Raw genomic sequence first — 62,575 nt, 5'->3', positions numbered from 1 at the left:
TGTTCCCGAATCAGAAATCTACGGTGGCCGAGAGAGCTCAACGTGCTGCAACTGAAGAAAACACGTATGCAAATAGAAAAACACCCGCAAATTAAGAAAACATCTTTATTAGTTTCACAACACGTGTGCTCCAAATACTCCCAACACAACCAAATACAGAAACGCGCTGCAAAAATGTTCACAACATATCCAAATAGCCTACAGAAATTCTAGCTCCATCTCATTACGCAATGTTTGGCGAAAATTGCTTATGGGATAAGACCTTATGTAGCTCCGCCCCTTTTCAGCGCTGCGCTTGTTGTACGTCTTCTGGTCTGCATTTCCACAGCGATCTTGCGTATTTATGAATGAACGGCTCGTTTAAAATCTTCCCGGTCTACTGACATTTGTTAATACATCTGCTTTAAACATTACAATCCTCATGATAACTTTCGTTAACTTTACAATAAGTAAATCCACTTCACCAGCTAATTACTCCTGACAGCGATGCCATAGAAACAGAGCGACCGCAAAAACGGAAGTTAAAAGACAATATTCTAAAGATGGCTGCGCACTTGTTTCTCTGGCGCATAAGGTCGATAGGAGTGGATTGAAAAGAATAACAATGGTAACTCAACATTTTAAGTTTGAATTGCTCTTTGTATGGCACTAAATTAACATGTTAGGCTATATTGACAGCACAATGGCCCACTGTTTCTTTCTTTTTTAAAGCGTCTCAATGCAATTCATGACGAGCAATGAAAAAATTATAAACATAGTAACACATAGCCAAACTTTTCGTGAAAAAACATTCCCCTGTGATAGCCTTATTAAGTGGAATACACTGCCAGACAAGTCTCCAGCTGCTTTTCATTGCTATATCAAATGAGTCCAAATCAATTGCCTCTGAAGACGAATGCCTCCATGCATGCATGATGCCTCAAAGTCAAACCTTCGCTTTGGGCCTCAGTGCCAGTGATATGAATTTAAATTATATCCCCCCTGTTTTTTAGATATGCATCACCTTGCTCTTTGGACGTGTCTAGTAATAAATCAACATCCCAGACCCCTTATCCCGTATCCGATGCTGACTTCAGCACTGTTGTATATTTGATGCCAATGCATGGGCTTGGGTTATCTCTGGAGCCAAAGGGGGTGAGCAAACAATGCAGATTCTCACAGAACCTCCCATTGCACCGAGCCCAGCAAGACAACATCTGCATCGCACATGTAAGCCAGAACACAATTGCTTGCTCTGAGAGTTCATGTCAAGACTGCATTTTAATCACTTTAATGATTTAATGGAAAAGCTGAATGTCCAATAATGTTTTTGTGGGCGTGAAAATGCATCTGAGAGATTGTAAAAACGTGATTGAAATTAACCTCTACTACTAAAGACTTAACCGTTACGAAATGCATTAAAAAATGTATTATTCTATTTCATATAAAAAAGTATATTTCTTAAAATGGCAATTTATACAGTTAAATTAAATTGCATTTCTGACTCTGTTGAATTGTCAGCCATGATTATTTTATCCACTAATGGGGGTCATTTGTGTACATTTGTTTGTTCATGTTGTCTTATTGTCTATAAGGGTCCCTGTTGATGCAAAAAATGCTTTTATCGGGCCATTAATTTGACTTGTTCATCTTATGTGTGTGAGTATTACATAATTTTAAAGTTTTTGTGAATGTTATTTTCAACTCATTTAGTTCCATAATGTGATATATTTCAGGGTGAAACTATTCAACAAACAATATAGGGATGAATTTGATTGTATATACATCTGTAACTGACTGGATTGTGAAATACCAGATTGGTAGATTGTAATATAGGGTCAGTTTGATTTCATGCAAATTTGAGATCAGTATGCTTATTTTTGAAAGAAATTAATTATTTTATTCAGTAAGGGTGCATTAAATTGATCAAAAGTGACTGTAGAGACATTTATAATGTTACAAAACATTTCTATTTCAAATAAAGGCTGTTCTTGTGAATTTTATTCATCAACGTATCGTGGTTTCCACAAAAAATGAAGCATTACAATAATAATAAGAATTGTTTTCTGAACATCAAATCAGCATATTTGAATAATTTCTGAGGGATCATGTGACACTGAAGACTGGATTCGAACAGTATAGAACAATTTTAGCATCACTTTGTTCTATTATGTGTGAAAAATCTGTGATAAAAGGACATGGGCTAAAGCTAACATTGAGAAAAAGACAAGATGAATTTCATTATAAACGTGGATGGCCGCGCCTTTGTAAATAACACATAGATTAGGCAAATATGAAGCAGCTAAAAATGAAAATGAAATGGTGCTAACTTTGCATTTTTTAATGCTCCAAAACCTCAAATGATTGACGACCCCCTGAGGACGTAGACGTCTTCAGTTGCAACAATAGCAGAGAAGGGCCAGACCGCCGCTACTTTGGATACTGCAACTTTGGATAGACCTATTTCTGTGGAGAATCAAGCAGTGGTCTTGTGAAATCATTGTGCTTCGGCTGCTCTTCACCGCCAGAGTAAAGTTGAGGAAATTACAGACGTGCTATAAAAACAAGCTGTATTTCCAGCGGTTTCTCGTAATTGTGCTTACTGTTTACAGAGCTGGTGACAACAGTCCTTCCTTTGTATTGGCGTTGCTATACAGAAGGTGTCCTGTATCGTGTCTGATGTGGCTGTGCTTTGCTAACTCCAAAAGACACATGGGAAGACTCTAAAACATCTTTATACGGACCGAGTCCAAGAAGTGACAGTGGCATGGGTGAGTTGTGGGTCATGCTCTATTGCCCCCACATATTGAGGGCAACTGAGGCGTGACCCATTCGGTCTCAGGAAGTGTTTTGCTAAACGAAATGAGTTCCAATTGAGGACGGGGAATAATGTGCAGTGTCGTGAGCTTAAGAAGTATTTCACAACAGGAAAAAGGTTTCCAGGCTGTCAGCTTAAATGAGGTGCTCTTTGGTTGTGGTTTTACAGCTTTAGAGCACATGTTGGAGTGTAGAGAGACAATGCAATGGCTTTTCAACAGGCCTTTGTTTTCTACAATCACATCTCCAGTAAATGTGTCTGTAAAATTTTGCGGAGATATCACAAACCAAGACTAGCACATTCATATTAGCATTCATGCCTAATTTTGTAGTCACAAGAAATAGTTTGGAGACTTTTTTCCCGCAAGTATTAATTCTGTGGACATCATTTTTGGCCATGCTGCCATACATGGAAATGATGAGCATGCTAAAACAAAAGGAACCAACAAAATATTATTAATTGATTATGGTGTAGTCAATGTATGGTTTTTCCTATATGAGCTTTTTGTTATTACTGTAGTAAACTGTTGCTGTAGTTTACCAAAAAAAAAATTACCTTTACCAAGTTCAGTGTTTTGTTCTTCCCTCAAATTTAAAAAATGTTCCTCATATTTTGATGGTTTAATCGAATTTGTAGGGTCATTAAAAATAATCACTTTTAGACACTACTGTATATATAGATGCAGTTAATAATATTTTGCTTTATTTATTTATTTATTTATTGCTTTTTTTTATTCATTCTGACAACCTACAACTTTCAGGAACAATTTTATTATTTAAAATTCAAATGATTAATTATTATAATGATCATTATGAGCCTAAACTGAAAATATATATATTTTTTGTGGTTCAGTCCCATTTACCCTCTTCCCAGCATGCACTAGGGCAGTTTGCCAGTTTTATTTACAATGTTGTTAAATGGGTGTCAGATTTATTACCTTATCTTGTAATATCAGAAAGGTGTTATGTACTAAGTGTTGAGGACTGTGTGTGCCGTTTTATGTCTTTGCAAATTTAATGTGATATTATTTAAGAATTGCTGTTTGCTCACCATGTAAATTTCCCAACGAAAACATGAGGAAAAAAAACAGAAATAAAGACATTCAACTTGTGTAGAAATATTGATATAAATTTGATCAGTTCGGTCAAGACATTAAATGCCTTCATATACTGTTGCATTTTTATTACAGCATACATTATGTTTAACATCTAAATGAGCTTTATTTAAGATAAATATATCACTGAATCAACGAGAATTCATTGGGCTACATCAATGAAAGTCATTTTAGGAGTTAAATCAGGAAGAAATAACTCTTCAACTGCCCCATTTTCACAGTGTAGTGTCATTTGAGACCCAGTTTGAATTGAATTTAATGAGAAAGAATGACATCCATAAACCCTATCCAGCCACATGTAATGCTGTTCATGTGTTGACAGACATTCTACCATGAGCAATTACACTTTTAGGCCAGGTTTTATGTCACAGGATCAATTGAGAGCTTAATATTATTCTTGGCACTGGAACAAGAGATGTGTGACGCACTTGTTAGTGTATATGTATGTTAGTTAAGTGTATATGTATGGGATTTGCCACAATGTCCAGATCTAGAGGTCAAAGGTGCCATGGAAGAAGCTTCATTACAACAATCCAGGCACACAGTTGAAGTCATGTATGATTTGTCTAAGATTGAAAGCGATCCTGTCAGACTGGGGTCGAGATTTGCTTTCAAAGCAAATACTGTTGCCTTCATTTTCTGTAATTGGAAGATATTGCTTGAAAAAAAAAAAGGACTGGAAAAGCGCGGCGGTCGTTTAAAGCCGCAGAACACCTCACTCATTGCTCCAATTTGCGTCTTTAGAACTGCTTGTGTCAGAGATCTGTAGCCTTGACTACTTCTGTCAGAAATCAAAATAAAATGTCTGAACAGAGTATTTCAGAGAATGCCCTCTTTCTGTTGAAGCAGGCATATGAGGGGAAACACAGGTCTACCTCATGTCACATGTGGTGCTCCAAAGGCACGGAAAACTACGCACACAGTAGTTAAGCAGCACAATTTCGGTTTTCAAATGGCTGCTATTGATCTCTCCTTATGGTGACACTTCTGGCGAGAAGCGGAGCTCCAGAGTAAACGCAGAGCATGTTGTGCAGTTGTAAGTGAATCCGATGCCTGTCAGGAGCTTGTAGAAACTGTGAACATGAGGCGTCTTCTAAATGTATGTTATTGATCTTATTGTGAATGTTTCATCCATTTTTTTTTTTTTTTGACCTTCAAAAAAAAAAAAAATGATTCTTTAGAATAAATTGGAATTTTTATGAGAAAGAGAGGACTGTTTAGGATGGACCGATTCATAAAGCGGATTTTCCAACAACAGCTTGTTCGCACTACACCTCATTGGAAAAAGCAGCTAGTTATTGGAAAAGCTACATTATTATGAAAAAAGATGAAGTACTTTCACACCATTGGAAAAAAAAATTACACTACACTAAAAGTACTGTTCAAAAGTTTGATTTGATTTGAGTGTCAGTAAGATTTTTTTAAAAAGAAATCCCTATTGGCCAAGTCTGCTTTTATTTGATCAAACAAAATACAGTAAAAACAGTAATATTCTGAAATATGAATACAATTTAAAACAATGTAATTTATTCCTGTGATGGCAAAGCTGAATTTTCTGCGGCCATTACTCCAGTCTTTAGTGTCAGAAGTTTAGTGCTGCTCAAGAAACATTAATTATTATCAATGTAAAAACAGTTGTACTGCTGAATATTTTTGTGAAAACTGAGATACACTATTTTCTAAATCTATTTTTGAATGTGTCCTTGCTTCTCTCTTTCTTAAAAATCTTACTGACCCCAAAAGCTTGTAGAAATTAAAGCATAAATATCAGAAAATAAAGTAAAACCTTCTCAACTTTTCAGATACTGGTGTTCCCATCATGCACTGGGGCTTGAATACTTAATAAGGTTGATTTTTACACCGTTTCATCATTGCTTTGTTGTTAGGTTTAGTAACTTGCCATTTTGTGACATCTGGAATTCTTTTTCTGCTCAAAATGACACTATCATTGTGTATTGTGTACCAAGTATTGAGGTCTCTTTGTTTGGATCTGTCTATTGTCCAGCATTACTTCAAATGTGTAGAAATTATGTCAATATGCAGTGTATTTACTTGAACGTTTCAAAGTAAAGCTTACATTTTAAAAGCGTGGCTTAGTTCAGCTTTATATTGTTTGAGTAAAAAGTAGAAATTACTCAACAAACTTTTCTGGCCAAGTTAAAGGTACTTATTTTCTTTGTAAATTTTACTTAACTTAGTTAAGTTAAGTTTACTCAATTCTGTATGTGAAATTTACTTTAAAAATCTGCATGCAAAAACTTGCGAAAGAAAGATAAAGTAAATTTTACTTATTGTTTTTTTCAGGCAACACTGCCTATCAGATAGCGCTGGCTTGTTTTAATGTGGTTGTTTAATGTTACCTGGAAATTATAAATCCACAAGTCACCAGTGCACAAGAACCGCACAAGAGTTTTGTTTTTGTCTTTTTCAGAGAGGATGACATTATAGGTGCCCTTTAAATGCTAACAGTGTCCTTTAGAAAACAAAAACATTGGTAAAGATTCGACAATGCACAAGCAGCCACAATAGGAACGACATCAAATTTAGGTTGTGCTGCTATAAACAAGCATGTGCTGAGTCCACTTGGTGAATGCACTGTGTGGTAGACACAGAGAGTAAACGCACACGCTGAGCCAGATCCACAGCTCCTACGAGACCAATTGAGCACATGGAGAGAGAAAATAGACAGCAATAGGAAATGCTACGAAAGACTCTCTGGTAATAAACTTGTATTACCAAATCCAATTTAGTTTAGTATAAGAAAACAGTAGAGACAATTATTTATGATTATTTATATTATATATTATTTATTATTCATATAATGAATACATTATTTATAATTATTTAATTGCCACTGATCTTTGATTGGTATATATATATATATATATATATCCTTCAAACTTTATTTTTTCCCCCATTATCTTTCTTTTAATAGTAATTCGTCTTTTTTAATTCGTATTTAATAATTATTCATTATCCTCTATGTAAGGGGAAAAAAATATCAGGTCTGTGTTTGGAATGTTTGAATTAAAAACTGTCTGGATTTCGCCTTTGCCCTTTTAAATTATTTAATGACCCTTCTCACAGCGTTGACGCGCTACGTCACTGTCATCCACCAATCAGCTCACAGGAGGCGGAGCTAAGAAAACATGTCGTCTGTATCGGAGCTGTACGATGTCACTTGGGAAGGTAAATGACTTTGTTTTCGTGAACAGCGGTTATTAGTTGATTCAGTATTTATCTGCTGTCATTCAACAGTTACCCAAGTTGAGCATTTTGTAAAGATTTGCGATCTAAATGCCTTATTTTTTGGTGCTTTTCTTTAAAGACTACAACAGGCGATCTAAGTAGCCAGTTAGCTTCTGTAACGTTAACAGTTACAGTTTAGTCACAAAATCTCTATTTTTAGAAATACATCATTTTATGTTCATATAATGGATTGCGGTGTTTAGGTTGCAATCTGTATTTAACTATCATATTGGGATGTATAGAAATTGTCATGTTGAAATATAAGCGGAGTATTTTTGGTCAGTCTGGTCAGTTAAATGGTGATTGTCATATTGATGTTGTCATCTACAGTCAGATAATAAAGAATGATTCAGTTCTCTTGAGATTATCATCATCTCTTATTGTTTTTATAATGTCAATATTTTGTTGCCATAGATCTGGCATTATAATATACTGCAATAATTCAGATTTAGATGAACTAGTGTTGTCAAAAGTACCGACAAACACTACCTGACATTATTAACAACTGATATGATATTATGTGTTTGGCTCTTTAAATATCAGATAAAACATGTCCCACAACTTGGTTTCTTAAATAATGCTGCTGTCATTAAAGAAAAACAAATACTATAGTGAATATCAAATGTTAAGACAATGAAATTTTTTTCTATACAGCTTTTCACTCATATGGTTTTTCTGATTATTTGATTTCTAATGGGGAAATTGCAAAATATAAGTATTTTCTTTAATGTTCTCAGATCTTTATTCGCCACTGTATGTACTTTGTGCCTTTAATTTTAAGTTAGATGTGTAATTAATTAGATTTGTTTTGGCCTTTTAGTTGTTTTGACACCATTATCAGAATCTGACATCATTATAATTGTGTTTTATTCTTATATAGACCGTTTTAAAAAGTTTTGTGTTGATTAATTTTAAGTTAAGCTATACAAAGTATAGTAGTCAGGAAACATGTCAGTATAATGGAGCACTATAGATATTTTTTAGAAAAGTAGGAAGATGAATAAAGAAAGTACAAGTTATATTCACAATAAATAATTGATGGGTGATGAAAATAAATAAGTGATAAAGTTTCAGCCAAGGGCTAATATGTTTTTTTATTGCATTTCAGAGATGCGTGACAAACTCCGTAAGTGGAGAGAAGAGAATTACAGGAACAGTGAGCAGATTGTGGATGTCGGTGAAGAGCTGATTAATGAGCATGCGTCTAAACTTGGAGATGATAGTAAGTACAATTACAGTAAACAAAAGCGAACTTATAAGAAGTAATAAATAATGAAGTACCTTTGGTCTCTATAGCATTATATAATTCTTAATGTTAATGGCTTTTATAATTGGACCGATTTAGTGTGATGTCTGGCTGACTACGATCAGACGTGTTTCTTATACGCATATGGACACTAAATGCAGCTCTTCAACAGGATAACTGACAGATATTTAACAAATAAATAGCCTGAAACTATAACTTTTTATTGCATGGAACCATCATAGTCCTAACAAAACATTGAGGTTATATTCCCGTTAGACGGTTAATAGGAACATTTCCTACAGCCAGCGATCTGATGTTTGACAGTAATTATCTTGAAATTTATTAAAGGCCCTGATTTTGTTACAAAAGCTATGATTTGATGGCAGTTGTAGAAGTGATTTAAAGAGGATGAGTTTAGAGTGCAACTTCTTGGAAAGGGTTTGCTATTTAAAATGTTAGATAAACACTCTCTTCAACAAAGAAGTTGTCTTTAAATTCACTCTAAGCTACTTCCACTAAAAACTTTACTTAATTTTTTTAAGATAAAATAAAATAGATAAACTTCACTAAGTGACTAGAGATGGTTTTTCGGTCTTTAGCACAGTCAGAGTAACAAAAGTTCAGTGGTGGAAATATAGTTGCATAGTCATTTGAAAATAAGCAGTTAATGGCAAATTTTAAAATTAAATATCAGATTTTTTTTTTAAATGCTTTTGCTTAAGTATTTGGATCCACTAATTTGCAAGAACAAATATATATTCAGTTGTCTCAAAATCAGCAATTTTTTGGCATAGGTTTTGTTAACGTATAAAAACATACCGTGTATGAAGTTGCTGAAGTCTTTGAGTCGGTTATCTGACCTCTTGAATATGACTATTGCAGAAAACGGAAAAGAGCACCAATTATTTGTCCTTAAAGACCTGATAACAAAAAGACTTTTCAGCTTTTCTCTTGACATTAAAATGAGGTTAAAGTGGAAACAGCAGAACATTTCAGATGGCTTAATATTTATTTGCTTTGGTCAGTTATGGGTTTCTTAGCCAGACAAGCCAGACAAGTCCTGCAATCGTGTTGTCAAACATTAGCCACTAAAGCCAAGACTCTCTTCAGCAGCTAAAATCATTATCTCAGAGGTGATCCAATCCTTCATACTTGCTCTGAAATTCACTCCTATAGTTGACAATTTTCGGTTTACCAATTGGAGAAATTGGGCTGTTTTCTATTCAAATTAAATTTAGGCTTTTTTTTTCTTCGTCCATATTATTATTTTAAAACCACATGCAATCTCAAATAACTATTATTAAACTTCTTTTGGCTGTTCCTCAGATAACAAGCCTGCTTTTTGAGGAATCTAAGCAAACAACAATGAAAGAGTTGACTCAAGTTACCAAACAGCCCTTAAAAAGGCTTTTACTGCAATACATATGCTCATACAAGCATTCAAAAAAATTAAATATAACGATGGTTTTCGTTGTAGAAGCTTTTCAGATTTCTAGATGGGCCTGTTATCTAATTAAGGAAAGAATAAAGCAAAGATGAGTAAAAATCTAAAAATGAAAGTCTGTGTTTTATTGATGCATGATGTCGACTTTTTACTGAAACTTTTACTTTTTGCTGTTGTGATTATTATTCTTATTATTCTTTAAAGAGCAGGGTAAATACTTTACACAGCTTGTTTTGATTGAAACCAGCTCTTAAATTGGCTGTGAAACAAGATGGTAATTATCAAAGCAAGACTTGGAATCATAAAAACAGCTCAAAAAAAAACTTGAGGCGTTTGTTTGCTTTGGCATATCAGTTTTTTTCTTGTTCGGTGGGATTTTTTATTGCTCTTTCTCAATTAGCACATTTGAAATCATTCAGCCGATAGACTTCGGGCATGCTTGTCAAAACACACTTGTCTGTCATGGAGCATTAATTTCATTAATTGGATCCATTAGCCAAGCCCACTAATCAGTTTTCTTTATGGTAAATAGAGCAGCTAAAGTTACAATTGCCAGTTGAACTTTAAACATTGCCATCTTGGAAATGACTTAAGCATTTAATTGCAGGAATTTAAAATTCCTGTAATCTGTCAAAGTAACGACACACTTTTTGGGCCGAGACGACGATAGCTGCGCGATTTCAGCACGTAACGCATGTCATGACGAATAGAGGGTGAAATTTGCTCACCCTTTGCGGTGTTTGACTGAACTGATACATAAAACTGATGAATACGCTAAGGTTTTCTTGTCAAAATTCAGCGACTTCGTTTTGTTTGGCGAGAATTTCCTGACCGTTTCCATGAGACCTGCCAGCTCGCCCACACCCGGAGATTACGAAGACAAACTGCGTCGTTGACGGACGCTAAAGATTGTCTTTTCTAATGATACAGAGAAGAAAGTCACAGTTTGCTCGAAAGGAGTTCACGCGGGTTAGATGTTCATTTGTCATCTTCGCTACCATGTTGAAAAATAGACTTACTAATATGGTGTCACTTTATGTTTGTCTCCTGTGCTCAGTTTGGATAATTTACGAGCAGGTGATGATCGCAGCGTTGGACTGCAGTCGTGACGATCTGGCCTGGGTGAGTAACTTTCTCGCATTCTCTCATGTATTCAACTGGGCACCCTACTCTTTTGCTCGTTGAAAATGCAACGTTTTCCCAGTTGTTTTTGGAAAAACAATTGGCTTGAAATTCAAATCAGGCATGATTTTCAGTGATCAGGGATCCTGGTTGACTTGAGACACTTACAGTAGTCAGTTTCTGAGGTTCTTACCAGCAGCTAGGAAAACAGCGGGAAAAAACGTTTGAGAGCATGATGGGTCAGCCGGGCTAAGCCACAGAGCAAACTTTCCATCCTAACCAGGAAAACATTGGATTTGTCAGTAACCATTCCTTACCAAGTCATGTGTGTGAAGAAAAAAAAAAAAAAAAAAAATGGGGCCTGTTCATCTCAGTGGGAAAGAACTGGTAAAAGTAGCATCCTGCTTCTGCTTTTTATAGTAGCCAGTGTGGAATTGTGGGATCCTGCTGTGCAGTGTTCTGAATTCTCACCCATGTCACTTGCAATTTTTCCCGTCTTCCCTCACAGCTGTATGGCCAACCTGTTTATCATGGCACCCACGGACAGGAAAGTTACGGTTTCATTTTATGGTTAGGAGAAACCTTCGCTGTAATATTGTCTTGTCAAACTAGTCACATCACACTTTTAAGAGTAGATCTATAAATTTTTGAATGCTGTGGATAAAAAAAATATGTATGAAGCCACATTTCATCACCCCTGAGAGCTGTAGTATAATTTTCAAGTGCTCTGTAATCCAGCAGGCTTTGCATAGTCACTCAAGCTGTGGTGCAATAAATATAGGAATTTATTCTTTGGGCAAATAATCATGACTGATGTTTAAGGTAATGTCAGTATTTTGTTGATGTTGGTAAAACCTGATATATGAAATAACAGTAAAAAAATGTTTTAATTGTCTATATAACCTTTAAACAAAATATCATTTTGGTAACACTTTACAGTAACATGAACTAAGAATGAACAATGCTTCTTAAGCATTTATTAATCTCAGTTAATATTAATTTCAACATTTACTAATATATTATTAAAGTAAAAGGTTGTATTTGTTAACATTAGTTAATGCACTGTGAACTAACATGAACAAATAAGGAACAGCTGTTTTTTTTATTAACTTATATTAATAAATGCTGTAACAAATATATTGCTCATTGTTAGTTCATACATTAACTAATGTTAACTAATGAACCTTACTATAAAGTGTTACCATTATTTTTTTTAAATAAATGTAATTATTATTTTAGCATTTCTGTTGATTTAATTATTTTTTGTTCATAAAATAACCTTTTAATCGGTTCTAGTCAAAACAATGGATGAAAACACACCTTTTCTAATTATGCTCCTTATGCATGGAATGAGCTTCAAGGTATACTACACATGAACTATGTACCATTTTAATAGTTTAATAGTTGAGTCGGATTTGGACTCCCTGGCAGAAGAGATATTATATCTCAACCGGACCTTCCTGATTAAATACATAAATAAATAAAATGTTCTGTATAAATAATATAATTTAAATAATATAAATTTTGCTGCCAGTAAGTTTTTTTTTTGTTTTTTTATTTTTTTTTATAAATTAATCATTTATACAGCAAGGATGCATTCAATTGATTAAAAGTGACTGAATAATTTTATATTGTTTCAAAAATAAATAAATAAATAAATATGGTTGTTTGGAACTTTCTATTAATCAAAGACTTCTGAAAAAATTTATCAGTCATACTGCTTAATATTTTTGTGGAAACTGTTTTCAACTTTGAAATGTTTCTTGAGCACCAAATTCAGATTAGAATGATTCTGAATGATCATTTGACACTGAAGACTGGAGTAATAATGCTGAAAATTCAGTTTTGCCATCACAGGAATAAATTACAATTTAAAATATATTGAAATAGAAAACAGAAGTATAACTAATGTATAAATATTTCACAACATTAGAGTTTTTGCTGTTTTTTTGATCAAATAAATTCAGCCAATAGACTTCTTTCAAAAACCTTTGGTAGTCATTTTGAAATGTATAGATATATTATTAATATTTATCTTATGCAGACAATACTAAGCTGTTTTTGGTTAATACTCACATTGGCTCAACCTATACCATGACTTTAGAACAGGACTTTTGTATGACAAACCACTGGCAGACATGAAGGTGGTTTGGAAAACCTGTTTGTGTTCACATGGTCAACCCCACCGTTGTTGTTCTTTGCGTAGAGTTGCCTACAGGAGCTGAAAAAGCAGTTTCCAGACAGTCACAGAGTGAAGCGATTAGCAGGGATGCGGCTGGAGGCTCTGGAGAGGTAAGATACACCACAGCACCATCTTAACACCAAGGCCTTGGATTAGCTGCAAGGAAGGCGGGGTTCTGGGACGTAAGTGGCAGGATGCGTGGGAAGGGAGGCTGTTTATTTTGCAAGCCACTGTTCCTTCTGCTAAGTGGAAAAGCGAGAGAAAATGGTTCAGCCCTCAGTAGTCCTGTGGCTCTTATGCCTGTGCGAGGAATTCCAAAGACGGAAGTGGTCTCTCCCGCTATTATTCTGGGGGTCCCTCTGTCCCCCCCTTCTGTTTTTGTCTCTCTGGTTGGGAAAACAAGGCCGGCCAGACCTGTAAACATAGAACCTATGGTCTGCTTTTTCTCTCCCAGAGAATTTCGCTCTCTCTCAGTGTTTGAGCAAACAATTAAGAAGGTCGTAAATTGATGTTAATGTATAGAATTTCAGCAGGATTTCAGATCTGTTTCATTCCGGTCACTGTGTCTTCGACGTGTTTATCAGTTATGCCAGGGGTTGTTCCGTAATTGTGAGTGATTGCGCCTGCACGGTCAGATTAAATAAACTGCAAATTAGAGTCTAATTGCCATCAGACGCTCGGCTTAAATGAAACTCTCCCCTCTGCTCCCACATGGCTGAATCCTACATAAATAGAGCAAGTCAAAGCGGCTGGTGCCATTTGAGATGTGCCAGAGAGGGAGTGAACTCTAACGTGGATGTGAGAACAGGAGTGGCGTTGGAGCTCAATGATAATAGGAACCAGAGCTGCTTTTGTTGTTGGTTGCGGGCTGAAACAGGTTTTTGATCATGAGGTCGGCTGCTTTGGCTGTGCTAGCGTTAACTGTGCAGGTTGTCCCTCATAAAAAAAAGCAAGCTTTCATCCTTCATTCGACATGACAAGTGAAGTGCCTGTGGCATTGTCCTCCCATTCTTCAGAAAACACTGTATGAGATCAGCATCGTAATTCATAACGTCTTTTCAAACACCGTTCTGTCCAACCCTCAGTTCAGGTTGAAGGGCTCGTCGAGTGTATTTATTTATTTTTTTGCATCTGTAACTCATATATGTCTTGCTTGGGAATGCCTTTTAAGCGAAATGCGCTTCGAAACGATGCCTGATTTGTGGTGGAAGTTCAGGCTGATTTGTTTAGAGGTAAATCAAAGTGCAGGCAATCATGTTTGTGGATTACGCTCTTTGTGGAGCTAGTAAACCTCGCACAACACTGGCTATTTGAGCAGCTACGGTAATGGCTGTTTATTTCTTCCGCTTGGATACGTAGCCTCTGTCTCTATAGAAACAAGCTGTTCTCTATACAAAAAGTTGGTAACTTTATTTGATGGCTCTACCACTTAATTTCACATGACCGGTGTTCCTGTTGATTATCCTTAAATATGATCTCTCTCTGTTGAAGGTATGAGGATGCCAATAAGCTGTACGACTCAATACTACAAGATGACCCGACAAATACGGTAAGGAAAAAAATGTGGTTGAAACTTGTTTTGCTGTCTGAAAAGTTCATTTTCATACCTTAAACTCTTTCTCCCCTCAGTGACCTCAGCCACTAAAATCACACACACGCAAACGCAGTACACACAAGTGTGTGAGGTAACAAAGACCATTGATTTATGCACTTTGGTTGCATTAAACATGGCCAGGGCAACCTCAGCAAAAATAAATGGCTTGTCTTTTGAAGATGGGGATTTATCGCTTTTCCTGAGACTCCATAGAGAGGTCTCAGGGGTGCTAATTTTTTTTTCTCTTCGTTTTTTTTTTTTTACCTTAAACCTTTAGATAACCTAAAGGAATATTTCATACAGAAATGAAAATAAGTCTTCATTAAATCACCCTCATATCACTCCAAATGCATAAGGTTTTATTTATTCAAAAAAAATCATTTTTGGTAGCGGTGCACCGAATTTTCGCCTACCGAAAATATTCTGCCGAAACAGCTATTTTTGGTTTTGGAAGGCCGAAATCAGTGACCTGAACAGACATTTAATTAGCGCTTCTCCAATGACACATTTTGACTGTTTAGCGTCCGTTTTGTGCACACAACGTGAATAAGCTACATGTTACACATGTCAGCTGTGTGGACACTATCTCTGGATTGACAATATTACACCATTAAACCAATATGGTTTCTTAAATCTAAAATCTTTTAGTTTGTGCTGTTTTCTGTTGATGCATGAACAAAACTTCACTAAACATTTGGAGCATTGCTGCCATCCAATAATCACAAAAAGCTTTAGATACTTTTAATATAAAGCAAAGTCTCAACTTTAAAATTCTGTCAATGTATTTTTGGCGCTCTCTAATACGGCGTGACTGATCACTGTAGCTGCCTCAGATTAAGTGGCGGCACGGATCAATCACACTTAAACCGATCAGTGGTTTTCGGCCAAGTGCATCCTGAAGTTTTGGTTTCGGCCCAGAATTTTAATTTTGGTGCATCCCTAGTTTTTGGAGTCAGATGGTCTTTTTAAAGTCTTAATGATTCATCCACAAATTGATTGATTCGGTTCTCGAACTCAGTGACTAGTCCACTGGAGGTGAGGATCAGTGAATAACAAATTAAATTCTCCCTTTTTTTTATCAATTTAATGTATCCTTGCTGAATAAAAGTAATAATTTCTTGCAAAAAAAATTGCATATATACATATTACTTTGTGTTCCATGGAAGAAAGTCATTCACGTGAGGTTCACAACTTTCATTTTTGGATGAATTATCCATTTAAAGTATGTGGTTCAGTCTTAAATTATTTATTATTTAAAGATCACTTAGGTATTAGAAACCCAAATGCACAGTTTGCTATTGATTTGTCTTCTCTTGGCGTAACGCATGAAGCCTGTTTTTTATTCACTGATTATTTATTGAGTGAAGTGGCTTACAGTATCCATGTAGGCTCCATGTTTTTCCAATATCTTTCCACCATCACCTCAAAACATATTGTACCTGCCCTTCATTATAAGAAAATGCAAGAAAATAAATGTTAAAATAAATAAGTGTTTTCATAACCTTATTTGTTTTGGCCCTTCCCTGTAGACGCAATACGCATTTTTTGCACTGTCTCTACACATGGACTTGCTTAATGTTTTAAACATTTTCTCAGGGCTGGCAAAGTGCATGATGAAGCAGATACTTTTGTTCTTTGGACATCATGTGTGGATTCCACACCTCACCGTCCGTCTGTTTTGAACACATGGAGGCTTTTCTGGCAAAGTCAATAAACCCTCATGTGTGCTCCGGCAGGACCCCCTTTCCCCCGGTGATCTCTCTCTCTCTCTCTCTCTCTCTCACTCTCTGCTTGTTTTCTCTCTTAAAGGGATAGGTCACCCAATAATTAAGATTCATCATTTACGCTCCCTCATTTTGTCCCTAACCTGTGTGATCAAAAAGTATACCATTTGGTTTGTGCACTATTTCTCTGAAATATTCTGAAGTTATATGGTAGATTTAAGGTGTTATTCACTGAAAATCTTCTTCATTGGGCTTTTAACCATTATAACTGGATCATTAAGTAAGTGAGAACCAGATCAGTCAGATTCTTGAATTAATCAGTCAGACTGATTCATTGAAGAGATCTGACTAGAAAGAAAAAAGTTTCACATATCGGATATCGCTACTTCTCTTATGAACTAAACCTGCCAAGGAGAGCAAGAACGATGGACCACTTCACGGGCCACTTAAGGATGCTTTTTTATCATTTGGCAGCTTGGCAGCCCCAGTCTACATTACGTTTTGTTACATTGATAAGTGGCCAGGATATTCTTCAAAAATTCACTTTTTGTGCCCAACCAAATAAAGTCAAGTGGGTTTGGAATGGATGCATAAGTAATGACTGAATTTTCACTTTTGGGTTATCACCGTCTTCATCTTACTGGCAAAAAAAAGGGCCTGTCCTCCGTCCTCTCGTCTCTGCATTTGTTATATCATTACCATTTGATATTTATTTAACTATCTGTTACTGTTGGCCTGAACCGCTCTCATCCGTCTTTCTCCCTCTGAAAACGAGAGGTCTGTTCTGTTTGTTTTTTGTGCATTTCAACCGAGGCACTCTCCCTATTCCCATGATCAAGGTTAAATTGCAAGCACATTTAATGGCGTGTAAATGGGAAGTTGAGAAGATCGGCGCAAAATGGATATCATCAAACCAGTGCGGTTACATTATTCTTCACAATCTAGTAATCATATCGCTTTGCCCCTCTGTTAACATCCAAAAGATATGAAACAAATTTCCCCTCTGGGAAATATGTTTCCCCGTGTCCTAGTGTTATCCAAGCCAAACGGGCTTGGGAAAGAGTGTGGCAATAACGTGATTTTTGCAAACGTCCCCATCAAAGTGTTGCATTTTTCGTGAACTTTATCTGCTGTAGTAATGAAAACCATGAGGAGAAATATGATATCCCGTTACTAAACACCTGCAGGTAGAGATCATTTGTGAAATATAGTACAGGCAGTTCTATGCAGAAGCACATACCTTTTATGAAATCTACTGGGTAAATGTTTTGTTAAGCTTAAAATTGTTAAACTGGGCTTTTTATTTATGAACTGTCATTTAACCCAAATTTGAATTGTCATCATCAATATAATGAAATGGTCCTTTTACACACAGTTCAGCAGAAAAATCACTGGAAAATACTGTCCAACCACGTCTCATTACCTCATCAGTCTTTTGCAGAAACCGGCTGCAGCCATCATCTCCTAAAAGGAAATGTGCATTTGTGAATGATCACTCAGACAGCCATCTTTTTTTTGCACCAGGAAGTCTGGGAAATGAAGTGAAATGGGCTGACAGATACTTAAAGCTTTGCTTGATCGCTCTGTGAAACGCAGTGGGATTTTGCTCTTTTTGGATTTATCAACTTGATTAGGTGGCTCTCTCTGTTAAAAGACTAAAACAGGCTATCGGTGTAGCCATCAAGGGCATGCTTTCATTGTGAAAAGCATACAATTTCCATGTCTTATCTTCATACTAAATGCTCCTTGACAGGACATGGTAGGCTTGGTAGGATGCACCCACTTGTGGAAAGGGTGTAGGCGAGAACCATGTGAAACACCCTGACACAATTAGGTTCAGCCCAGATATTTCTGATGGCCCCGAAAAGGATTTGCCCGTTTCCTGATCTCCAAATGCAAGTCACCTCCTGTCAAATCTGTACGTTTTGAGGAGGGGAATGGAAGAAAACGGAGCCATTGTGCAGTGGCAGCTAGACTATATTTTCCCACAATCCAATCCCCTTTGGCTGGGTATAGCAGGCGGGGTGACAAGAGGTTGTGGTATGGGAGGGATGACATCATCTAGGTCACCTGTCTGTAAATGCAAGGCTTATCTAAACGCTGTGTTTTTTAACATGTACAGTGGAATGGGATGAGGGCACGATCCAAGAAAATGGCGGAAAATTGGCGACTACTGTGAGGACTTGTGAGGCATCCCAGCATGCGGAGCTGAGATTGGAAACTGAACTGTTGTAATTATAGGCTGTGGAATAGATGTGGTACCCATTAACCAAAATTGTTGAATCAACAAAAATTGCTCAAGGTTTCTCTGCCATGGCGGTGTCCAAAAATGTTCGAACTCCTAGCCCTTCCATTGCTCATTATGGTCCAATACCTACAGCAATGATTTGGAGAAATTCTTCCTGGCTCATATCAGTCTGTCTGTTTATCTCTCTATCTATCTGTCATTAGTTCGATCTATCCATCTGTCGTTTGTTCTATCATCTATTTGTCTGTCTGTCATTTGTTCCATCTATCCATCTGTCTGTCTGTCTGTCTGTCATTTGTTCCATCTATTCATTTGTCATTTGTTCTGTCTTTCGTTCTATCATCTATCTGTCTCTCTGTCTGTCATTTGTTCCATCAATCATTTGTCGTCTGTCTATTCATCTGTCATTCTATCTGTTGTTCGTTAGTTCCATCTATCATCTTTAGTTCATTCTATCCATCTGTCATTCTACCTGTCTATGTATCTATCTATCCTTCTATCAATCTATTGTTCCTTCCATCTATCCATCTGTTGATTGTTCATTCTATCTATCTATCTATCTATCTATCTATCTATCTATCTATCTATCTATCTATCTATCTATCTATCTATCTATCTATCTATCTATCTATCTATCTATCTATCTATCTATCTATCTATCTATCGTGAGGAAAATAAGTATTTGAACACCCTGCTATTTTGCAAGTTCTCCCACTTAGAAATCATGGAGGGGTCTGAAATTGTCATCGTAGGTGCATGTCCACTGTGAGAGACATAATAAAAAAAAAAAAATCCAGAAATCACAATGTATGATTTTTTTAACTATTTATTTGTATGATACAGCTGCAAATAAGTATTTGAACACCTGAGAAAATCAATGTTAATATTTGGTACAGTAGCCTTTGTTTGCAATTACAGAGGTCAAACGTTTCCTGTAGTTTTTCACCAGGTTTGCACACACTGCAGGAGGGATTTTGGCCCACTCCTCCACACAGATCTTCTCTAGATCAGTCAGGTTTCTGGGCTGTCGCTGAGAAACACGGAGTTTGAGCTCCCTCCAAAGATTCTCTATTGGGTTTAGGTCTGGAGACTGGCTAGGCCACGCCAGAACCTTGATATGCTTCTTACAGAGCCACTCCTTGGTTATCCTGGCTGTGTGCTTCGGGTCATTGTCATGTTGGAAGACCCAGCCTCGACCCATCTTCAATGCTCTAACTGAGGGAAGGAGGTTGTTCCCCAAAATCTCGCAATACATGGCCCCGGTCATCCTCTCCTTAATACAGTGCAGTCGCCCTGTCCCATGTGCAGAAAAACACCCCCAAAGCATGATGCTACCACCCCCATGCTTCACAGTAGGGATGGTGTTCTTGGGATGGTACTCATCATTCTTCTTCCTCCAAAACACGTTTAGTGGAATTATGACCAAAAAGTTCTATTTTGGTCTCATCTGACCACATGACTTTCTCCCATGACTCCTCTGGATCATCCAAATGGTCATTGGCAAACTTAAGACGGGCCTTGACATGTGCTGGTTTAAGCAGGGGAACCTTCCGTGCCATGCATGATTTCAAACCATGACGTCTTAGTGTATTACCAACAGTAACCTTGGAGACGGTGGTCCCAGCTCTTTTCAGGTCATTGAACAGCTCCTCCTGTGTAGTTCTGGGCTGATTTCTCACCTCTCTTAGGATCATTGAGACCCCACGAGGTGAGATCTTGCATGGAGCCCCAGTCCGAGGGAGATTGACAGTCATGTTTAGCTTCTTCCATTTTCTAATGATTGCTCCAACAGTGGACCTTTTTTCACCAAGCTGCTTGGCAATTTCCCCGTAGCCCTTTCCAGCCTTGTGGAGGTGTACAATTTTGTCTCTAGTGTCTTTGGACAGCTCTTTGGTCTTGGCCATGTTAGTATGGCATGTTAGGATTCTTACTGATTGTATGGGGTGGACAGGTGTCTTTATGCAGCTAACGACCTCAAACAGGTGCATCTAATTTAGGATAATAAATGGAGTGGAGGTGGACATTTTAAAGGCAGACTAACAGGTCTTTGAGGGTCATAATTCTAGCTGATAGACAGGTGTTCAAATACTTATTTGCAGCTGTATCATACAAATAAATAGTTAAAAAATCATATATTGTGATTTCTGAATTTTTTTTTTTAGATTATGTCTCTCACAGTGGACATGCACCTACGATGACAATTTCAGACCCCTCCATGATTTCCAAGTGGGAGAACTTGCAAAATAGCAGGGTGTTCAAATACTTCTTTTCCTCACTGTATCTATCTATCTATCTATCTTTGCTCACTTAACACAGTACCCACTTCTGAACAGTGAAAGTAAAGTTAACAAGTTGTTTATTTTAACACTGATTGACCCAATAGGCTTACTCGATTCACAGAATTTCAGTACTCTCACTCTGTCTGTAATCCAGCAGGATAAACATGGTTGTGCTTGTGAAAGCAATTTAGGTCAATGACATTTCTCATGAGGTTAACCTCTAGGTTGACATGCAATTACAGTGCAGAATGAGATGTCGTTTGTAAAGGTCAAACAGATTTTTTTCTGAACTGAAACTATATTTCGGTCATTCGGACAATTACATTTTTGTCATAGTTTTTAGAAACCGTTTTTTCTGTGGATCACAAAAAAAGAAGAATTTTATTTTGAAGAATGTCTCTGCTTTTTTTTTCTCCTCACAATGAAAGTCAGTGGGATCCAGTGTTGCTTTGCATCCATTTGACCTTCATTGTATAAACAAACTCAGCTGAAACATTAATCAAAATAATACATGAGGATGAGTAAATGACGGAATTTTTGGCTGAACTTTTCCTTTAACGCTGCTTCCGAAGAGTTGGACATTCAAATGAATTTGGACTTTTAGAATTTATTTTGATATCCGTCGCTGAGACTGTAGATTTGGTCTGGATATGTTTAAACCAATAGCAGGTAATTATTTTATTTAAGGATGAATTTTTCAGTCGGGTCGTGTCGGTACACCACTGTGCTGAAAGTCAACTCCTCTTCACCCTGTGGGAACGCTGGTTGCCTTTGAAATCCCTGGAGGTGGGCTCTCAACTGCAGTCTGAAAGCAGAGCCAGGGGTTGATGGAAGCAGCCAGGTCCTTCACGGTGAGAGCCACTCAGAAATGCTTCAGAAGAAAGAATCACGAAGAGAATGAAAATGAGATGCTGGCCTTTCCTGGATCACGTCGAAAGAGAAGGGAGAGGGAGGGAAAGACATGAAGAGACCTGGAATGGTTTGGAATAGCTCATTGTTTAATAAAGTTTCGTAAGACTCTCTGGTCTACCAGCCTCCGTATGTTTCTGTCGGTGCCAAGTGCGCTAAGAGGAAACGAAAGACAGATATGGGGGCCGAGTAAATAACCTGTGGTCGCAAACAGCCTTCCGCCTTGTTCAGTGCAGAGTACAAAGAAATCAGTTTGTTGGCAGAAACTGAACATTAACAATAAAATTTGATAGCTTAAACTATTTGGAATTGCTGTTCCATTCCATTCCATAGTTTCTTTAAATACTTTTGGAGGAAAACGTTATGTAGCGATACAGAACTCGTGCAATAATCCAAACAGCTTGAGGTTGTAGCTATAGCCTTATTTCACCTGTCATCTGCAGCCCCGGTAATGTGAAACCATGTCTTCCGCTGATCCAGTAAGAACTATTAGACTTGCGTACAGTAGGGGTTTGGCAGTTCATCAACTCCTTAGCTCCAGCAGCCAGTGGAGCAGGTTCGTCTGGCCGCCTGGTTGATGGATAAGTGGATTTGGAGTGGCGGTGGTATCATAGCAGTTCCAGATTTATGGCCTTTCAGACGTGACTCATGCCCGGCTTGATGGAGTTTGGTCCATGCTGTGGTAGTAGGGAAGACCCACTCTATCAAGTGCCAGTTCATAAATAATATCTGGGGCACTTCTAACGGTAAAGCTTCTGCTCTTTGCTCTCCTTTCACCAGCGGAGGGAAAAAAAGAGGCTCTCCTGGAAAAGTCGTTGGACTTGGCGTAATACTTTCTGATTCAGATTGATGAGATTCTAATCCGCCTGAAGGTCACTTCTGCGTCGGAACAAGGCGGACGTTATTTGTGGCTGATGTGAGCTGGGCTAAGTTTATGTGAATGCATATGGCCCGCGTCTCTTTGGCAATGTGTTATATTCACCACTTGAAATGGGTCTTTACTTGCCCTTCCAAATGTGAGCAGCATCCTCGCTGATGCTCGTTTTCTAATCTGATAAAGACATTACTTTTTGGTATCTGCTGCTATATTACTTACGAATTGAATGCAGTAATAATATGCTTTCAAGGAAACGTCATATTGGACAATCTGATGGTGCAAGGCTTTTTATTATAACACTGCCTCAGGGGAGGAAAAAAGAAACTGTACGTGCACTTCTGCCCAGTAACTGTGCTGGTGCATTTAATCCATCTCCATGATGTCCTGTTTCAGAATTCATAAATGATGAATGATGTTGGTGATGTTGTTAGACTATTTTAAAGCATACCGTATAACTTCCACGATTCTGTTCACGGGTTGTATGATTAAGTAGGGTTTTTTTTTTGGTTGTTATTGTTTTTATAGTGTTTTCTGTACAGTGGTCTTTTTCTCTCAAGGTGTTTTTGTGGAGCTGGAATATTTAAACGATTAGAATTTTGTAGTTTTTACTTTTAGACAAATGTAGTATAATTTAGTTTTGTAAATATGAATTCTAGACATGACATTTTACTTGTCTTGACATTAAGTAATCTGTGAATGACTGCAAAAATAAATATCTAAAATGGATTTAAAATGGATTTTTGAAATGTAAAATTCAATTTTACAAAATGCTAAATCTAATCTTTGCTAAAATGAGCACAAATGAGGATATTTTGCTACAAGTCAGAAGTCTGGCTATGCAAGACTAGGTCACACATTTCTAAGACGGAAATTAGATGTTTTGTTAACAAGAACCACCAGAATCCCCAACATGCTATCCGTAAAGTTATTTGGTGACAATCTGACAATGTTTGAGTGTATCTAAATCAATTTCTTACTTCTATAACTCTCAAAATCAGTATTTGTCTGATCGAAACTCGTAAGATGGAGATGGAATCCAACTTAGATTGTGGTGCCTCTGCCATCCCTGTTGTCTTCACAGTCTGATCACCAGAACCCTAGGGGATTGTGGAGATTCCTTCAGCTTTCACAATACTATGATCATTTACACATGCCTCTTTCTTTCACTCTTTGCTCTTTTCTGTTGCTCGCAAACACTTGAGACAATAAAGCCCTAATCCTCTGTTGATGTCAACCCAACAGGCAGCAAGGAAGCGCAAGATCTCCATCCTGCGAGCGCAGGGCAAAAGCAGTGAGGCTATTCGCGAGCTCAACGAATATCTGGAGCAGTGAGTGTTTTACAAGAGGATTTAGACCCCCCCTCCCTCACTTCCCCTTCACTTTTTAATTAAAATGGGTTTTGCATTTGATTGAGTTGGCCCTCAAGCCTACCCCCCCCCCCCCCCCCCCCCCCCCTTTTGTCCACCGTGGCCTTTCTGATGAGCTAACTACCACTACTCTGTCTTGCAGGTTTGTGGGAGACCAGGAAGCATGGCATGAGCTGTCAGAACTCTACATCAATGAGCATGAGTAATGATTTCCTACATCATTTCTTTTGTTGATTCTTTTTTTTTTTCTTGCAAGAAGTTGATAGAACATGAGGGTTAATCAAATTGTGGCGTACATAAACACCCCCGTACATAAACAACGTAACTAGAACATATACCAGTCATGTTTCAAAAAAGTAGGCATATTTTATGGCAAAACAGGGGAAAGGCTTCAATAATATCTGCCTACTGGGTTTCAGTTTGCTCAGATTAAATTATTAAAAGAATTTGATTTGGAAATAAGAGATTAATTTTAACACGCACATCATTGTGTGTAAAAACAGTAACACATAAAAATCAGAATGACTGTTAATGCTCTTTTCACCATTTCCTTTATCAGGTTTTATGAAGTTATTTAGTTTATTTATTTAGTAATATCAGTTAATATTGCATATTTAATTGTACTTGCTCTTTTGTCTTATTTTTACATTTAGATTACTTTTCCATCATCTAATGCTCACTTAAAGTTAATCTTTTTAGACTTATACTTTAATAACGCTGATTAATAATTTTATATACTGCACATTATATTTTAAGTTTATTTTAAGTTATATTTTAAGTTTGTTACTTAAATTCACTTGTACGTCTTTGTACATATTTTTGATTTTCTTAGACAAAATAGTATAGAATTTTAAGATTTGCCATTTTTTGGTTATACCCATTACATAATAATTATCTGTTTTTTGGGAATCAGCTAGAATTTGAAAATATCAGTGCATCCTACTTTTGTAAAATCATGAAGTTTTCAGAGTGACTTTACTGTATTCTTACGCAATGCAGACAGGTAGGGAAAACTCATCATTTAAGATGAATGAATCTGCTAAAATCGATTTATCAGTCACCAATGTGTCAGTAAGATGTCCGTATAAAATGTGATGTTTACAAGGGTTATAAGGTCACATTCACCACCATCTCGCAGGTCATTCTCAGGACCTTTGGTTGACGTGTGACGGTTGCTGTAGAGTTTTGGGACCCTCTGGAGTAAAAGACAGTGAAATGCCAGTCTCAGCCAGGGGCCCTTCTTAAAGCTCAGTGTCTGTTTGTCCCATGGAGTAGGGCCATAATAGGATTTGTTCCTTGAGCCCCCTCTCCAACTCCTGGGATAAGACTGTGCTCCCCTGCTGATATCTCTTTTGCCAGGGGTTACTTTCTGCCAGGCATCAGGATTGTAGGAAACTACAAGTCTGTGTCTGTGCCTCCTCTCCTCCATCCTCCTTTAATTGTTTTGGTCTTATTGTCCATGAGGGGGGCTACGTGGTGTTAGTATGTGTGTGAGAGAAAGAAAAAGTTGGTTGTCCCGGTCGGAGGCCACTGGCCGTAGGAATGCAGGCGCTTGGTGAGAGCACCGCTTATTAGATACCTCACGGTTTTGTGTAAAGAGCTTTATTGCTGTTGCAGACAGAGGAAGTCCAGGGGTGAGAGGATTATCTGCCCGCTTAGTCCAACTTTTCTAATATCACACCATTCTTTGACAACCCCTTATCTATAGGCGTGTCAGTGTCACTCTTTTACTTTCTTCCCCTTTCTCTTTCTATTCTTTATTTCAGGTCACAGACTCACTTTTTCCCCTTCCCCTCCTCTTCCGGCAAAGCCAGCATTATCACATCTCTCTTCCACGCTGTGAAAGAATGGGAGAAAAGGGAAAAAGAGAAATTCCCAAGAGAATGAGGTGGCAACCATTCTCCCAACTAAAACAAGATGAAGAGAAACAAACGCCACCCAAACAGCTGATTACACAGCTATGACGGGCGGCTATCTACACTAAGTCCGTAGTATACACTGACCACTAGTAGATCATGCTTTTCAATGACAATTGAAAAGTGGTTTCTTGGGTGAATTGTATGCTATTGTTAGGTAGGGTTGTTTCCGGTGGGTTGTCTAAAGTTAACTGGTTATTCTTAAGGAAGCATAAATATGTTGACTGATCATGTTAACGAAACGGATAAGATTTGATTCTCTCAAAAGCAGGTGGATGCAGCTCAATAGAAAGCAGTCTTGATAAACTAGTAAACTTCACTAGTCAGTCATCCTAACACAGTTGTAGATTTGTAGGTTCATGTGGAGATGGATGTGAGAGCCTGTTTTTATGCCTCAAAGTTTAAAAAATAAGGTAATCGCACCTTTATTTCTCAGTCTTAACATCTTGCAATGTGACTTTTTATATCTCACAATTTGACTTAATATTTAGAAATCTCACAATTTGAGTTTGCGTCCTAAGTTGACTTTGATTCTAACAATGTGACTTTCTCTCAGTTTGAGTTTGTTGCGTAATTTGACTTTAAATATCAAAATGTGACTTTATATTTTAAATATTTTTATTTTAAGATCTCCAAATATGACTTTTCCTCAATTTGACTTTCTCACAATGTGACTTTATAACTCACAATTTGACTTTAAATATCACAATATGACTGCCTCCAAATTTGACTTTTTTTCCTCAGTGTTACTTTATATCTTTTAATGACTTTTTCATTTTAAACTTTTTCTCACAATTAAAGTCACATTGTTTTTTTTACTTTTTTTTTTTTTTTTTTTTTTGAGGCAGAAACCACCATCCATAAATGGAGCACTGGTAGAGTCGGCCGTGTATGTTGAATACTCAGGTAGTGGGCATTAAGTTAAGCAGTGATGTGGGTTGATGCCTGCCTTGCTTTCTCTGTGTCTCCATCTGTCTCTCTCTCTCTCTCTCTCTCTCACTCTTTGCATTGCTTCGCCACAGTTTACGCCATAGCAGGAGCACATCTGAAAGTCTTTATGGAGAGGAAATGGTAATTGCAAGCAGCATTCAACCTTCTGAGTGGCCTGATCTCACTTGCTCACTCTTCCAACCTCTTTGACTGTCTGTGTTGTTCTCTCACTCTCATTCTCTCCTCTCTTTGTATTTAAAATCCCTTGAACATTTCCTAAACGGCTTGATAGGCTCATCATCTCTTTGCGAGTCAGCAACATCAATGCCCTTTTTCCACCAAAAAATTCTTGTTTGCGTCAGCCCGTTTTTTCCACCAGTTGTTGTTAGGCATAAGATTAGCATCCACAACCCGATTGGACGTCCTCCAGCTCTGTTTTAAGATTTCATGTGTTGTGATAAATTGATATGTGTTCGCGAGCACGTACATTGCGGGGCTCGATGTGTGGACCTCGCACGGAATGAGACAGAAAGCTTGCCTAACGGTAGCTAAAAAAGCTGTGCGGTGCCGGGGACTCGAGGCGGTAACGAGCCTTTCAACCCCGTCCACAGCTTTTGGATTCATTTGGCTCATTTTTGTGTCTTGCGGCTTTGTCGTAATAGTCCTGCAGTTCTTTTTGAAATTGTTTAGTTTTTTTGGTGGGAGCAATGGGGATATGTGCAGGCCCATGTTGTATACTTATAAGGGAGAGAGTGTCTGAGACATGAAACTGTAAATTTAGTGTGAGGTCAATGGCTCAGCAGTGATCTCATGTGGAAACGGCTTTTGAGAATGACAGCCTCGAGATGTCAATGAAGAACCCAGAAACAGACTGTCATTCATTTTTGAATCTAGGGCAGAAATGCCACCGCTGTTGCAAAGCTCCGTTTGTCATTTGACCATATGGGTGTTTATACACGCAGTTCCATTAACTCATAAAAGCTGATGAAAGAGAAACCTCAAACCGTCCAGTCCCAGATTATCAACGAGTCTGAGCATCACTTTGCATAATCAGCCACAAAGCTACTGGGAGATGTTTTAAGTGTGTATGTGTGATCTTCATAGTCCCCCCCCCCCCCCCCCTCTCTTGTTGTTTCCCTCCCGCAGTTATGCAAAAGCAGCTTTTTGTCTTGAAGAACTGATGATGACGAACCCACACAATCACCTGTACTGTGAACAATACGCCGAGGTACAATTTATTTCTTCCTGCCTAAAACAAATGTTCTTTTCAGTTTAATTAATTAAAAAAATAAAAATAATTAAGCATTATTTTAGGAAGAATAATGTTTAATTGTTAATCAACAATGCCATCTGAAGCAAATACATTTTAAATTGTTGATAATAATTAAGCCTTCAGAAAATAAGTGACAAACATAGAATGTCAAATAAAAACATAAACATACCAAAAAATGATGTAAGATTATACACAAACTATTAACTTTAGTTTGTATACTTTTGTGTATATGAATTTATATTGTATGTATGATGTTTGCATATGTTTTTATTTTTTATTAAATCGTTTATTTTTAAAATGTCACTAAATTTGTTGATAAGTTCAGAAAGAAGAGGTTTATGGGTTTAAAAAAGTGTGTGTGTGTGTGTATATATATATATATATATATATATATATATATATATATATATAATATATATATGAAGAGTTCAGATGCAAAAGCCTCTAAGTGCCATCTGAAATTTTCTTCTAGAATGATCATTTTTATCAAGCTCATATATTTAATTTCAGTAATTTCACTTAAATGACAATGAAGTGAAATTACTGAAATTAAATATATGAGCTTGATAAAAATGATCATTCTAGAAGAAAATTTCAGATGGCACTTAGGCTTTTGCATCTGAACTCTTTTATATATATATATATATAATATATAGTTATATATATATATAATATATAGTTGGCATCAGCTATTCGTATCTTGGTCATATCCTTTAAAATCGTCTATGTTAATCGGAGATTTAGTTCTTTTCTTTGTTCTTTAAAAAAAAAATTGTCATATCAATGTGGGTTGCCTCCACCCACTGTAAAATCTCATTGGTCCAACATTCCTATCTGCATAGCATCATTAAACATTCAATATAATCAGTTTGGTTTGATTTTGTAGCTTTGCAATAGACAGAAATCTTTGGCCAACTCCCTTCAACTTTGCACTCTCTGACTTGCTGCATCCATCATGTTGTATGCTTGTATAGGATAATTTCTGTTTATTTAGATCATGTTCTGTTTATTTAGCTCTCGTGTCAACTTTAAGGGTGCCAATAACACAACATCACCTTTCTGTTTCCTCTTCCATCTCCCCCAGGTAAAGTACACTCAGGGAGGTCTGGAAAACCTCGAGCTGGCCAGGAAGTATTTTGCGCAGGCACTGAAGCTTAACAACAGAAACATGAGGGCCTTGTTCGGCCTTTACATGGTAAGAGACACCTTCTCTATTGCTTTTGTTTTTAAACGTGAATGGTTGCAGAGGCTGTGATTGGTTCACACAGGGGCAGTTGGTGTTTTCAGTCCTTGTGTTGGAAAATATCAGACTTTTTGCTGTAATGTAACCCCACTAGCCCTTTGTAGGGCATTTCTATGTTTATTCCAGAGATAAACAAACCTTTGACAATAAAAGAATGGTAAGAAATGGCAACCCCTCCGTCACACGTGGCTCTGCTGGAAAGGTTCAGGCAATATGTGTGCTGAATAAGCCTTTCATCTGTATTTATTTAAACAGGAAGTTGTCCATTAACACCAATGCATCATTTGTAAGTGACTCCTGACATATGAACACAAACAGCCAGCCAGGGGCAGAAGGCCGACAGAGGGTGCATAGGGAGCCACACACAGGACCACTGTTCAAACATACACACACACACATACACGCCTCAGTAGTTCAAACACAGAACTATGACAGTCATCAGCGCTCTTTGATGTGCGATTTGCACGTGTGTCAAGTCTGGCAATAGAAGGATGTCGGTCAGTACAACAAAACCAAGCGCCTGTTTCCCGGTCATATGTAGAGAAAAGAGCACTACCCAGCAAAAACATCAGATAAAACATGAGATATTGTGACCGATCTTGTCAACTGATGAAAATTTTAACAAAGATAAAGACGACAAACCCAAAGATGTGCATGGTGATGTCAACTATTTTAAAACTACTATCACAAAATAATTTTTCTAAGATCTACTATCTCAAATTATTCAAAGTGAACTAAATTTAAGTTGAACAGGTTTTCGCAACAAGTACAGATGTTTTTTTTTTTTTTCACGTTTTTATTGTTAACTAAAACTATTACAAATAATTTTAATTATTGAAATAAAGCTAAAATATAAATATTAGAGGAAAAATTTAAATAAAAAATGTCGCTTTGGTACCTACCTGAAATAAAATGCTTATGTTGCTAAATAAAATTGCTAAAACTCAAATAAATTAAATAGAAATATATATTTTTTAAACATCCCATAACTAATAATGACAAGAGGACATAAAAAGATAACTTAAACGTAAACTAAAATTAAAATAAACGAAAAAGTGAAAAAAGCTAATTCAAAGTATTAATAAATATTATTATAGTATATAAATAATGCTAAAATAAAGCTGGGTGATACATATTTAAATATATAAAATGTTTGAATATTTGCTTTAATTTGTGACTTTCTTGTCTGCTAAAATGTTGTTTTCATTGACTAAATTTGAAGTAAATGACAAAATATTGACTAAATTTAAAGGATATTTTTTTATCATAAGACTATGACTAAAACATTTGACCAAACATTTTCCTTAACAGGGCCTATTTGCCACATCTCACCAAACTTACACACCCCAAAATCCAGAAGCCAAGGGATTTTCTGCCAGAAACAGAGATGAGTTTGATTGGTGTGCAGTTAAAGTTTCAGCACATCCATGAGGAAGGGCTTTCATGCTAGCCGATTGAAGCTCTGTTGAGCGGGTCTAATAGCAATAACGAGCTAAAGATGGAGGATTTGTGGTTGTGGAACGGAGATCTTGTTGCGGCTGGAGAGCATGATTCACGTTGCGCTATGCCGTTCACACGCCGCCTCCCTGACACTCCCAGTCCTGTCAGCACCGCCTTTCCTATCTCTGATGCGAGACACATAAGGCTGCGTTAACACAGCGTCTAGAATTTTTTTATTTATTTTTTTCACAACTCAACCAGGCTCAAAACCCTCACATTTTCCACCCTTTAAAAAATACCCTCCATTGCCATCAGGGTTTAGCCACCCTTCCATTATGTGGGCTTTAAGTGGGAGCCGATGGATTTTTATCTCATGGGTCTTTATTGACGCTTTCCAGGAATGGTGATACTCTAATCTTTATGTGTTTCCCCCAACACTGTGGTCCATCTCACCCTTATGTGTTGTCTTTTTCCCGTCGTCTTCTCCCGCAGTCGGCGAGTCACATTGCTGCCAGCCCAAAAGTAAGCGCAAAGGTGAAGAAGGACAATGTGAAATACGCCACATGGGCCACCTCTCAGATTAGCAGAGCCTATCAGGTAAGAGGAATGCATGAGTTACTGGGTGGTATAACCTAAATCTCTCCCAAAAAAATTATGCATAGATACATACCTACATATATGTATGTATGTGTATGAAGAGTTCAGATGCAAAAATTCCACTTTAATGGCAATGAAAATGGTATCTAACAAATTTCATGTCCATGTGTGCCCTTTTTTTCTTTTCTTTTTTTTTGCAAAAACCTCTAAGTCCACCTGTTTGGACAATACTTAATAAACAGTTGCAAAATCACTACAGCCACGTCTGTAACATATTCAGGTCCAAGTGCTCACAGGGGACTCAGGTTCGACTTTGACCCACAGTCATTTCCCGATTCCACCCTATTTCTCTCCATTCACTCTTCACTGTCCTTTCTGAATAAAAGTAAAAGGCTCTAAAATACAGAAAAAACAAAAAAAACAATTCACACAATATGACCATAATGACACAAAATGTCTGCAAACTTTATTGGATAACAACAACAAATAGAAGACTTTATACAATAACTACACCATATACACTATGCTCAAAATAAATAAAAATATAGAATATATATTTAAAATATAATAATCTATATATACAATATTAAAAATATGTATAAAATTATGTATCAAAAATAAAAATAAAAAAGACCTAAAAAGTGTAGGCTTATGTTAAGTTGTGCATTCAGTAAACATTAAACTGAATATTTGTCAAATCTAAACAATCCATTGTCATAAAATGTACATTTCTAGTATAAACTTCTAAACATCTTGTTTTGTTAAAAAATCTCTTTAGGATAATCAGGATAAAAACTTGCAGCTTGACAATTGAAAGCCGGCTCATATGCACGTCGTCATTCGTCTTGAAATCATATGATTCGATTCGCTTGTTCTGATTGGTTCTGTGAACTTAGAGGCTTTTCCTGGCAAAAGTAAGTGGCGTTCAGAGGTTTCTGCCAACTGACCGGTATTTCTGAATGGACTGAGGCTGAGATTGAGCGAGTTTGAAGCGAAAGTATTCGATGAATGTATACTATGTGCGGAGAGCATTCGCTCAATATCATTATCCCATTTTTGATTGATTTGCTGTTTAGGGGCTATACATGTATGTGTGTATGTACGTATGTATATGTATATGTACGATATATATGTATGTATATATATATACATATATATAGAGAGAGAGAGAGAGAGAGAGAGAGACCATATTAGAATGATTTATGACGGATCAGTGTGACTGAAGACTCGAGTAATGGCTGCTTTACCATCACAGGAATAAATTATATTTTAAAATACTTTAAAAGAGAAAACAGTATTTCATAGTATTTTTATGTGTTTTTGATTTAATAAATGCAACATTTATGAGCTTCAAAAACAAAAAAATACTACCAACCCCAAACTTTTGAACGGTATTATATTTATCAAAAGATTTTGTGTGTGATGTTTGAATCTGAACACTTATTACTGTTTTCTGCTTGTCATTGGAACTTTTAAATCTTGCCGCAGATGTATAGCAGAATCTCTACCTAGTCATACCGCCCAGCCCGAGTTACTGGCAATGCCGTTTGGCTGCCCGGGTTCGTTCTTTTTTTCTCTTGCAGAGCACAATCTGATATACAGACAGGAGAGCACATCCCCAGACAGTGAGCGTATGCCATGCCTTCACGCTGGGTCTGTGCTGAACACGCGTGCCTGGGCAGAGCGCAGCTAATGTGTTGACTTAAGCCCACAGGGCCTGGCATTGTGTTACGCAGCTGTTTTCTATGTCTGCATGTTAAAGCGCCACTATCCCTATGAAGCATAACAGCTGGTGCCAAACACAGGCCTCAGGAGTTAGCAAGGGGAAAATATGCAGCGTGCACACCACGGCTGCAAAGGGAGGCAATAATGATAGCAGAAGAGAGGAAAAAGTGAAGTGCAGCGCGCATGGTATCACTAAAGCGGTTTATGCTGTTGCCATGGTACACAATGTAAATATTATAGATTTATTTGAAATCTTAACTGCCATCAGGGTGATATACATTGCTTATTTAAGGATTGACAGTTAAAAGTGTAATAAAGGGGTCCTTAGTCAGCAAGTAGGGCCATCAGGGGCCGCACACACACACAAGCGTACCCGTCGAGTGTTTCCTGTGTGGTTGGAGGACTCTTGTCACACTCTTTAGATGGAGCTCCCTTTGACATGTTGGTTGGCGTCTCAGTGCCAAAGAGGGGTTCTTCAGATGTACGCCACAAGACCAAATTCCGATCAGAATGAACTGGATCTTGCTGTTAAAGAGAGAGTTCACCCAAAAATGAAAACTTGGCATCACTTACTCACCCTCATGTCTTTCCAAACCTGTATAACTTACTTCAGTAGAGCACAAAAGAAGATATTTTAAAGAACTGCTTTTGTCCATGCACTGAAAGTCAGTGGGGACCTGATTTTCATTGTATGAATAAAAATACTGAGACATTTTTCATTTGTATTCTAGAGAGGAAAGAAAGTCAAAGACTCATGTTTGGGTCAATTATACCTGTAATGCTAAAGGGACCTATAAAATGTGCATTGTTGCCTTTTTACATTTATTTTATAGAATTAAATATTTAAGGACTGTTATCCACTTTCAAAAGTAACATGTCGACCTTGTGGTCTCCAACCCTGAGGGTGTATTAAAAACTTGGCTGGTTTTCTGTTGGAATTTCCAGACCACCCAATAAATGGATATTAATGTTCCTTTCATTCCTTCTGTCTTTTTTTACACAATCATCTTCTGTATCTTTCTCCTCTATTGACTGATCCGTATGCCTCAGGAGAGACTTTACTCACAAGAACGTCATTGGTTATGATGGCAGTCATTCTGACATTGTGTCCTAACCATGGCGTCAGCAGCATCATGCGTCAAGACATTGTGACGGTGCTTGGTTCCTATTTTTGTCACGTTGCGCCTGGTAGTGCCTCCCACAGTGAAATCTCATAGGCCAGAAATCATGCTCCATGTAGTTTCATTTTAAACATAAAAAATATGTTCGGACTGATTTGCCTGATTGATAAGTCACTATGCAACATTTCAAAAAGTCTCACCATCTCCATGCATACAATGCAATTAAATTGGGTTCAGTGTTGTTTTGGACCTCATTGACTTTCATTGTATGGAAAAAAAAAACCTTTCTTCAAAATATATTTTTTCCACATAATTAAATCAAACAGGTTTGGAACAACATGAGAGTTAGACACAATGATGACAGAATTTTAATTTGGTGTTGTACAGTTTTGTCAAAACAACAAAGATATCTGCTGTTGACACTTGGTTCTTGGGAGGTATTACATATGATACGTAGATTTTTTTATTTTTTTTTTGAGTCAAGATGAGTCAGAGACTTTGATGTTGGTTTTGATGTTGTTAATGTTGAGAGAACTTGAAATACTGTGTGAGAATCATCTGTGTCCATCTCTAATGACATAGATATGGTGAAGTGGCTTTGAATATGCAGGTAAGAATTAACCTAAGGCTATTCAGAATAAGCAATTTATCCTTGACCTCGTTCACTATACCTGAAAGCACCTTAGTTGTATTGAGAGGTCAACATAACCTGTTGTACTCCTTGCTTTGAAGAACTTCTGAGGTCTTTCAAAGAGAAATTGAGTCACCCTTTAGCAGAGTAGCTTTGATTGATGAGGTCTTCTGGAGGTTAACGGTGCCTCCAACCTCTGGTGGTTAGCATACCTTCATTTGATGGTAGAGGCAAGTCACTCTCTGGCCACGGTTGATGTCCTCGGACAACTGTTCGAATTTAATTTGTTAGGACATTCTCTTCTCAACTCACTCCTTTTTCCTCTTAGTGCTTTCTGTCTTTGACTTAAAAGCATAAATACATTAACTTTATCCTTCTCTCTCTCAATATAGAGCTAATAATTCATTGCTGATATCACTCAGCCACAGCGGCTGTCAAGTCCTGAGTCAGTCCACGTTTCATAATAGTCATACAGACGGATGACTCACCTCGCTGATGGATTAGGGTGCAACACAGGGCTTCTGATGCGTAATGCCAGAGCCCTCACTCACAGCAGATTGAGCGATATGACAGGGTCGGTCCATTATCTAACACTCAGAAACAAAAGGCACACGCATATCGCTTAATTTCATAAGTGAGCAATTACCTGGTCGCGTGTCAGCCACGATCAATGCAAACATTGGCACTGAGTCAGCATGTGTACATGTCTAATTGCTTTGATATGCATGGGCTGCTGAACATCAAGTAGTCCTCTGTGCCATTTGTAGATGCCCTTGACTTTTGCACTCGTCTAAAACGTGATGGAATCCATCGTTCAGGAGAAACCACACAGCTCACTTGCACAATAATGTGGGGTTTTTGAGAGAATGCTGGGAACGGCAGCCTGGCATTTAGACCACAAATCAGCTCTATTAATCTAGCGATGTTTCCCAGACATTTGTCTCTCTGTATGTGTACATGTCCGGCGGGACCCATGAATTACTTGCAAGGACACAGATATGCACTGCCAAGCCCAGAAACGGCACTGCCATGCTCTCTCGGCCATGCTTTGTGTTTTTTTTTTCTGTTTACCCAATGAGTTCAGTGGGATTGCTGGCTCCTTCTTTCTACAAACGCACCCACAGGCCATTACGATGCAGATGTTTCCTCCAAGGAGGTCTAGAATACCTGGAGAAAGCTGTCTGTTAGCATTCACATTTATCTCAATGGCAGTTGTTCGGCTGGCGCAATTTAAAATCTGACATCTTTGTTTGTGAGAACCACCTAAACTAATCATCTGGGCCCATTTCTTTCTCTTTAGGAAAATATCAAATTAAATGTGTTATATGTATGTATACTTTTAAGTTATTTCCTGTATGGTGCCCCATTTCATAGTCAGTTTGTAGTTTTCTTGTTGACTGTTCCCAGGTGCATCTTTTTTGCTAATTACCCCCTGTGTATTTAAACCCTAAAGTTTATTTTAATAAGTTAGTTCTTATCCATTTATGGATGTATCGTCTGTGTCGTCAGTTCCGTTCCTTTGATTTCTGTTCCTTTATCTTCTGCCCTTTATCTTGATTTATTAAACACACTGCATTTAGTTCCTGTTGAGTTCACCTGACATTACATCAACATTGATAATAATAAGAAATGTTTCTTGAGCATCAAATAAGCAGATCAGGATGATTTCTGATGGATCGTGTGAAACTTAAGACTGGAGTAATGACTACTGTAAATTCAGCTTTGCCATCACAGGAATAAATTCACTTTTTATATCTGATCAATCTCATATGTATACGGTTTGATTTGATGATTTAACTTGCTAGCAAAGCACTTCAGTTTACCGGTGTCACTGTTCATCTTCAGCTTTTTTGGTGTAGTTCCAGCATGTACCAGCCAGGGTTAATGGGACTTTGCTAACCTGACAAACCTTGACTTCTTAAACACCCATCTCTGCTGGAGATGCAGTGGTGATCGGGATACGTTGCAGACGTCAAATGAGACTAATGAGGAGAAACGGAGAGCACAGCCTTTAATGGATAGTGGATTGGTTTATTATGTCAATTGCTGGAGGAGAGGATAGAGAAGTGAGCTTTGGCCGATATGCTCAATTTGTCCAGTTTGAGCAAGGCAGAGGGACTCTTAGCAGATGAGTCACAGCGGATGTGGCAAGAGCGTGTGAGTAAGTATGCTTGGCCATGGGGTCTGTCGGCTAATGGGTCTTTGTGAGTGAGCGTGTAAGTTGGTGACTCATTAGGCTGTAGTATCCCTCCAATCCTTTTACTCTCATAGGGCAAACAAGGAGAGAGGAATAGAGACCCGCAGCGGCATCTCAATTACTCTACTAGTGCAGACAGAGGCGTCATCACTATTCAAACTATTTTTGAGCCATCAAGTCAATTTTTAATGCAGCTAAAACTTGCATCTTTGAAATAAAAGTTAAATTAAGATTTCAGTTAAAATACTTGTATATAAAAAGTGAATACCTTTAAAGCCACTTGCTAGTCAGTTACTGCTGGTATTAGGGAGATAAACATTTCTCATACTAGAAAGCATTTGATTGGGGAAAGGTATGCATACATTTTTGGTCAGGGACCAATATACATATTCTATATAGTCTTTAGTACAGTTACAACAATATATATATTGTGGTAATTATATATAGTTTATTTTAATTAAATATAGGTTAATGTCACTGTCTGGGACCCCTCAAAAAATAGGTTCATCTCTTAGTTTAGGCAGACCGGGATAGAGCCTTAAGGTTTAAAGAATGGTAACAATGGTCTTTACTCACTCTTCACCCTCTTAGAAACCTCTGAAGTGTTTTATGAATGCAGTTCCTGCAAGACATGGGAATCGTACACAAATACTTGTCTTTTAGCATCAGCATGTTATGGAGTCTGACGCTCCACAGTGTTTGTGTTAAAACGTAATACGTCCAAAAACATTGTAAATGGAATGATGTCCTTTCATCAACCCCTCTCTTTCTGTTTCTCCTAGATGGCAGGCCGTGGGAAGAAGGAGAACAAATGCTCGGTGAAGGCGGTGGAAGAAATGTTGGAGTCCATGCAGATCACCATGTCTTAAACCTCAGCTCTGTCCCCCCTTCCCACAACCTCTGTCACCACAACACCATGGCAGCTCTCCCTGCTCACTGGAATACTCCACCACCACCCACAGACCAGACCACCCAACCCAACCACCTCTATATCAGTTCATCCATCTTTGTATTGTTTTGAGGTCTCCTGGTAGGCTTCAGACAACCCCGAACCATTCCACGTTTCTTGATTCAACCGGCAGCACTCTTTTATTTATTATTAAGAGCTTATCATTGGGACGAGTGGTGGAATCAAATGCGTCTGCAACGGAAGTGAGCGTAAAAAGGAAAATCTCTGTAATGTTTCTAGTTCAGTCAGTTCTGATAATTTTAAGGGTTTGATTAGAGAGTAAACTGTGAGAAGATGGAAATGTGCTTACTGTATGTGCTAGAAACTGATGTCATGACTGACCCATTTCTTTCTTAGCAAAATAAAGGACTGCATTTTTTGACTAACAGTTTCAATGTTTTGGTGGGTTTTTATTGGTCATTCATTATCCGTTTCATGCATTGACATTCAATGGTAATTTCTTCTGTCTCGCCGTTTTCTAGGAATGTTATGGCTTGTCGTTTTTTAATCGGCCAGCTGGAAGATCAACTAAGAATATTGTCTCTTTTTTTAGCAAAATAAAGGACTGCATTTTTTGACTAACCATAGCAATATTTTGGTGGGTCTTCATTGATCAAGTATCTGTTTCTAGCATTGATATCCAAAGGTCATTTCTTCTTCTCGCCCCGTTTAATAGGAATGTTTTGGCTGGTTGTTTTCAATTGCCAAGCTGGAGGATCAGCTAAGAATCTGTTTCTTTCTTAGAAAAATAAAGGACTGCGTTTTTGAATGACCATATCAATGTTTTCGTAGATCTTAATTGGTCAATTACTTGTTTCATTTCTTCTGTCTTGCCCTGTTTTCTAGAAATGCTTTGGCTAGTCGTTTTCAATCACCCAGCTGAAAGATCAGCTACTCTCCGAGCTGCTATGTTAATGAGCGGTTAGAATCCCATTCAGACGACCCTTGGACCACTGAATGATAATGGCAATAAAGAGGATAATAATCGCCATTACTATGGTCATATAATGTGCCCTCATAAGACTTCAAGAACCGATAGAGCCCCAGCTTCACGCTACCCCACGGGCGGCTGCGGGGTTCTGCTGAAATACTTAGGAGCAACAGAAATTCCCATTAAAAGAAGGCTGAGCAGCAGGCAGTCTCTCGCTCCCAACGATCCGACTGGGACTCTTGCCCCTCAATTACAGCAAGACCGTCAGGAAAGCTTTGCCGGTAATTAAAACAAAAGCACTTTCAATGCATAAATCTGGGTTTTTCTCAAGTGGGAGAGTGGGAAAGATTGAGAGATGTTGTGAAAAGGAGGTCTGGTTTCCTACTGCACTCATTTGTAACGGTCACATCGCTTTCGGGACCAAATGAGCGTTATTTTCTCACTCACCCGTGCTGGGTCAGCTGCTACTTCCATCTCTTTTGTTTATTAAGTCGTGGCAATTGTCTCATAATTTCACATGCAGTTCGGTGGAAAAGTTGAGCGTTGACTTTATTGCCTCTCTTTTTTTTTTCCTCATGGACCGACTGACTTGTTAAGGAGCTTGAAAGCCTGAAGTGGGAGCGGTGAAAGTCATTTACTCATCAGTTTTAATACTTTGGTCAGTGGATGTGTCTGCGTTTGATTTCGCATTCCAAGCTAGCAGAACCGGCGAAAGCCTGGGGACCACGGAGGGAGACTGACAGAGCGGTTATTTTTACAGGAACAGCTTCATTGAAGTGTAGCTTTTTGAGGAACCATCAAGGATGGTTCATTTGAGAGAGAATATCATTTACATGTGGATCCTTGTCTCCCAGGCAACTAGGAATGGAAGAAGTCAATGCCCTCTCTTGTAAAGGTCATTAAAGGCTTGTAAGTGGTCTGTAAAAGAACATGTCAATCACTTTGATGTGTGAGTGATGTGCAAGACTCGAAACTGGCCTTCAACTTAACGCAATAGTGCCATCTGTAGTCAGGAGGATGTTTTTCTTTTCCTCTTTTTTGCTTTTTTTCCAAGTTTAGGAATATTTCATAAGTAAGAAGTTTTTTAGAAAGAATAAATCTTACATTTTAAGAGAATTTGCCTAGGTGCTGTAGTGAAACATGAGACATGCTAAGTAATTCAACATGCAACGCTTGTACAGGTAGCAGCTAACAGTGTCGTTGATCATCAACACAGAAACAGAGCGAAAAAGGCTGCATCTGATTTAGTGTTCCAGTAATCACAGCTCTAATTTCTGCGGTGCCTCTTAGGAAGATGGAAAATCAGCTGAACCAGACTCCCATTCATGCCAGAAAGGTCAAACAGCTGGAGCATTTAAATGCTATGCCATTGAGGTCAAAGACAAAGCACTGTGGATTAGTTGTCCATGTTATTTCTAATTCCTTCAGGTTATGACACAGCTCAACCTTAGACGCACACCTGCACAGCAAGCTTGTGAATTGGCCCATTGATCTCTAATATATGGAAGCCTTTTCTGCCTAGAGTGAAAAAAAATGTAAACGGTAATTTCTTCTTGCCTTACAACTGCGAATTTGTTTCTCATAGTTGAGTTTACATTTCACTACGTGACATCATAAAACGGCTATCGCAATTGCGACTATGTTTCTTGTAATTGCCTCTATTTCTCATAATTGTGATATCTCACAATGTGACTTATTTTGTAATCTCTTAATGCGACATATCTTGCAATATGACTTTATAATTTGTTTTATAACTTTATCTCATAAACCTCGTAATTCTCACAAATGCCTATATATTTTGCAACATGATTGTCTCACAATTGTTTCTCGATTTTGTTACTTTTTATCTTGCAATTTTTCATAATTGTGATATTCCATTTTACAATGTGACATCTATAGTTTGTCACATATTTGCAACTATTTCCTCATAATTGTTACTTTATATCTTGCAATTGAGGTTTTGTCTCATAATGGTGATATCTCACAATGTGACTTATTTTGCAATCTCATGATGACTTAATATCTCACAATATGACCTTGCATTACACATATTTCCAACTTTCCTTCTTCATAAATGTTACTTTATATCTCGCAATTGCAACGTTTTATCTCAATCGCAACTTTAAATCTCACAATGTGACTATCTTGCAGTTTGACATGATATATCATAGTTTAAATTTTGTTTCTCTAAATTGTTAATATCTCACAAAATGTGTATTTATCAACTTTATATCTTGCAGTTGCGACTTTTGTAAGATACAAAAGTCAATTATGATAAGCAGTCTCTTTATATCTTACAGTGTGACTGTTACAAAACCTTTTTATTTTTTCCTCTGAGGCGGAAACAGGCTTCCATGGTAATGCATGTGAAAAGAGGGTGAATCGAGTCGGGTAGGAGACACTTGGATGTCTGCTGTGCATTACACACTTAAGCCCCTGTGGATACTCCCCAGGTGATGAGTCAGTGAAGGTATTAATCATCTGTAATCCATACACTCAGCACCGCAGACGATGAATGGAGATAAATCTCCATGTGTAGAATGTGACTTCTCTCTGAGCTATTTTTCGAAAAGAAACGCAATGATCAGAGAGAGCCTAAGAAGGTGAGGAAAGAGGGAGTCTCCCCATGGTTTCCCATAGAATTCCCAGGGTGGCTGGAATTGGCAAGAGAATTGAATTGAAGCAGGGGGCTTCCCCCTCGGCACATCTGTCTCTCTATGGTTTAGGGATGAGGCTGGGAAAACTGAAGATGAATGAGACAATTTAACCCTGGCTAGTCACATCACAGTGCGCCATGCATTAAAGAAACAATGTTTTGCCTCAAAGTGAGGTGTATCTTCTTCAGTTTCATTTCTGGGAATATAATTAATCATGGAGGAACAAAGTCACCAACTTGCTTTTTGTGTGTTGAGATTGGAAATATTGAGACAATTTCAGTTCTGAATTCCTGTTCTTTAATGAATTTTTATTTATTTTTTAATGGTTGAATTTGAGGAACACATATTTGGAAATAAGAAATTCCATTTTAAGTCTGTTATTTGTACTTAACTGAATAATTAAAACATTTCATACAATGAATTTTTGTTACTCTATTCAGCGCCTGATTATCTTTATATATTTTGTATACTGTTAGTTGATTTGTCTGCTAGCTTAGCATATTGTTTACTGATTAGGCTGTTGTCTTAGCATGTTTCTAACTGATAGCTACCACTGTTACAAAAGAACTGGAAATACTGTTTACTATTACCATATGTTTCTGACAGGCATTACAAACTATCCGATGGGGATAGCGTTCTGTGGGGTGATAAAATCAGACTACACTATAATTTTCAACACCAAAGCTGTAATCAAATGCAAAGTTCTGTCATGAAACTAGATGGTGCAGACTAATAGGTCCTTGACTCAATTTGCTTGCATTCACATCATTCTCTATAGGGCACAGCTGATTGGTTCCTGTTGTATCAGTAGCCAATGAACTCACTGCTTAACCTTCAAATACTTGGTCAGCATTTGCTGTAGCAGTTGCAGTGCGCCTTCAGAAACCCTCCACCTTCCCCAGCTCCACCTGTATAGATCTGCTATGGGTAATTCATGTATGCTATGTTTTACAGCAGTATCATGTCTTACTTGTTTACAGCAGCGTGTCAGAATCAGAATGTCGCGTATGTATTGTCATATCCATTACCATGGCAAACACTCAGAGAGTTGTTGGTTTTGTAAAATGTTTGGCAGAAATGCGTCCTCCATATCAAATGGGTGGGTTTGAGGTGGACAGCATCAGTTTAGGAGGATGCTTAACTCAAAAACTTCTTTGTGCAGTTTTCTACTTGATATATAAAGTAAATAAATCTGAATTATTTCTTTAATTTGCAGTTCCTTCCTGCACCTGGACAAAGTGTTGTTTTTTTTTCTTTTTTTTTTTTTCATTTGTACACATTTATTTTTTATTTCTTTATTTTTGGATATGTGAATATATTTCCACTCCAAAAAAATAAGTACGTAAATAAATCTAGGCAAGATGATGTTCTCAGACCACAGCAGTTCCTGTGGGCCTCCATCCTTTCTTTCTCTCTGGCTGGAGTGAGTCCACAAGGTTCTTTGATATCCGACATGGAAACTCTCCACATAGACAGCAAGACGTCAACATCCATCAAAAGTCTTTCATGAGCTTTATAAAGCTGCAGATCAAAAGCATGTTTCCATTTGAAAACGTATTGATGACAAAATCGGTGCCAGTAAGGTCTATACGTGTGATTACATACAGTCAAATATTATTGCGCCTCACAGCTTTACGTTTCATATGCTTATAAAACACAGTATGGTTTGCTATCTGGCCAGTTTCTTAATGCATAGGAACCTACAGTATGTGGACTCACTCAACATCTCTGATATCTGTCTTGTGATGCTTGTGTTGTTTAAAGTGAAATGCACGATTTCCAGGAACAATGTGTTTTCGTATTTAATGATCCTTCAAGTACAGGGCTAGCCATGAAAAACAGGCCTGTGTTTTTTTTTTTGTGTTTTTTTCTGAGCAGAAGGTTCTTCTTTGAATTTACCCTTCATTTACTGAACTGTCCAAGCATTTAATACCAGAGCATATTGACTACTGGGTAAAATAGTCATTTTCAGTCATTATTGATTTAGAATGACTATCGCAAAAGGCAGTTTTCTGCTCTAGTGAAAACAGACACATACACGTTGCTTTTCAAATGCCAGCGTTATATAAATACACCATCCAATTTTTCTAAATGTCTCTCAAATCCATTTTCGCCAAAGGTTATTTGCTTTTGTCGTTTTAGTCTATATGCAGGACATGATGCATTGCTAAATCAAGTTTCAATGAAACATTTTTTCAGTTAGTATCGGTGAAGCGAGGCTGTTCAGATTGCAGTATTTCAATGTAAGAACACATTTGGAACGGGGAATTTTGATATAAATGTGCCGTTTAGCAGAGCCAATGCTAATCTTATTGTTTATATTCATGAAACATATTAGACCAAAGTGGAATGCTCTCCCCAACAATTGGCAGATTATACACAGTGGTTTTGCCTCAAAAAGAAATAATATAGTTATAATGTGATGGAAATAAAAATTCTACAATGTGTTCTACAAGCCAGAGTCTACCACAGACATATGCAGAGAAATCAAAGTGCTTTGCAGTATTTACATTCAACGTGTAACATGAGGTTTATTCCTCCACCTTGTGTACAAAGTCCAACTTATATATTTTGCCAGATCTGTCAGTTTTTACAACTCCGTTTTACCTCAGAAGTTGTAAATTATGCATGATCTCTTTTTTTCACTGTATTTCTGAAGCAAGTTGCTAGCATTCAGCTGGTGGAAATGGTTGCCTGCATGCTCTTTTTCTATCTGTGCTGTCATAACAAGTCCTGCAGTATGTCATAGCACATGGCATGTGTCAAATTATGGGAGGGGGACAGAAAGGCTCCAAATTTCGAATCCCAGTTTTTAGACAGTTTTTCCCGTCAGACCTGGTCCGTTGAGACATCAGCCCTCCTAGTAAATTATCTTCTGGGCTCAGATGCAAGTGTCTCTCTCATCCCATGCGAGGCCTTGCAGCCAATAAAAAGAGCTACTGAAGTACTACCACAGAGTGAGAATTAATAGGGGATTTGATGCGTCTGATGCCCCTAATCAAGGGATCTGGAGGGGTTTAAAAGGTGTCGTAAAAAGTATGCCGCACATTCAAGTTTTTACACAATTATTACACTGCTCTAAGAAATACTTGATTCTGATTGGTTAGTCATGGCATTCAGCAGTCAGATATTTCCTAATATTAACGTCATCCATGGCAACTTGCATCTCAGTTATCGACTGTAGTAAAACAGCAGAGGACTTAAATATTACAGTATCCTTTCAGTTTTCATTTTGTTTTGTAAGTTCAAGACTGTTTTTAAAAAATGAATAACTGTAAGATGAAATCATTCAATCTCAATCAATATTTCATGGCAAATTTTGTTGGCTAAAAGGTTGATTGTCTATTGTCAATATGTAGCGATGTATGAAACACAGCTCACACAGAAGTCAATTTTTAGCTACGCAGCCTTCTTTTGGTCAATGCGGTGAATTTGCGTGACCAACTTGAACCAGTTGCAAATTACTATGAATGGGAGAAAGTACAACATGCAATTTGGCAGAATAAGTCCAGCCTTCTAAATAAAAGAGTCATTCACAAGTCCTTGCGTCACTGCAGCTGCCTTTAGAAGCTAAGGTTGCTTTAGAAACAGTCAGTGTTCTGAGACGCTTATGACTGCACATGCGAAAATGCTTTTTTTGGTCATTATTTGAGCAATTTGAAAAAATGTATGAGACTGTTGTTGTCAGATTTCATTGGGGATTTCAAATATGAAATTTAATTGTAAGCTTGGAGAACAGCTGTGGAGAATTTGATGGAGAAGCTGTTCTTCCATGACTGAAATAGGTGCCCGAGAGGCTTTCAAAGATGGCCGCCGAGTGACGTGACTTGCAGGGACTTTGCTTCAGTGTGAGCATTGCTTCTTTGCCACACTATTGAAAATAGAAACCTGACTTTTTTTGCCCACTAATGTGACCACTCATGCATACGTTTAAAAAGACGTTTGTGAGAAAGCGTCGCTTTCGCTTGAGGTGGTAATATGTCGCTCAAACACTTTCTGTCCCAATTAGAATTGTTTAAATGTTCTGTTCAGAGAGTTGTTAATATAGATGGCATTTGCAAGATGAACATGAAGAGATTGTGCATTCAATATACCCATACAAATTCATTTTTAAAAAGGCGACCCCCGTGAAAGTCATAGTATAAATCACACACAGTGCAAGTAATCGACAAACAGGAACTAGATATCCGCATCTGCGAGAAAAACTCACTTAGACCCTCTTAGTTTTGTGAATAGTGTTCAGGTTGAGGCACGTTGAGCTGATATGAGAAGATGTTCGTGTTGAGTTTCAGAAAACACCAGCTCTGTTCTCGCACTAACTTCTTCACAAGCATTTCACTCTGCTCCTCATTTCTTCTTTCAAAACAATGATGCCTTTCAGCTCAAGGACAAAGGGCTCTTAGACATGTGCCAGGTAGAATTCATAATGGCAGCTATTGGAGGTGAAAGGAATTTCACTACATTTCCCTCCTTTGATGCTGACACTTCCTTTTCTTGGTTTGGATATCTTGTGAACAACACAAGCCTACGTCTAGCTGTCTCCGTGTATGGCACATGTGCACAAACTCATGCCCCCACACATTTAGCTGTGACTCAGCAAGTATGATTTTGCTCCTGAAAGCAAAGCATTGAATCTCAACCCCTTTTGAAGGCATGGTGACCATTATAACTTGTTTGCGTATTGGCTAGGCCTATACATCTTTACATGCAATTTTAATGTAGCCTACAGGTTCAGCTTACCAGGGCAGTGTTTATGCAGTCCTGGAAAACAAAATTGTATTTGAAAGGTACTGGGTTGATATATGAGCACTCCCAGGGCACTGAAATTAACACTCACCAAGTGGCAAATGTGAGTAAAAATCGACGTTGGCGGGTATATGAAATGAAACTCGCCAGTTGGCGGGAAACATTTTAATGAATTCTAACAATGAACGTGAACAAATGTAAACGATGCTCGGAACAGTTGAAGGTCCAGCATTGCATCGTCACGAAAGTTTAAGCTTTGACAATTTAAATATTCAAGTGCAAGAAGACACGAAAAGGAGTTTTCCATTAATCGCATGTTGTGTGGAAAGTTTTATGTGCGCACACATCAGTAGGTGCCCAGAAATCTGCGTCTCAAACAGCGCGCAAATACTAAACTGAGATCTCTTTTATGTCTTCTTGCACTTGGGCAGACATATTTACACAAAATTGTCAAAAATAGCGAGTATCCTAGTATGTGTAAAGTGAGCGTAATCTAAAGTGAACATTACACCAGAATCATGGGAGTACCGTGATCTCTTTACAAAAAAAAATTTCTCAATTTATCCAGAACCTTGCAGCTTTAATACACGCACACACACACACACACACACACTTGTCCTGACACACGTTCTTAGTAATATTATGGCATGTCTCGGTTAATAAAAAAAGCAATCATAATAAAACTAAATTATTTGGAACAAATTCTCTTGCCCCTTGTGGTGAAGAGAGCTTGTCATTTGGATGGAGGTTTGGGGATTGTAACATCCTGATTGAAAATAACCTCATACAGTTTCTTAAAGTGGTGGTTACCTCTCTTAGAAAACGAAGAGGCCACTGATATAATTTTATACGCTTCAACATTTTTCCTTTTCTTCTTTTTTTTCAGTGTCTTCTCTGCACTCAACCCAACAACAGAATTATTTATGACATCCACATGTGCCGAAATGATTTGTGGACACGCATGGTTTGGTTTACCAGTAGGCTGTTTAGTTTTCCTCATGGAAGACGTTCAGATTCTGCACACAACTGGAGGTAATTGTCCACTGCTAATTTAAAAAATAATAATTGGGAAACATGGAAGTCTTCAAAAAACCCAGTGATATGATATGAATGGACTCAGCACCCTCTCGCCCTCATGTGTTTGTTTGATTCTGCTCGGCAAGACGGATTCTCACGCACATCTGTAAGGCATACAAGGATCAGGTTGACCGTTGAACTGTGATGACTTTTACATAAACAGTTCACGGTCGGTTTGTGTTGACAAACACCTTCTTTCAGCGTGAGCCAGGTCAGAGACTGAACTTTTTGTTGTGATATTGTGGATATCCCATATTTGAGTCTCGCCCCTGTCATGTAATCCGCCAGCTATTAGGCTTATGTTTGAAATGCATCCCAGTGGATTTATCTCCATTTTTTTCAAAGCATTATGTCTGGAATGTGCTATTCTTGCAGTAAATCTCTCTCTCTTCCTGCCCCCCTTTCATATCACTGATTTAACAGAGGAAATAAATCTACATCCATACGGATCAGTCTTTCTGCTTTGTGTTACCTCTACTTCTTTTAGTTGTATTCCTCCCTCATCCCACAAACCGTGCAATACTAGATGAATTTATTTGACTGTGATTTGATTCATCATTTATAATAAATAGGATATTTATACATGTAAATAGGATATTTATAATAGGATTATTTTAAATGTTGAAAGTATGTCGTTCAAAAGTTTAGTTGTCAGTTAAAAAAAAAAATATGTGGGGGGGAGGGTGATGCAAGTGCCTTGTTTGCATAAAAGAACATAAATTACCATTTTAATGACTAAATATTAATCTCCAACACGCGTTCGCTTAACCATGTCTGCTCTCACATCAACACAACACAATACGCATGCATCATGGTGCTCTCATGAACACGCACGCAACTAATCCATATGAATTGAACGGTGTAGTAAAAATTTTCTGAAGAGACTCGATTGTTTTATATTTGACGAAAAGATTTAATCTATAGGCTTTTATTCACATATACACATTGATCAGCAAACATAAACAGGAGCTCAACCGAAGAAAACCTCATTTGGTTCTTGCGGAAGCTCAAACGTGCCGCGTAACACACGAAAATTAACCTCATTGGTTCTCGCTGAAGCTCAAACGTGCTGAGTAACACGAGAATGAACCTCATTGGTTCTTGCAGAAGCTCAAAGTGCTGCGTAACACGAGAATGAACCTCACTGGTTTTTGCTAAAGCTCAAACGTGCTGCGTAACACGAGAATGAACCTCACTGGTTCTTGCTGAAGCTCAAACGTGCTGCGTAACACGAGAATGAACCTCACTGGTTTTTGCTAAAGCTCAAACGTGCTGCGTAACACGAGAATGAACCTCACTGGTTCTTGCTGAAGCTCCAACGTGCTGCGTAACACGAGAATGAACCTCATTGGTTCTTGCTGAAGCTCAAAGTGCTGCGTAACACACGAAAATTAACCTCATTGGTTCTCGCTGAAGCTCAAACGTGCTGAGTAACACGAGAATGAACTTCATTGGTTCTTGCAGAAGCTCAAAGTGCTGCGTAACACGAGAATGAACTTCATTGGTTCTTGCAGAAGCTCAAAGTGCTGCGTAACACGAGAATGAACCTCATTGGTTCTTGCTGAAGCTCAAAGTGCTGCGTAACACGAGAATGAACCTCATTGGTTCTTGCTGAAGCTCAAACGTGCTGCGTAACACGAGAATGAACTTCATTGGTTCTTGCAGAAGCTCAAAGTGCTGCGTAACACGAGAATGAACTTCATTGGTTCTTGCAGAAGCTCAAAGTGCTGCGTAACACGAGAATGAACCTCATTGGTTCTTGCTGAAGCTCAAAGTGCTGTGTAACACGAGAATGAACCTCATTGGTTCTTGCAGAAGCTCAAAGTGCTGCGTAACACATGAAAATTAACCTCATTGGTTCTCGCTGAAGCTCAAACGTGCTGAGTAACACGAGAATGAACTTCATTGGTTCTTGCAGAAGCTCAAAGTGCTGCGTAACACGAGAATGAACTTCATTGGTTCTTGCAGAAGCTCAAAGTGCTGCGTAACACGAGAATGAACCTCATTGGTTCTTGCTGAAGCTCAAAGTGCTGCGTAACACGAGAATGAACCTCATTGGTTCTTGCTGAAGCTCAAACGTGCTGCGTAACACGAGAATGAACTTCATTGGTTCTTGCAGAAGCTCAAAGTGCTGCGTAACACGAGAATGAACTTCATTGGTTCTTGCTGAAGCTCAAAGTGCTGCGTAACACGAGAATGAACCTCATTGGTTCTTGCTGAAGCTCAAAGTGCTGCGTAACACGAGAATGAACCTCATTGGTTCTTGCAGAAGCTCAAAGTGCTGAGTAACACGAGAATGAACTTCATTGGTTCTTGCAGAAGCTCAAAGTGCTGAGTAACACGAGAATGAACTTCATTGGTTCTTGCAGAAGCTCAAAGTGCTGAGTAACACGAGAATGAACTTCATTGGTTCTTGCAGAAGCTCAAAGTGCTGCGTAACACGAGAATGAACCTCATTGGTTCTTGCTGAAGCTCAAACGTGCTGCGTAACACGAGAATGAACTTCATTGGTTCTTGCAGAAGCTCAAAGTGCTGCGTAACACGAGAATGAACCTCATTGGTTCTTGCTGAAGCTCAAACTTGCTGCGTAACACAAGAATGAACCTCATTGGTTCTTGCAGAAGCTCAAACGTGCTGCGTAACACGAGAATGAACCTCATTGGTTCTTGCAGAAGCTCAAACGTGCTGCGTAACACGAGAATGAACTTCATTGGTTCTTGCAGAAGCTCAAAGTGCTGCGTAACACGAGAATGAACCTCATTGGTTCTTGCTGAAGCTCAAAGTGCTGCGTAACATGAGAATGAACCTCATTGGTTCTTGCTGAAGCTCAAACTTGCTGCGTAACACGAGAATGAACCTCATTGGTTCTTGCAGAAGCTCAAACGTGCTGCGTAACACGAGAATGAACCTCATTGGTTCTTGCAGAAGCTCAAACGTGCTGCGTAACACAAAAATGATCCTCATTGGTTCTTGCTGAAGCTCAAACGACGTGATGCGTAACACGGGAATGAACCTCATTGGTTCTTGCAGAAGTTCAAAGTGCTGCGTAACACGAGAATGAACCTCATTGGTTCTTGCTGAAGCTCAAACGTGCTGCATAACACGAGAATGAATCTCACTGGTTCTTGCTGAAGCTCAAACGTGCTGCGTAACACGAGAATGAACCTCATTGGTTCTTGCTGAAGCTCAAACGTGCTGCGTAACACGAGAATGAATCTCACTGGTTCTTGCTGAAGCTCAAACGTGCTGCGTAACACGAGAATGAACCTCATTGGTTCTTGCTGAAGCTCAAACGTGCTGCATAACACGAGAATGAATCTCACTGGTTCTTGCTGAAGCTCAAACGTGCTGCGTAACACGAGAATGAACCTCATTGGTTCTTGCTGAAGCTCAAACGTGCTGCGTAACACGAGAATGAACCTCATTGGTTCTCGCACGTCAAGCAAACATGCTTGAGCTTCCGTTTACCACAACTGATGTGTGATATAAAGTGTTAATTGAGTGATAATTCATCATATAAAGCAATCAAGTCTCTTCAGAAAATTTTGACTAAACCGCTCTTTATGAACTTTTTGAAGCGTTAGAGGTGTCAGTGGCGTAGCTGTCCATTGATGGACAGAAAGCTCTCAGATTTCATCAAAAAGATCTTCATTTGTGTTCCAAAGATGAACGAAAGTCTTAGGGGTTTGAAACGACATGAGGGTGAGTAATTAATGACAAAATTTAAATTTTTGGGTGAACTAACCCTTTAACATTTGATCCTCATATCCAGAATACTGTAAAAACATAATTTTTTCATTTTGGAAACAAAAACAAAAAAAACATATTTTACCTTGCCAGATTAAGTCCCATGTTGTCTTTCCCTGTGGCTGAAAACTTGATAAACTTTTGTATTTTCCTGTATTGATTCTTGCAATGCTCTACTGGCTGGGGTTTCAAAAGCAACCTGAAATAAATTACAGTTTGTGCAAAATTCAGCCGCTAGAATCCTGACTAGGAAAAGGACTGGGGATCACATCACTCATATCTTGGAGTCCTTGCACTGGCTCCCAGTCAGGTTTCGTGTTGATTTTAAAATTCTCATGCTTACCTACTGTAAGGCTTTGCATGGTTTGGCTCCTCAATATTTGTCGGAGCTCTTAACCCCCTACACCCTAACGTGCGATCTCCACTCCTCTGAGGCTTGTCTTTCAGCCGTTCTGCCAACACGTTTAAGATCTATGGGTGATGGGGCTTTCTCTTCATTATAGCTCCAAAACTATGGAACTCTCTGCCCTCTGAGATTAGCCAAGTGGAATTTCTTAGTGTTTTTAAATTTTCCCTTAAAACTCACTTTTTTAGAGTAGTTTTTATTTGACTACTTTGTGATTGTTTTATTCTATACTGATACTTCATTACACTCTAAAAAATGCTGGGTTGTTTTTTAACCCAGAATGCTGGTTCAAGTCTGTTGGGTAATTTTGTTGGGTTATTTTATCACATTTTAAACACCTTTGGGTAGTTTTAATTTTCCAGTTGTTGGGTTAAACCTGCTGGGTCGCAACGCTGGGTTGTTTCTGCCCAGCTGGGTTGTTTCACGAGCTTCGCGTCTTGGAGATGTTTAAATTCGCTCCCAAACTTTTGAAAGGACAAAGGGGCAACGAAGCTGGGTGCAAACTGTTTTAAGGTAAGTTTTTATAATGTTTTTTTTTATTATTATTAATAATTAGTTTGAATTAGCACAATTATAACTTTTTGTCGCAGCAATAATTCTTAAACTTATAGGCTACAGACTAAAATTGGTGATGCAACTTGTACAACAAACAATTGTTACCTCAGAATCAGATATTGACTCGCATAGTCATTTTAAGGAGAGACGACAGATTAATCAGAGCCCGTCTACGGAGAGCCTGGCCACTCCCTATTAAGTCCTATTGTACCGAATTTTGGTTGTAGTTCCACCAGAGTTCCACTGGGTCGATCGCCCATGAGTGCAAAATGAATGGGAGTCTATGGAGCTAGACGGCTAAATTTGTCTCTTTCACCCGATTGCCGTTGAGAAATCTCAGATTTGATTGTAGGTTTTGCAAGTTCAACATGGGTTATAGGGCGAAAGTGGAATGAACGAGTACTTATGTCCTTTCGATTTCTTACAGGTTGAGTTGTTGTTGCCCATAACACACTAGCATTCTGCTAATGAACGCTGAATGGTCAGTGAAGGACTGATTACGACCAGAGATACCGCTTGATGGCATCGTGGCATCCGAAGCGGGACCAGAAACAAACAAAACAAAAACTCTTCTGTATTTACCTGTGTCAGCTGTGTTGTCGATGCCTCAAGAGAAAAGAAAGTGCAGAGCGCGAAAGCACCAAAGTGACTGAAGGATTGCCGTAAAGCAGTATCTCTGGTCATACGATGTGTATGACGTCATTGACATTTTAAAAGAATTTTTAAAGCAAATAAGTGACTCTTAAAAATCTAACACCCAGCAGTGTGTAATTTCTTTGCATCTCCTTTCGAATACAACATTCAAATTACTAGACAAAAAATTATATCCTGAGAAAAGTGGATTTTGAGGGGTATAGCGCCATAGACCTCCATTCATTCTGCACTCGTCCTGTGAGCGCCCTCATATGGAACCAGAGTGGAACTGCAACCAGTTCAGAAGCCGGAAGTTTACTGAGAGTGGAACTTCTCCCCTTATTAGACATTCTCTGGATTAATACAGTTAATGATTCTGTATCACAGGAACCATGAAATATGTGAATATCTGTGAAAACAGAGGAAAGAGTCGTTTCTGTCACTCAAAACAAAACAATTGAGTAATATGACTCACTGCTCTTATGTAAAACGCCTGCAATTGTCCATACCGACATGTAAGAGGCATAAAAAGTAGCCTACGTAAAATGTCGTGGGACCGCAGGTCTAAAAGAAACTACCATCCGGTTCAAATAAACCGGTTCACCAATTTTGAAACGAAATGATTCCCGGAAATGAATCGACTTTTCAGCACCGCGAAAACTTTCAAAGTGCGTGAGTGCATCAGTGCCGTATGTTGGACCAGTGAGGTGATTTGATGCATGTGTGGTAGCCTACAAACAGTATTTTTTACATACATAAATTCGTTTTTGTTATGTGATGTAATTTAAAATTTCGTTTTTTTCTAGTTAGAAAACCATATGGATACATTTGGGAAAAACTCTTCGAGTGGCAGTTACCCGGTCTTATCAACAAGTTTAACGGTAAGTTCATGTTTATTATACACTTTTGCTGCTTTTACATATATAATTGACTGCCTGTGATAATCAACTCAACCTTGCGTAACTTAACGCATATAAATTTGATCCGTGCTATAGTTAAATATAGGTAGCTCACAAGGCTACCAACTTCTGAATTTAGCAATTTATAAGCTTGTGGTTTGATTCCGATCTTGATTCAATGTCGATTCATTTGGATAAATATCAGATGCAGTAGCTACATGTACATTTTTTTAAAGTAAAAAATGACTTAAAGGGGCCCTATTATGCCTTTTCATTTTTTCAAATTTAGTTAGTGTGTTATGTTGCTGTTTGAGCATAAAAAAGGTCTGTAAGGTTACAAAGCTCAGTCACTCCAAAGGGAAATAGCCTATTTTATGTAACAGAATTTTAAGGATTGCAATTAATTAAGAAAAGTTGAATCAGTCTTTGGAAAACATTCCACAAGGTGATGTTTGTTGTTTTAAATCTTCGATACAACATAAAAGGCAACCTTAGGTATTTTGTATCATTATTGCATATTTATTTTTTATGTCTGTAGCTTATTGCACTAACTTTAGTATATATTTGTTGCTCTTTTGGTCTTCTTGCTGCTACAGTGTACATATTGGTCAGAAGGTATTCCATCCATCTATTGACAAAGCTAGAAAGGCTTTCATTGATCTTCAACTAGTAAGTATAAAACCACATAACTGCTATTTAAATTGCATTGTAACCTGACTGGAACTGCCTGTGCATTAAGCAAGGGATACTGTACATCCAGCCAGTTGATATTGCAGAATAAACTTCAACAAGGGTAATCAAATTCAACACAAAGTGGAGGGATCTCGTATCACCCTGAAGGAGTTTATTTTGTGATTAAAACTGACTGGATGTACATTATCTGACTTAACTTCCTCAAAGTTTACATAATGTAAAGCATTCCACTTATTATATGGCTTTTCGCCAAATAAAAATATTGATAGTTGAAATCATGATGAACTCTATTTCATGATAAACTTTACACAGTTATTGAACTGAATTGAATCAACACTGAACTGACTTCAACTGAATAATGAAACCGTTGCCATTGAGACAATCTGTATTGTATTTTTTTTCTTTTATAGGTTGGAACGAACATGGTGGAATTTCTAAACCGGGCAAAGTCTACAAAACCCGCGTCTAAGAGTCTTCTTCTTCAGAGTCTAAAAATTTTAAATTTCACTGTATACTGTAAAATACAATTTTGCACATCTATTTCCTAAGAATTAAATTTTATAAATTACATTGTTCAGAACTAATTTTCTTTCTTTCTTAACTGTATTTGACTTTATTTAACTATACTTATGTAAATTTTTGAATTTTTTAAAATTGATTTTGCATTCGCTGACTTTAAAATGAATTGTCTGCTGATTTAACTGCGTATTTAAACCGTTAAACATGTTAAACATATAAATGTCATTGTTCAGAACTAATCTTCTTTCTTTCTTTAATTTTATTTGACTATTAAATACTTGATGTGTTTTTAAATGATTTTGCATTCGCTGAATTTAAAATATAATTGTCAATGTCACTGTATTTAAACCATTAAACGTAATAGTTTTAGAACTAATCTTCTGACAATATTTAACTACTTTGATGTCAGCACTAAATGATTTTTGCATTTAAATTTAATGTGCAGTTTGTTGTCATTGCTGCCAATTTTAACACATTTGTGAATGTCAGTTGACAAGCATTAAAAAATATTATTTTAATAGTCTAAACATGTTCTTCATTATTTCTTAATTCATAGTTTTAAGTACAGGTGAAATTATAAGAAATAACCCAGCAAAAATAACCCAGAATAGCAAATCCATTAATGAATCGACTTTTAAGCACCGCGAAAACTTTCAAAGTGCGTGAGTGCATCAGTGCCGTATGTTGGACCAGTGAGGTGATTTGATGCATGTGTGGTAGCCTACAAACAGTATTTTTTACATACATAAATTTGTTTTTGGTATGTGATGTAATTTAAAATTTCGTTTTTTTCTAGTTAGAAAACCATATGGATACATTTGGGAAAAACTCTTCGAGTTACCCGGTCTTATCAACAAGTTTAACGGTAAGTTCATGTTTATTATACACTTTTGCTGCTTTTACATATATAATTGACTGCCTGTGATAATCAACTCAACCTTGCGTAACTTAACGCATATAAATTTGATCCGTGCTATAGTTAAATATAGGTAGCTCACAAATCCATTAATGGTAAAAAAAAAAAAAAGACTACATCTTGGGTTTCTCAACAACCCAGCCTGCTGGGTTAAAATGTCACTGGGTTAATTTAATGTGTTCTGTCCAATATTTACCCAGCGTTGGATTGTTTTTAACCCAGCCATTTTTATGAGAGTATACTTCCTTGCAACTTGATGGATGGATGGATGGATGGATGGATGGATGGATGGATGGATGGATGGATGGATAGATAGATAGATAGATAGATAGATAGATAGATAGATAGACAGATAGATAGATAGATAGATAGATAGATGCTAAAATATTGATGCAGGGAGCATATTGTGACTCCTCCTCTCACTAAATAGTTGGCAGGCGGGAGAGATTACCATCTGTTTGTGGGAAAGTGAGATGCCAAAGGGACCACCACAAACAGCCAAGGTAATAGTGAAGGGTTCCACTCAGTCTCTGTGTTTCTCCGCAGTCATCAGCAGCACGTGGCCAACTGCGGGATTCACTGTCACAATTACCCTACGCAATTATTAGGGCTAAATACTCTCTCCAATGATTCTAAATGCTCTATCTCTCTTGGTCTTTCTCTCCCTTTTTCTGTTTAACTGTAGTAATTGAGACACTGTGCTCTTTGTTGTATATTTTACAAAGCAATAATTGTTTTTGCAAGAGTCTGCCGGCCAAAAAAAGCCACAGTTCAATAATTTTTATGTTGAGAAACCAGAATAAACAGCTTGATAAGTGCCAAACATAATAAAATCAAACTGCTTGCTGCTGTTGTTTATGAGGATCCATGGAATCAGCAGACAAAGTTATTCATAGTTTTGAATTAAGGGTTAATTGTAAATGATCAATTAAACGTTGGATGTTTTCCTTTTTAAGCACAAAAATGTATCAAATGTACATATTAAATCTTTGGTTTTCTGTATTCATCATCCCCAGACTACTTTTTCACATATTCTATTGACCATGACTAATTTCTCACGACTGAAGCGATTGTTTTTGATGGAAGGATTATACAAAACGTAATTAGATATACTCAAGTTTTGCGCGAATACAGACATCCAACAATATTTACCACATTTGGAATGAAAATGGAAAAGAATAAAGAGCTATTCAGGAGTTGAACAACAAACCAAACAGTTTAAGTGGTTGGCTCGTTACATGAATGTTGAGTGAAAACAATGGTAATGAAAGGCCGCTGGAAGATGACTGTCTAAATAGCCCACCTACTACAGTGTGTTTGCTTATGCCAAATTATAACATTATTTAGCCTCATACAAATGTTGTAATATGAATATCAAGCCACGACATACTAAGAAACTACCTGGAACACAGGTATGGTATTTTGAATAAAGAGTAAATTGGACAAGGTAGCCTACATAATCCATTTTATTACAATTTAAAAATGACTCCACATTGTGTGCAGAACACTCATAACGACATTTAATTTGTAGGTAAATGCCTTTTTTTATGTTCACGATAATAAATACCGCTCCCTATATATCAAGCATGTATATGAAAATACTTCATATTTCAGACAGTTATGCAAACAGATATGTCTAATAACACCAAAAACAACAATGGATCAGTTTCATTGTATGACATCTGACCCCTAACCAAATGTCATTACTAAATCTAGTGATTTTATTCAAAAGTGAACCTTCACCCACAGATGGAAAGCACATAGGCCTACGCTAACTTTCTGGGACAAAACCACAACCAGTGGTAGGATCAGGCTGCTTCCTCAAAACCCAAATTGGACTCATTTTTCAAGAGGGATGGATTAAAAACCAAAGTTATTATGTCATTTACAAACATTAATGCCTTTGAGTAACGCTGGTCTTTTCTTACTTACACTAGGATAGGAACCCAAAGCGTAGACCAGCGAGAGAAGGTTATTGTTAGTGAAAACCATTATGAATAAATTTTTTGTTAACTACACAAAACATATAATATAATATAATTTATAATAATATAATATAATTAATATAATATACTATATTTTAATAAACATATTTTAGACTTTAACTGTTATGTTAACTGTTATAATGTGAACAGTTCAGTTTTTGAGAGTATTATGTGTGAACACAGATAGGTGTAGTAATAATCATATTCAAATGTACATTATAATATAATATAATATTACATACTATAATATAATGTTAACACACCACAGTTTTCATAGACTTTAATAGTGTTATAATGTAAACAGTTAAGTTGTCAATATAGGCAGATGGAATGATAATCATAATCAAATCAGATGCACATTTGAGAAGACAAAAAAAAAAAAAGTTATATTTTCAAAACACATTCAGAATTATTTTAATTTTTTTCCCTTAGGGGTACAGCAGCTCGTCACTGGGGCAATACCCTCAAAAGGACATATTTGTAGCTTTTCTACCCCTAAAGGTTCATAAGACATTAATATACACCTTTTAGTGGTAAATAAGGAACAAAGATGTATTTTGAGGGAACTTACCCATTGACAAGCTGTAGTACCCCTGAAGGTACAATATTTGCACCTTTTTTTTTTCTCACAGTCTATAATAACCCTGGTGTCTTCCAGCATATGAACTATTAGAAAGTATCTCTATGCTCACTTTGTAATAGGAGATTACAATCACAATCTCAAAGGAGATTGCAGAAACTTGAACAGAGACTGTGAAGTTAGCTCCATATGGACTTTTTGTTTTTGATCTGAGGAAAAATATACGGATGCCAGAGCATTTTTTGGGCTGGGAGAGTGGGATGTTTTGGGGTCGTCTGGTATGGGAATGTGGAGAAGGAATAGGGGCTCGCTGCTGCATATGTGCTGGGGTAAGATCACAGTCAGACGAGATTAATGAGCCTGGCTCCGTAACCCACAACGTCCTGTAGACAGCCCTGCCATTCTTCACCTCTGACAGGACGAGTGCTGGCATTTTTCACTCTGCTTGTCTTAACACTTGATGCTGCCTAGCAACTTACACCACCCTACTACGGCTAAGACGTGGTTCCTGCAGCAATTTCAGACTTGAGTTGATGTCACCAACCAAATATCTGCGGTGCATGGTGACTTTTTTCGCTCTGTCACTGTGATGGGACGCGGAGCTGACGCAAGGAAAAGTTAATAAGTCCAGCTTTATTAGGATTTGAGCACCAAAATAAGCCTAACAAGTTTGTTCTGTCTTTATAGCAAGGATGGAGCTGTTGATGAAGTATGGGCAGTTAAAAAAAATTAGTGCTGTCAAAAGGATTAATCTTGCATCTAACAAAAGTTTTTGTTTAATTAATATATAATATATATGTTACATTATGTGTGTGTATATGTATATACTGTATATGTGTGTGTGTATTATATATGTGTATATATATATACATATATATATATACACACACACACATTATATAAACAAAAACTGTTTCGTTAGATGTGATTAATTGTGATTAATCGATTTGACAGCACTAAAGAAAATACTAAGGTATGTATGTAATATACATTAGCCTATATTATTTATATTATTTATTAGTTTGAATGAAGTATCTTATGATCACTAAGGCTGTATTTATTTGATCAACATTTTATTACAATTTAAAATAACTGTTTTCTATTTGAGTATATTTTAAAATGGATTTTATTCCTGTGATGGCAAAGCTGAGTGTCACATGATTCTTTGATTTCCTCCTTCAGAAATTATTCTAATATGCTGATTTGGTGCTCAAGAAACATTTAATCTTAATATCAATGTTGAAAAGAGTTGTGCTTCTTAATATTTTTGTGGAAAATATGTATGTGGGTGTGTGTGCATGTGTGTGTGCAGCAACAAAAAAACAAACAGAACATTTCATTTTAAGGGTCACAGAAAGTGTAGAAAATGTGTGGAAAATTAAAATAATAAAAAACTACATTATTGTTTTTGGCGCAAAACTTAGAATGGATCTCAAATTGAAGTAATAATAAAATAGCTTTCCTGTAGCTCAAACAGTAGAGGGTTGGCGCTTGCAACACCAAGGTCATGGATTTGATTCCCAGAGAAAGCTAACTGAGAACTGCTAAAATTTTAAATGTGTACCTTAAAATGCAATGTAAGTCGCTTTGGATAAAAGCGTCTGCCAAATGCATAAATGTAAATGTAAAAAGTATAACAGGACCCCTTTAATATTTCAGTAGCTTAATGGTGCCAAGAGCCCATTTCAGCTTCCTGAACATTCACACGATGTTCTGGAAGTAATGCACTGAAATGCCAGCTCTCTGTGTCCACTTAAACTGTTCTCTTAGATTTTCAACTTAAATAAAGAGATGGGAAACAGCTTGCATATGGGTTGTGGGAAACCTAAGGCTATCCTGGAATGTAATTCACATCAGTTATATTTGACATGTTGTTCTTTCTGCTCTTTTCATGCTGTCAATGTGGTTGGAGTATTCATTAATAATCAATTACATATGCAATTTCCCGTTAAGGTTAAATTAAAGTTAACAATGATCGGCAAAATCCTTCATCGGCAATATCCAGTTACAATTTATGTTTTTTGTTGGTGTTGGTTCTTCATGGGTACCCAAAAATGTACCCATTTCGGATATTGCCCTCTTTGTGGGGACATTTTGTCCCCATAACTTAGAGTATAACCTGAACCATACACACACAAATAGACACACACCAAATATATTAAAAAATAATTGAAGTCATTATTTCCTCACCCTCATTACTTACTTTCTTTATTTGAACACAAAATGAAGCAATAATGATTTAGGAGACTAAAAATATTCAAGCATAAAAAAAAAATTGCAAAGACAACGTAAAACATTGTAAAATTTTATTTAAACATCTGTTAAAAATAACTGCAAGTTTACTATTTATACTTATTGGTAGCTGAAAGCACTATCAAATCAACCACAATATTTAATAACCGAATATTCCCAGGGGCAGAATGCATGTTATTTTATAAATAACGAGCTTTGCAATTCTGCAGAGCTTTCTGTGGGCTTTTGCATGCTGACTCTGTGTGGGCCTGCTCGTCAGGTTTAAACTGTGAACATTAAGAGCTGTAGTTGAAGGATCTGTGTGAACCAGGTCTCCTGGAGAGATGTTAGCACAGCAGGAGCTGGTGCTGTGTTACTAAAAAGGTTCATTTCAAGTGACGGCACTCTCTGGATGGAGGTGAGAGTGTGGAATTTGTCTGCAAACAGTTGTGATGGCAATCTGAATATTATTTTTTATTCAATATTCTTTCTTATCCCTCTCTTTTTCCTCCTCTTTCTCATATTATGAAATGTATTATTTTAATTAGAACAGCAGCATCAAAAGGCTGATTCGGAATTTTGTAGAAAAATCACTTCGTTAAGGTTTCAAAATATACCATAAACAGTTTATGAACAGTCACCTGTTCTCAGTTATCATTTGAACTGGCTTGTACTCCACTATTTATGGACATTCATGGAGCACATGTCTGCACCTATAACTTTTAATACTGCAGAGGAATCTTGAGGTTGTTCTGCCGTATCTTCTCCAAGTGAGGTTTTGGACCTGTAGACTCCATCTAAGACATGTTTTAATCCAAAGAATATCACTTCAAACACATACCTCAGCTTCTAAATCCACAGGAGCATAATGCTCACATGGCTTTATTACCCCCTTGAACCAAATGTTGCTGGTTTTAACTCCGAAGCTGATGCTTTACCTTCTGTCTTCAGTCTTGAGAACTGAATGATGATGTATAAGTTAATGGATGTTGTTACATAAACAGTGTGTTTTTGAGTCTTGCAATATCTGCTAACATGTAATATATTGCAAATTAAATTCAATCAATTAATCTAGGCCTTTTTTAAATGTAGACTTGTAGGCCTATATATTTTTGGACAGGAAAGATACAGTTGTGATCAAAATGATTGAACCCCCATTGCAAATCAGGTTTATTGGCGAAATTTACAGACTTGCAGCTGTTTGCAATGAACAAATCAAACAGAAGTAATTTAAATAGCTCAACACAACAATAGTTTCAAGTGGTTTCCTCAAATTCAACTGAAAATTGAAAACTGAAAACTTTTATTGACTTCTGCTGTCTCAGTTATTCAACCCCTTCATGGCAAGCATCTTTAGTACTTAGTAGAACACTATTTGCTGTTCTGACCTGCTGCAAACTAGATTTATAACCAGACACGAGCTTCTGGCAGCGATTTTGAGGAATCTTAGCCCATTCATCACGAGCAATGGCCTCCAGTTCAGTAATATTCTTGGGTTTGCGTGCTGCAACCGCCTTCTTCAAATCCCACCAGAGATTTTCTATGGGGTTCAAGTCAGGTGACTGTGATGGCCACTGTAGAATCTTCCAGGACTTCTTCTGCAACCAAGCCTTGGTGGAATTTGAGGTATGCTTGGAATAATTATCCTGTTGGAAGGTCCAATGATACCCAAGCTTCAACTTCCTCACTGACGGCATGACGTTTTCTCCTAGGATCTCCTGATGTACAAAAATGAATCCATCTTGCCTTCCACACACTGCAGGTTTAAAGTGTCAGAGGATGCAAAGCAGCCCCAGAGCATCACCGAGCCACCACCACACTTAAC

At 37.6% G+C, this 62,575-nt stretch overlaps 1 protein-coding gene across 1 annotated transcript; it reads left to right on the top strand.

Annotated features, from left to right (window-relative positions):
* Window positions 1-7,009: 7,009 nt before the first annotated feature.
* emc2 (ER membrane protein complex subunit 2) lies at window positions 7,010-38,562 on the top strand. The gene is made up of 11 exons (XM_084087952.1): window positions 7,010-7,100; window positions 8,269-8,382; window positions 10,908-10,972; window positions 13,179-13,264; window positions 14,646-14,703; window positions 24,028-24,113; window positions 24,295-24,354; window positions 28,145-28,226; window positions 29,356-29,466; window positions 31,447-31,551; window positions 38,008-38,562. Exons 1-11 carry the CDS (start codon window positions 7,061-7,063, stop codon window positions 38,092-38,094), a joined length of 894 nt encoding a protein of 297 aa, XP_083944078.1. The 5' UTR covers window positions 7,010-7,060; the 3' UTR covers window positions 38,095-38,562.
* The last annotated feature ends 24,013 nt before the right edge of the window (window positions 38,563-62,575 follow it).

The sequence above is a fragment of the Abramis brama genome, assembly GCF_963993115.1.
Source record: "Abramis brama genome assembly, chromosome: 17".
In the NCBI taxonomy this organism is placed as follows: Eukaryota; Metazoa; Chordata; class Actinopteri; order Cypriniformes; family Leuciscidae; genus Abramis; species Abramis brama.
Note: the sequence above shows the minus strand (reverse complement) of the source record. Positions and strands in the feature narration are given on the sequence as shown.

Coding starts and splice junctions, on each gene's coding strand:
- emc2 (XM_084087952.1), top strand. CDS start 7,061: ATGTCGTCTGTATCGGAGCTGTACGATGTCACTTGGGAAG. Junction 10,973..13,178: donor GTCGTGACGATCTGGCCTGG/GTGAGTAACTTT, acceptor TTCTTTGCGTAG/AGTTGCCTACAGGAGCTGAA. Junction 28,227..29,355: donor ACTGTGAACAATACGCCGAG/GTACAATTTATT, acceptor CATCTCCCCCAG/GTAAAGTACACTCAGGGAGG.